General features: G+C 41.7%; 1 protein-coding gene and 1 pseudogene across 2 annotated transcripts; one reads left to right on the top strand and one right to left on the bottom strand.

Annotated features, from left to right (window-relative positions):
• Window positions 1-27,858: 27,858 nt before the first annotated feature.
• LYPD8 (LY6/PLAUR domain containing 8) lies at window positions 27,859-41,047 on the top strand (the record flags this gene model as incomplete). Its single annotated transcript, XM_082725205.1, has 5 exons — window positions 27,859-27,913; window positions 28,283-28,402; window positions 30,411-30,575; window positions 32,202-32,339; window positions 40,749-41,047. 5 exons carry the CDS (start codon window positions 27,859-27,861, stop codon window positions 41,045-41,047), a joined length of 777 nt encoding a protein of 258 aa, XP_082581331.1.
• A 4,608-nt stretch (window positions 41,048-45,655) lies between these two features.
• Window positions 45,656-46,179, bottom strand: LOC309861057 (large ribosomal subunit protein uL23 pseudogene; annotated as a pseudogene). The gene has a single exon. The product of its transcript is annotated as a large ribosomal subunit protein uL23 pseudogene (transcript).
• Between the last annotated feature and the right edge of the window lie 25,910 nt (window positions 46,180-72,089).

Genomic DNA, 72,089 nt, shown 5'->3' with positions numbered 1-72,089 from the left:
TTTACATAGAACACTCAGTGCTTATTTTTATTTATTTATTTATTCATTCATTCATTTATTTATTTTTATTTTTAATTTCTTTTCAGCGTAACAGAATTCATTGTTTTTTGCACCACACCCAGTGCTCCATGCAATGCTGTGCCCTCCATTATACCCACCACCTGGCTCCCCCAACCTCCCACCCCCCGCCCCTTCAAAACCTTCAGGTTGTTTTTCAGAGTCATAGTCTCTCATGGTTCATCTCCCCCTCCAATTTCCCTCAATTCCCTTCTCCTCTCCAAATCCCCATGTCCTCTGTGTTATTTGTTATGCTCCACAAATAAGTGAAACCATATGATACTTGGCTCTCTCTGCTTGACTTATTTCACTCAGCATAATCTCTTCCAGTCCCATCATGTTGCTACAAAAGGTGGGTATTCATCCTTTCTGATGGAGGCATAATACTCCATAGTGTATATGGACCACCTCTTCCTTATCCTTTCGTCTGTTCAAGGGCATCTTGGTTCTTTCCATAGTTTGGCGACTGTGGCCATTGCTGTTATAAACATTGGGGTACAGATGGCCCTTCTTTTCACTGAATCTGTATCTTTGGGGTAAATACCCAGTAGTGGAATGGCAGGGTCATAGGGAAGCTCTATTTTTAATTTCTTGAGGAATCTCCACACTGTTTTCCAAAGTGGCTGCACCAACTTGCATTCCCACCAACAGTGGAAGAGGGTTCCCCTTTTTCCACATCCTTTCCAACACACTTGTTTCCTGTCTTGCTAATTTACACTCAGTGTTTATTACACATGAACTCCTGAATGTCCATCATACACTTTCCCCATCCTCCCCCCTTACCCTTCAGCAGCCCTTAGTTTGTTTTCTATAGAGTCTATTTTGTGGTTTGCCTCCTTCTCTCCCTTTTTCTCTTTCCCTTTTTCTGCTTTGTTTCTCAAGTTTAACATATGAGTGAAATCATATGGTATTTGTCTTTCTCTGACTGATTGGTGTTACTTAGCATAATACACTTTACCTCCAACCACATCACTGCAAATGGCAAGATATTATTCTTTTTGATGGCTGAATAACATTCGTATATATATTATATATTTATATATTATATAGGATCCTATATATAGATATATCTATATATTGGATATAATATATAGGATATGGGATGTATATATATAATATGTACTATATAACATGTATATATATAACATGAATATAGCATATCTTCCTTATTCATTTCTCAGTCAATGGATATTTGGACTCTTTCCATAATTTGTTTATTGTTCATAATACTACTATAAATATCAGGGTGCATTTGTCCTTTTGAATCAGTATTTTTTAAAAAGATTTTATTTATTTTCTTGACAGAGATCACAAGTAGGCAGAGAGGCAGGCAGAGAGAGAGCGGGAAGCAGGTTCCCTGCTGAGCAGAGAGCATGACTCAGGGCTTTATCCCAGGACCCTGGGACCATGACCCAAGCCAAAGGCAGAGGTCTAACCAACTGAGCCACCCAGGTGCCCCTGAATCAGTACTTTTGTCCTTTGGGTAAACACCTAGTTGTGCAATTGTTAGGTCTTAATTAGTTCTATTTTTCACTTTTTGAGGAATTCCATACTGTTTTCCAGAGTGGCTGCACCAGTTTTGCATTACCACCAATAGTGAAACGTTCTCCATTCCCTGCATCCTTGACAGCAAGCGTGTTGTTAATTTTAGCGATTATGACTGATATGAGGTGGTATCTCATTGTAATTTTTATTTGCATTTCTGTGATAATGATTGATATTGAGCATCTTTTTGTGAGCCGGTTAGTCATCTAGAATGTTTATTCATGTCTTCTGCCCATTCCTTGACTGGATTATTTGATAAGTACTTTATAGCCCTTTATTTGATGTGTCATTTGCAAATATCTTCTCTCATTCTATAGTTTGCCTTTAGGTTATGTTGATTATTCTCTTTACTGTGCAGAAGCTATTTATCCTGAAGAAGTACCAATAGTTCATTTTCGCTTTTGTTTCCTTTGCTTTAGAGATATGTAGAGCAAGATGTTTCTGCAACCAACGTTGAAGAGCTTACTGCCCATATTCTCCTCTAGGACTTTAATGGGTTCCTGTCTCACATTTACATCTTTCATCCATTTTGAGTTTATCTTCATGTATGGTGAAAGAGAATGGTCCAGTTTCATTCTTCTGCATGTGGCTATCCAGTTTTCCCACCACCACTTATCGAAGAGACTGTCTTTTATCCACTGAATATTCTTTCCTGCTTTGTCAAATATTTGTTGATCATAGTGTTGAAGGTCCATTTCTGGGTTCTACTCTGTTCTATCGATCTATGTGTCTGTTTTTGTGCCAGTACCATGATATCTTGATGATCACAGCTTTGTAACATTGGTTGAAGTCAGGAAATGTGATGCCCCAGCTTTGGTTTTCTTTTTCAACATTCCCCTGGCTATTCCAGGTCTTCTATGGTTCCATACAAATTTTAAGATTGTTGCATCTCTGTGAAATATGTTGATGATATTTTGATAGGGACTGCTTTGAATGTGTAGATTGCTCTGGGCAGCATAGACATTTTCACAATATATATTCTTACAATCCATGAGTATGGAATATTTTTCCATAACTTTCTGTCTTCCTCAATGCTTTCATCAGTGTTCTTTAGTTTCTAGAGTACAGATCCTTTACCTGTTTGGATAGCTTTATGCCTAGATATCTTACGGTTTTTGGTGCAATTGTAAATAGGATTAATTCCTTAATTTCTCTTTCTTCAGTCTCATTGTCAGTTTATAGAAATTAAAATGATTTCTGTACATTGATTCTGTATCTTGTCACATTGCTGAATTTCTGTATGAGGTCTAGCATTTTGGGGTGGAGTTTTTTGGTTTTTTTACATAAAGTATTATGTCATTTGAGAGAATTTGACTTCTTTGCCAATTTGAATACATTTTATTTCTTTTTATTGTCTGATTGCTGAGGCTAGACTTTTAGTTCTATGTTGAACAGTAGTGGTGAGAGTGGGCATCACTGTTGTGTTCTTGACCTTAAGGTAAAAGCTCTCAGTTTTTCCCATTGAGAATGATATTCGCTGTGGACTTTTCATACTTGGTTTTTATGGTATTGAGGCATGTTCCTTCTATCCCCATATGTTGAAGAGTTTTAAGAAAGAAAGGATGATGTATTTTGTCAAATGCTTTCTCTGCATCAATTGGGAGGATCCCATGATTCTTGTCTTTATTAATGTGATCTGTCATGTTGATTAATTTGCGAATGTTAAACCATCCTTACATTCCAGGAATAAATCCCATGTATTGTTGGATCCTATTGGCTAGGATCTTGGTGAGTATTTTGGCTTCCATGTTCATCAGGGATATAGGTCTGTAAATCTCCTTTTTGATAGGGTCTTTGTCTGGTTTTGGGATCAAGATAATGATGGCCTCAAATTAGCAAGACAGGAAACAGCGTGTGTTGGAGAGGATATGGAGAAAGGGGAGCCCTCTTACACTGTTGGTGGGAATGCAGGTCGGTGCAGCCACTTTGGAAAACAGTGTGGAGGTTCCACAAGACATTAAAAATAGAGCTTCCCTATGACCCTGCCATTGCACTACTGGGTTTTTACAGATGTCGTGAAAAGAAGGGCCATCTGTACCCCAATGTTTATAGAAGCAATGGCCACGGTCGCCAAACTGTGGAAAGAACCAAGATGCCTTTCAACGGACGAATGGTTAAGGAAGATGTGGTCCATATACACTATAGAGTATTATGCCTCCATCAGAAAGGATGAATACCCACCTTTTGTAGCAACATGGATGGGACTGGAAGAGATTATGCTGAGTGAAATAAGTCAAGAAGAGAGAGTCAAGTATCATATGGTTTCACTTATTTGTGGAGCATAACAAATAACATAGAGGACATGGGGAGTTAGAGAGGAGAAGGGAGTTGGGGGAAATTGGAAGGGGAGGTAAACCATGAGAGAATATGGACTCTGAAAAACAACCTGAAGGTTTTGAAGGGGCAGGGGGGTGGGAGGTTGGGGGAGCCAGGTAGTGGGTATTAAGGAGGGCATGTATTGCATGGAGCACTGGGTGTGGTGCAAAAACAATAAATACTGTTATGCTGAAAAGAAATAAGAAAAAAAAAAGACAATGCTGGCCTCATAGAATGAATTTGGAAGCTTTTATTCCATTTCTATTTTTTGAAACACCTTCAGTGCAATAGGTGTGATTTCTTCTTTAAATGTGGGATAGAATTCCCCCGGAAAGCCATCTGGCCCTCAAATCTAGTTTTTTGGGAAATTTTTGATGATTGCTTCAATTTTCTTGCTGGTTATTGGTCTGTTCAGATTTTCTACCTCTTCCTATTTTAGTCTTGCTAGGTTATAAATTTCCAGGAATGCATCCATTTTTCCTAGATTGCCTAATTTGTTGGCATATACTTGCTGATAAAAATTTCTAACAATTGTTTCTATTTTCTTTGTATTTGTGATCTCTTCCTTTTAATTCATGATTTTATTAATTTGGGTCTTTTCTATTTCCTTTGGATAAGTCTGGCTAAGAGCTTATCAATCTTATTAACTTTTTCAAAGAACCAGCTTCTAGTTTCATTGATCTGTTCTACTCCTCTTCTGGTTCCCATTTCATTTGTTTGTGCTCTAATCTTGTTTATTTCTCTTCTCCTGCTTGGTTTAAGCCTTCTTTGCTGTTCTTTCTCCAGATCCCTTAGGTGTAAGGTTAATTTGTGCACTTGGGATTTTTCTAAATTTTTGAGAGGTTTGGATGGCTTTATTTCTCTCTTAGGACAGCCTTTGCAGTATCCCATGAATTTTGAATGGATGTTTTCATTCTCATTAGTTTCCATGAATTGTTTAAGTTCTTTTTTCATATCCTGCTTGACCCACTCATTCCTTAGTAGGATGATCTAACCTCCAAGTGATAAACATTGTTAAAATGTCTATACTGCGTAGAGCAATTTATACTTTTAATGCCATTCCGATCAAAATTCCACCAATATTTTTCAAAGAGCTGGAGCAAATAATCCTAAAATTTTTATGGAGTCAGAAGAGACGTCAAATTGCCAAGGAAATGTTGAAAAACAAAAATAAAACTGGGGGCATCATGTTACCTGATTTCAAGCATTACTGCAAAGCTGTGATCTCCTTCCAAATTTCTTCTTGTGATTGCATTACAGTTTCAATGAATTGTGGTCTGCAAATATGCAGGGAATAATCTCAATCTTTTCTTATCAGTTGAGACCTGATTTATGACACAGGATGTGGTCTATTCTGGAGAAAGTTCCACATGCACTCGAATATTCTGCTGTTTTAGGATGGAATGTTCTGTACATAGCTCCAAAGTTCATCTGGTCCAATGTATACTTCAAAGCTTTTGTTTCCTTGTTGATCTGCTTAGATGATCTGTCCATTGCTGTGGGTTGAGTTTTGAAGTCTCCTACTATGAGTGTATTATTGTTGATATGTTGCTTTACTTTGGTTATTTTTTAAAATTTATTTTTAATTTATTTTCAGCATAACAGTATTCATTATTTTTGTACCACACCCAGTGCTCAATGCAATCTGCGCCCTCTCCAATACCCACCACCTGTACCCTAACCTCCCACCCCCTTCCCCTTCAAAACCCTCAGATTTTTTTTCAGAGTCCATAGTCTCTCATGGTTCACCTCCCCTTCCAATTTCCCCCAACTCCCTTCTTCTCTCTAACTCCCCATGTCCTTCATGCTATTTGTTATGTTCCACAAATAAGTGAAACCATATGATAATTGACTCTCTCTGCTTGACTTATTTCACTCAGCATAATCTCTTCCAGTCCCATCCATGTTGCTACAAAAGTTGGGTATTCATCCTTTCTGATGGAGGCATAATACTCCATAGTGTATATGGAACTTTGGTTATTTTTTAAAAGTTTTTTTTTTATTTATATTCCAGAAAGAGAGCGTGTACAAGCAGGGGGAGCCACAGGCATCAATCTGGATGGAATTGGAGGATATTATGCTAAGTGAAATAAGTCAATCAGAGAAACACAATTATATGGTTTCACTCATATTTAGAACATAAGGAATATTGCAGAGGATTTTAGGGCTAAGTGGGGAATTGTATTGGAAGAAATAAGAGAGGGAGACAAAGCATATGAGATTCTTGACTTCAGGAAACAAACTGAGGGTTGTGGAAAGGGAGTTGGTCGGGATGGGTAACTGGGTGATTGGCATTAAGGAGGGCACCTGATATGATAAGCACTGGGTGATATACTCAAGTAATAAATCTTTGAACATTATATAAAAAACTATATAATAATATGTATAATATACATTATACATATATAATATATAATATATAAAATAATATAGTCCTATACCTTGGCTAATTGAATTTAAATTAAAGAAAATAAATGGAAAATTTTAGTTTGAAAGATAAATGTGTAGTGAGAACACACCTCTAGCTCAGTATAGTATTTTCTCTTGGCGTTGGAGTTTATAGTCTTTTGGGATCCATAAAATTGTAGTCCAAGTGTTCTCCCAGCCTGTCTTCCAGGTAGGGGCCTGCTGTGCTTCTTCTCAGGGGTGTTTGCCTGGGGGTAGTTGCCCCACCCCTTGTCAGGGGGATGGGCTTAGTGGAAAATGGTCCTTTGTGTGGCTTTTGTTTCCTGGAGGCTTTCCGGGCCTCTTCAGAGGATTAAAGCAAAAATGCCCAAGTACAGATATTTGGCCCAGATCTGAGAGATTGTGGTTCCCCTTCTTCAATAAACCTCTGGGACAAACTGTTCTCACTTTTGTGTGTGCCAGACTTAGCAGACTCTTTTGGTGCATGCTCACTGCAATCCTCCCAAGGGGGAGTCCCAGGGGACTCATCAGCATCACTGCCCTTTGTGCCATTACCAGTGTGAGTGGTTGCAGGTTCATGTGTGCTCCCAGGTCATGCCTGGTGCCACCCTACTGTCCTCTTTGAGGTCGCCATTGCCCTGAGAATTGTTGCATAGTCATGAGCAGCCCTTTCATCATCCCAGGGGATGGTAAACTGTCCCCACATTCCAGTCCTTTTCAGGCTGCTCAGGCAAAGAGCAGTCTCTGTACTGGTCTCACTCAAGGTTTATGTTGTCCTGAACTGGGAGTCCCTCCTGGGCTTGCTGACTGTAACCAGTTTCAAAACTCCACTGCTTGGGCACTCTATCTGTTCAGATACCCTATTTTTTTTATGATTTTATTTATTTATTTGACAGAGAGAAAGGGATCACAAGTAGGCAGAGAGGAAGGCGGGGGGCGGGGGAGCAGGCTTCCTGCTGAGCAGAAAGCCCAATGCAGGACTCGATCCGGGGACCCTGAAATCATGATCTGAACTGGAGGCAGAGGCTTAACCCACTGAGCCACCCAGGCACCCCTAACACCCCCATTCTTTCTGTATCTCCTGGGATCCTAAGGCCACAATGTTCCACCAAGATTTCTACCCTTTTCATCCTCTGTGCCCCTTTCAGAAAGGGATGTCTCTCACTCAAACAGTTTTCTAAAGATTCTGATTTTGTGTTCTGGTGTTATATCAGTTTCCAGTAGCCAGCTTATGGAGCCCCCCCCCCCCCCATTTATCTCCCTGCAGTTTTATAACTCTGTACCTCCTACATTGATTTTCTACTTGTAGAGTTCCAGTTATATTTTCTTACACCTCAGGCTGAATTTGTTGGGTGTTCAGAATGGTTTGATAGATTTCCAGCTAAATTCAAGGGACCAGATGAAAAGTGGTCCCTACTCTTCCTCCATATTGATATTCTTTCCCGAGTATATTTGTTTGTTTTTTTGTTTTTAAATCAATGAATGCTGCACTTGTCAAATGCTTTTTAAAAAAAAAATTATTGAGAAGATCAAATGGTAATTATCAATTCTTTTATTAATGAGGTGTATCACGTTGATTGATTTGTGGGTATTGAAGCACCCTTGCATCCTAGGAATAAATCCCACTTGACTGTGGTGAATAGTTCTTTTAATATATTTTGGATTTGATTTGTTAGTATTTTGTTCAGAATTCCTTCATCTGTGTTTATCACTGATATTGGCCTGTAATTCTTCTAGTGGAATCTTTGGCTTTGAAAGCTAGGTAATGCTGGCTTTGTAGAATGAGTTTGGATGTTTTCCTTGCAATTTTATTTTTTGAAACAGTTTGAGAAGAATAGGTATTGATTCTTTAAATGTTTGGTTGAATTCCTCTGGGAAGCCATCTGACCTTGGACTTTTGTTTGTGGCTAGATATTTGATTCCTGTTGCAATTACCTTACTGATTATGGGTGTGTTCAAATTTTCTATTTTTTCCTGTTTTTCAATAGTTTATATTTTCTTGGAATTTATCCATTTCTTTCATATTTCCCCATTTGTTGGCATAAAGTTTTTCATAACATTCTTTTGTTTGTTATTCTGTGATATTGGTTGTGATTGCTCTCATTCTTGATTTTGTGTCCTTTTTCTTTTCTTTTTGATAAGTTTGACTAGGGGTTTATTAATTTATTAATTCTTTCAAATATCCACCCCCCTAGTTTATTGATCTGTTCTACTGTTTGTTTGTTTGTTTTTTGGTTTGTTTGTGTCTATGTCATTTATTTCTCATTTGATCTTTACTGTTTCCCTTCTGCTGGTTTTAGGCTTCATTTTCTGTTCTTTTCCTAGCTACTTTAGGTTGTGTATTTGAAATTTTTCTTGTTTCTTGAGGTAGTGCAGTATATGGACCTATACACTTCTCTCTTATGATTGCTTGGTTGAATCCCAAATGTTTTGGACTGTCATGTATTCATTTTCATTTATTTCCATGTATTTAAAAAAAATTTCTTCTTTAATTTTTTAGTTGACTCATTCATTCTTTAGCAGGATGTTCTTTAACCTCCATGTATTTGTGGTCTTTCCAAATTTTTTCTTATGGTTGACATGAAGTTTCATAAAGCTGTAGTCTTTAAAAAATGCATGTTATGATCTCAATCATTTTGTATTTCTTGAGGCCTAATTTGTGACCCAGTATGGGATCTATTCTGGAGGATGATCCATGTGCACTTTAATAGGATGTGTATTCTGCTGCTTTAGGATGAAATGCTCTGAATATAGGTCTTAAATTTACTGTCCAGTGTGTCAATCAAACCCATTTTATTCCTTATTGATTTTCTGCTTAGATGATCCATCCACTGCTATAAGTGGGGCATTAAACTCTCCTACTATTATAGTATTATTATTTATGAGTTTCTTTTATTTTTCTATATATTTTTTTAAATTTATTTTTTGTTTATTTTCAGCATAAGAGTATTCATTATTTTGCACCACACCCAGTGCTCCATTCAATCCATGCCCTCTATAATACCGACCACCTGGTACCCGACCTTCCCACCCCCTGCCCCTTCAAAACCCTCATATTGTTTTTCAGAGTCCATAGTCTCTCATGGTTCACCTCCCCTTCCAATTTCCCCCAACTCCCTTCTCCTCTCTAACTCCCCACATCCTCCATTCTATTTGTTGTGCTCCACAAATAAGTGAAACCATATGATAATTGACATTCTCTGCTTGACTTATTTCACTCAGCATAATCTCTTCCAGTCCTGTCCATTTGCGACAAAGCTGGGTATTCATCCTTTCTGATGGAGACATAATACTCCATAGTGTATATGGGCCACATCTTCATTATCCATTCATCCATTGAAGGGCATCTTGGTTCTTTCCACAGTTTGGTGACCATGGCCATTGCTGCTATAAACATTGGGGTACAGATGGCCCTTCTTTCACGACATCTGTATTGTTGGAGTAAATACCCAGGAGTGCAAGGGCAGGGTCATAGGGAAGATCTATTTTTAATTTCTTGAGGAATATCCACACTGTTCTCCAAAGAGGCTGCACCAACTTGCATTCCCACCAACACTGGAAGAGGGATCCCTTTTCTCCACATCCCCTCCAACACATGTTGTTTCCTGTCTTGCTAAGTTTGGCCATTCTAAATGGTGTAAGGTGATATCTCAATGTGGTTTTAATTTGAATCTCCCTGACGGCTAGTGATGATGAACATTTTTTCATGTGTCTGATAGCCATTTGTATGTCTTGATTGGAGAAGTGTCTGTTCATACCTTCTGCCCATTTTTTGATATGATTGTCTGTTTTGTGTGTTTCGGGTTTGAGGAGTTCTTTATAGATCCTGGATATCAACCTGTACTGTTTGTACTGTCATTTGCAAATTTCTTCTCCCATTCCGTGAGTTGCCTCTTTGTTTTCTTGACTGCTTCCTTCACTGTGCAGAAGCTTTTGATTTTGATGAAGTCCCAAAAGATTATTTTCGCTTTTGTTTTCTTTGCCTTTGGAGACATATCTTGAAAGAAGTTGCTGTGGCTGATATCGAAGAGATTACTGCCTATGTTCTCCTCTAGGATTCTTATGGATTCCTGTCTCACGTTGAGGTCTTTTATCCATTTTGAGTTTATCTTTGTGTACGGTGTAAGAGAATGGTCGAGTTTCATCTACATATAGCTGTCCAGTTTTCCCAACACCATTTATTGAAGAGACTGTCTTTTTTCCACTGTATATTTTTTTCCTGCTTTGTCGAAGATTAATTGCCCATAGAGTTGAGGGTCTAATCTGGGCTCTCTACTCTGTTCCACTGGTCTATGTGTCTGTTTTTATACCAGTACCATGCTGTTTTAGTGATCACAGCTTTGTAGTAAAGCTTGAAATCAGGTAGCGTGATGCCCCCCGTTTTATTTTTGTTTTTCAGCATTTCCTTAGTGATTCAGGGTCTTTCCTGATTCCAATTTATTTTAATTTATTTATTTTCAGCATAGCAGTATCATTATTTTTTCACCACACCCACTGCTCCATGCAATCTGTGCCCTCTATAATACCCACCACCTGGTACCCCGACCTCCCACCCTCCTGCCACTTCAACCCTTCAGATTGTTTTTCAGAGTCCATAGTCTCTCATGATTCACCTCCCCTTCCAATTTACTCCAACCCCCTTCTCTCTATCTCCCCATGTCCTCCATGCTTTTTGTTATGCCCCACAAATAAGTGAAACCATATGATAATTGACTCTCTCTGCTTGACTGATTTCACTCAGCATAATCTCTTCCAGTCCTGTCCATGTTGCTACAAAAGTTGGATATTCGTCCTTTCTGATGGAGGCATAATACTCCATTGTGATTATGGACCACATCTTCCTTATCCATTCATCCGTTGAAGGGCATCTTGGTTCTTTCCACAGTTTGGCGACCATGGCCATTGCTGCTATAAACATTGGGGTATAGATGGCCCTTCTTTTCACGATATCTGTATCTTTGGGGTAAATACCCAGGAGTGCAAGGGCAGGGTCATAGGGAAGTTCTATTTTTAATTTCTTGAAGAATCTCCACACTGTTCTCCAAAGAGGCTGCACCAACTTGCATTCCCACCAACAGTATAAGAGGGTTTTCCTTTCTTCACATCCTCTCCAACACATGTTGTTTCCTGTCTTGCTATTTGGCCATTCTAACTGGTGTAAGGTGATATCTCAATGTGATTTTAATTTGAATCTCCCTGATGGTTAGTGATAATGAACATTTTTTCATGTGTCTGATAGCCATTTCTATGTCTTTATTGGAGAAGTGTCTGTTCATATCTTCTGCCCATTTTTTGATATGATTGTCTGTTTTGTGTGTGTTGAGTTTGGAGATTTCATTATAGATCCTGGATATCAACCTTTTGCCTGTACTGTCATTTGCAAATATCTTCTGATATTCTGTGGGTTGCCTCTTTGTTTTCTTGACTGTTTCCTTTGCTGTGCAGAAGCTTTTGATTTTGATGAAGTCCCAAAAGTTCATTTTGCTTTTGTTTCCTTTGCCTTTGGAGACATATCTTGAAAGAAGTTGCTGTGGCTGATATCGAAGAGATCACTGCCTATGTTCTTCTCTAGGATTCTGATGGATTCCTGTCTCACGTTGAGGTCTTTTATCCACTTTGAGTTTATCTTTGTGTACGGTATAAGAAATTGGTCGAGTTTCATTCTACATATAGCTGCCCAGTTTTCCCAGCACCATATATTGAAGAGACTGTCTTTTTTCTACTGTATATTTTTTCCTGTTTTGTCGAAGATTATTTGACCATAGAGTTGAGGGTCAATATCTGGGCTCTCTACTCTGTTCCACTGGTCTATGTGTCTGTTTTTATGCCAGTACCATGCTTTCTTGGTGATCACAGCTTTGTATAAAACTTGAAATCAGGTAACGTGATGCCCCCCATTTTATATTTGTTTTTCAACATTTCCTTAGCGATTTGGGGTCTCTTCTGATTCCATACAAATTTTTGGATTCTTTGCTCCAGCTCTTTGAAGAATACTGGTGTAATTTTGATCGGAATGGCGTTAAACTATAGATTGCTCTAGGCAGTATAGACATTTTAACAATGTTTATTCTGCTGATCCAGGAGCATGGAATGGTCTTCCATCTTTTTGTGTCTTCTTCAATTTCTTTCATGAGTGTTCTGTAGTTCCTCGGGTGCAGATCCTTTACCTCTTTGGTTAGGTTTATTCCCAAATATCTTATGTTTCTTGGTGCCATAGTAAATGGAATCAATTCTCTAATTGCCCTTTCTGTATTTTCATTGTTAGTGTATAAGAAATCCACTGAGTTCTAGTAGTTTGGGGGTGGAGTCTTTTGGGTTTTCCATATAAAGAATCATGTCATCTGTGAAGAGAGAGAGTTTGACTTCTTCATTACCAATTTGGATACCTTTTATTTCTCTTTGTTGTCTGATTGCTGTTGCTAGGACTTCTAATACTATGTTGAACAAGAGTGGTGAAAGTGGGCAACCTTGTCTTGTTCCTGATTTCAACGGGAAGGCTGAAAGCTTTTTCTCCAGTTTTTTAAGGTGTAGAGACAAATATTTGCTGTGGGTCTTTCATAGATAGATTTGATGAGGTTCAGAAATGTTCCCTCTAGCTCTATACTTTGAAGCGTTTTAATCAGGAACGGATGCTGGATTTTGTCAAATGCTTTTTCTGCATCAATTGAGAGGACCATGTGGTTCTTCTCTCTTCTCATATTGATTTGTTATGTCACATTGATTGATTTGCAAATGTTGAACCATCCTTGTAGCCCAGGAATGAATCCCACCTGATCATTGTGGATAATCTTTTTAATGTGCTGTTGGATCCTGTTGGCTAGGGTCTTGTTGAGAATCTTTGCATCCATATTCATAAGTGATATTGGTCTAAAATTCTCCTTTTTGGTAGGGTCTTTGCCTGGTTTGGGGATCAGGGTAATGCTGGCTTCATAGAAAGAGTCAGGAAGTTTTCCTTCTGCTTCATTTTTTGGAAACAGCTTCAGAAGAATAGGTGTTATTTATTCTTTGAAGTTTTGGTAGAATTCCCCAGGGAATCCGCCAGGTCCTGGGCTCTTGTTTTTTGGGAGGTTTTTGATCACTGCTTCAATCTCGTTATTAGATATTGGTCTATTCAGGTTGTCGATTTCTTCCTGGTTCAATTTTCGTAGTTTATATTTTTCCAGGAATGAATCCGTTTCATCTAGGTTGCTTAGTTGGAATGTAACTGTTGATAATAACTTCTGATGATTGTTTCTACTTCCTTGGTTTTTGTTGTGATGAGAGATTATGAATGATTTTCATTCATAATTTTATGAATTTGGGCTTTCTCTCTTTTCTTATGGTTTAGTGTGGCCAATGGTTTATTGATCTTATTGATTCTTTCAAAAACCCACTTCTAATATCATTGATATGTTCTACTGTGTCACTGGTTTCTACCTCATTGATCTCAGCTCTAATCTTGATGATTTCCCTTCTTATGTGTGGAGTTGGTTTTATTTATTTTTGGTTCTCCAGTTCTTTAAGGTGTAGAGACAGCTGGCGTGTCTGGATTTTTCAATTTTTTTGAGGGAGGCTTGGATGGCTATATATTTCCCGCATAGGACCGCTTTTGCTGTATCCCATAGGTTTTGGACTGAAGTGTCTTCATTCTCTTTGGTTTCCATGAGTTGTTTCATTTCTTCTTTGATCTCCTGGTTGATCCAAGCTTTCTTTTTTTAAAATTTAAATTTATTTATTTCAGCATAACAGTATTCATTATTTTTTTAAGGAGTTGTTTAATTTTATTTAAAGATAACGGTGGTAGTTCTACATGATCATATGCTAAATAATAGTACTGATAGTTTTTTTGGAAATAGATGGCAAATTGTAATATTGGATAGGATATTAATAATAAACGATACATTTTTTAAAATCTCTCTCGGCAGTGGTGAAATTCTTTTTTTTTTAATTTTTAAATTTTTTATTTTTCATAAACATATAATTTCATCCCCAGGGGTACAGGTTTGTGAATCACCTCGTTTACACACTTCACAGTATTCATTATTTTTTCAGCACACCCTGTGCTCCCTGTAATCCGTGCCCTCTTTAATACCCACCACCTGGTACCCCAACCTCCCTCCCCCCCGCCTCTTCAAACCCCTCAGATTGTTTTTCAGAGTCCATAGTCTCTCATGATTCACCTCCCCTTCCAATCTCCCCGAACTCCCTTCTCCTCTCCAACTCCCCATGTCCTCCATGATATTTGTTATGCTCCACAAATAAGTGAAACCATATGATAATTGACTTTCTCTGCTTGGCTTATTTCACTCAGCATAATCTCTTCCAGTCCCGTCCATGTTACTACAAAATTTTCAGTATATCTTTCAGTATATCTTTCTTTTCAGTATATCTGTGTCTTTGGTGTAAATACCCAGGAGTGCAATTGCAGGGTCATAGGGAAGTTCTATTATTAATTTCTTTTTTTCCCATTTATTTATTTTCAGGATAACAGTATCATTTTTTCACCACACTCAGTGCTCCATGCAATCCGTGCCCTCTATAATACCCACCACCTGGTACCCCGACCTCCCACATACCCGCTACTTCAAACCCCTCAGATTGTTTTTCAGAGTCCATAGTCTCTCATGATTCACCTCCCCTTCCAATTTACCCCAACCCCCTTCTAACTCCCCATGTCCTCCATGCGTTTTGTTATGCTCCACAAATAAGTGAAACCATATGATAATTGACTCTTATCTGCTTGACTTATTTCACTCAGCATAATCTCTCCAGTCCTGTCCATGTTGCTACAAAAGTTGGCTATTCGTCCTTTCTGATGGAGGCAAATACTCCATAGTGTATATGGACCACATCTTCCTTATCCATTCATCCGTTAAAGGGCATCTTGGTTCTTTCCGCAGTTTGGTGACCATGGCCATTGCTGCTATAAACATTGGGGTACAGATGGCCCTTCTTTTCATGACACTGTATCTTTGGGGGTAAATACCCAGGAGTGCAAGGGCAGGGTCATAGGGAAGTTCTATTTTTAATTTCTTGAGGAATCTCCACACTGTCCTCCAAAGAGGCTGCACTAACTTGCATTCCCACCAACAGTGTAAGAGGGTTACCCTTTCTCCACATCCCCTCCAACACATGTTGTTTCCTGTCTTGTTAATTTTGGCCATTCTAACTGGTGTAAGGTGACATCCTAAATTTGAATCTCCCTGATGGCTAGTGATGATGAACATTTTTTTCATGTGTCTGATAGCCATTTGTATGTCTTTATTGGAGAAGTGTCTGTTCATATCTTCTGCCCATTTTTTGATGTGTTTGCCTGAACAAAAAGGTATTTAAATAGAAACTTGAGGTGCCTGGTGATTCAGTCAGTTAAGCATCTGCCTTTAGCTCAGGTCATGATCTCAGGGTCTTGGAAATGAGCCCCATATCTTATCTTGGGTTCCCTTCTTAGCAGAGAGTCTGCTTCTCCTCCCTCTCCTTCTACCCCTCTCCCCCTACCTTATGCACTCTCTCTTTCTCTCTCAAATAAGTAAATAAATAAAGTATTTTAAAAAATAGAACCTTGAAAGTAAAAGAAGAAGAAAGAAGAAGATGAACATCATTTCATGAAGTGTTTCTGGTGTACACTATGTGCACTCTGCTGTTGTGTTTTGGCTGCTCTTTCCCTCAGGTCAGTCCTCTGCAGAGTTTCTCCTCACCTGCAATGGGAAGTGCTTGGACCTTGGCCAGTGTGTAGCAAGTTTTAACTAGCTATGCTTTGGTGTGCTCATTAAAAGAGACACGATCCTATTTCCACTAGAGCTGAAGCTTTGCAGCACTGTATGGTCTGTAGACTTGGGTGTGTGCATGGGGTTTGTGCTGGTCTTCTTGGGGAGGGACTTGTTTCTCTGGTTCTCAAGCATACTTGTCCTAGTAAAGAAGCTCAGCAGAATGTAGATGGTTGGGGATTGGTGAGGACAGCTCAGGCCTCCCTGTGGGTGCTGTGCTGCTCAAGCAGTCAGGCAGTGCTGTTGGGTAGGGAGATAAATGGTACCTGCCCTTTACCTTGTTCCTGGAAGGGGGAGTTTACACCTGCCATTGTCTGAGAAGTCCTCACAGCAGAGCAAAGAGTCTCCCTTCCTGTGTCCCAGGTTCCCTCAGATTCTGCCTTCACCCTATCTATATTGAGGCCATCTGCCCACCACACACCCCAGCATACCTGTGTCTTATATCAGGCACACTGGCTGAGTTTCAAAACTCCAAACTTTAGGGACTGGGAAAGGTGTGGACACTTGCTCATTCTCTGGGGGAGGGTCTCACCATGCTACGGCTGGTGCTGGTTTGTCCCAGGAAGGAAGTTGCATGAATATGCAGGAGGTTGGAGTCTAGAGTACAGCAAAAAGCTGGTGTCCAGGTTAGTTGCCTTCAACAAGTGTCTCTGGTCCCTATGCTAAGGAGCTGGGCAGCATATTGGCATCTGGGCTTTTTTGTCCCTTGAGAGGTGGTGCCCCCCTCCCAGATGCACTCCAAGGAGGGGAAACGTGCATCCCCATGTGTCTCAGGCATCCTCAGATTGCTGCATCTGCTCTTGGGTCTTTGTTCTTCATAGCAGCACCTTTGCACCCACTGGGCTCCACACCGGCCATGGTGCAGACTTTTGAAAAATCAGTCTTTCATCTCTGGTGGTTGTAAAACTATCATGATAATTAGCCTCTCTCATTTTCTAGTGAATGGGTTTGGAAAAGTGTTTTTCTTGTGTGATCCCCGTGCACCGCTTGCTCTACTGCTCTCTTACTCTCTCTCCCTCCCTCTTCTATGGGACCAAGGCTCCCTCCCCTCCCTCAGCACCCATGATTCTTTTCTCCCTCAAATCATTTCTCCACACCTCCTACCTTCCATGATATGGCCTCTTTGCTCCCTCTAGTTTTTAGTTTTGTTTCTCATCCTCAGATTGATTTCTTGGGTGTTCAAAATGTCTTGATATTTTTCTAGTTGTGTGTGAGGGACAAGGCAAGCATAGGGTCCCCCCACCAGCCTGCCATGTTAGCTCCTACCCTCTGCCTAATCTTAATGACCATATTTGGACTCAGAAAAGAGACTTGAACTTGGGGACTAAAGCTCCAGAGCAGTAAGCTCTGTTGGAATAATACATCTGATACTAGACTAAATTCTGTCTTATAATGCCTTTCCTGGGGTAGGAAAGGGGGAAGGACATGGGTCAAAGTCACACAGCTCATGAAAACCAGAAATAGAAACCAAGTCTATATTCTGTATACTGTTGTCACCAACATCAATATAAACGCTCCCGTTTCACCCCTTAATAACTAATTTAATATGTCTGAAATGACATTATATTCCTAAATGAAAATTCCATTTGAATGAGTCACAAAGACATGGGAAGCCTGTCCTTATACCCATGAGCCAATAGGCACAGCTTTGGAAGCAACCTGCCAGAAATAGTCTCATGAGTTGTCTGTTTCAGCTGCCTTCTCTTGTTTTATTCTTCCTTTAGGTCTAAAAATCTTTCTTAATTCTTCTCCATCCTAGCTACTGTCTTTAAACCAAATAAAAGAATGAGGTCTATGCCCTAGGGGTTCGCAAGCATATATCTGGAACTTCCACGGGTTTCCAATTTTATTTTGAAAAATATAGTAAAAAAAAACCAAAATAAAGCACAACCAGCATTACCGTTTGTCATCACCATAAAATGACTGGAAGATATTAGTTACACTTTACTGAAGTAGGCCAGTCTTGCCTGCTGGTGGAGGCATATTCTGTCACAGGTTGGTGGGATGCATCAGGCAGCTACATCCAGAAAGAGCCCAAGTCTTTTTTCTGGGTCTCACAGAGAAAGCAGGATGGAAGGAGGGTCCTGAATGATCCTTTTTTTCTCCTGCATCCCCATTTTCCCTAATTTCCGTTGTTCTGTCTCTTTTTATAAAGCCTCCACTCGTTTTTCAAAAAATTTTTAAATTATTTTTTAAAGTTTTTTTAAAATTTATTTTTAATTTTCAGCATAACAGTAGTCATTATTTTTGCACCACACCCAGTGCTCCATGCAATCCGTGCCCTCTATAATACCCAGCACCTGGTTCCCCGACCTCCCACCCCCCGCCCCTTCAAAACCCTCAATTGTTTTCCAGAGTCCATAGTCTCTCATGGTTTACCTCCCCTTCCAATATCCCCAACTCCCTTATCCTCTCTAACTCCCCATGTCCTCCATGCTATTTGTTATGCTCCACAAATAAGTGAAACCACATGACAATTGACTCTCTCTGCTTGACTTATTTCACTCAGCATAATCTCTTCCAGTCCCATCCATGTTGCTACAAGATTTGGGTATTCATCCTTTCTGATAGAGGCATAATACTCCATAGTGTATATGGACCACATCTTCCTTATCCATTCCTCCGTTGAAGGGCATCTTGGTTCTTTCCACCGTTTGGCGACCGTGGCCATTGCTGCTATAAACATTGGGGTACAGATGGCCCTTCTTTTCACGACACCTGTATCTTTGGGTAAATAACCAGGAGTGCAATGGCAGGTTCATAGGGAAGTTCTATTTTTAATTTCTTGAGGAATCTCCACACTGTTCTCCAAAGAGGCTGCACCAACTTGCATTCCCACCAACAGTGGAAGAGGGCTCCCCTTTCTCCACATCCTCTCCAACACATGTTGTTTCCTGTCTTGTTAATTTTGGCCATTCTAACTGGTGTAAGGTGACATCTCAATGTAGTTTTAATTTGAATCTCCCTGATGGCTAGTGATGATGAACATTTTTTCACGTGTCTGATAGTCATTTGTATGTCTTCATTGGAGAAGTGTCTGTACATATCTTCTGCCCATTTTTTGATATTATTGTCTGTTTCATGTGTGTTGAGTTTGAGGAGTTCATTATAGATCCTGGATATCAACCTTTTGTCTGTACTGTCATTTGCAAATATCTTCTCCCATTTTGTGGGTTGCCTCTTTGTTTTCTTGACTGTTTCCTTGGCTGTGCCGAAGCTTTTGATTTTGATGAAGTCCCAAAAGTTCATCTTCGCATTTGTTTCCTTTGCCTTTGGAGACATATCTTGAAAGAAGTTGCTGTGGCTGATATTGAAGAGATCACTGCCTATGTTCTTCTCTAGGATTCTGATGGATTCCTGTCTCACATTGAGGTCTTTTATCCATTTTGAGTTGATATTTGTGTATGCTGTAAGAGAATGGTCGAGTTTCATTCTTCTACATATAGCTGTCCAGTTTTCCCAGCACCATATATTGAAGAGACTGTCTTTTTCCACTGTATATTTTTTCCTGTTTTGTCAAAGATTATTTGACCATCGAGTTGAGGGTCCATATCTGGGCTCTCTACTCTGTTCCACTGGTCTATGTGTCTGTTTTTATGCTAGTACCATGCTGTCTTAGTGATCACAGCTCTCACCACTCTTGTTCAACATAGTATTAGAAGTCCTTGCAACAGCAATCAGACAACAAAGAGAAATAAAAGGTATCCAAATTGGTAATGAAGAAGTCAAACTCTCTCTCTTTGCAGATGACATGATTCTTTATATGGACAACCCACCCTCAAACTACTAGAACTCATACAGCAATTCAGCAATGTGGCAGGATACAAAGTCAATGTACAGAAATCAGTGGCTTTTTTATACACTAATAATGAAAATACAGAAAGGGAAATTAGAGAATCGATTCCATTTATTATAGCACCAAGAACCATAAGATACCTGGGAATAAACCTAACAGAAGAGGTAAAGGATCTGTACTCGAGGAACTACAGAACACTCATAAAAGAAATGGAAGAAGACACAAAAAGAAGGAAGACGATTCCATGCTCTTGGATCAGAAGAATAAACATTGTTAAAATGTCTATACTGCCTAGACCAATCTATACTTTTAATGCTATTCCGATCTAAATTCCACCAGTATTCTTCAAAGAGCTGGAGCAAATAATCCAAACATTTGTTCGGAATCAGAAGAGACCCCGAGTTGCTGAGGAAATGTTGAAAAACAAAAATAAAATTGGGGGCATCATGTTACCTGATTTCAAGCTTTTCTTGAAGCCTCCACTCTTGTGTCTACTCTACCATCTTCCCATTTCCCAGGGAAACTCAACCCCACTGCATCCCAAGGGACACAGAGCCTCATCATTTGTTTCTTTCTGGGGTCTCCCCAGTACCATCACTTTGGGCTCTGGCCAGCTGCTAATGGAGGCTGATTTCTGTCCAGTGTTTCTGGTTCTTATGAATAGAAGGATGAGCAGGGAGATAGGTAAACAGATCTAGTTCAGACTCAATAGTGGGAGGTTACTTCACTCACTACTCAGAAGGTAAAGGTCAGTATTAATATTCTTCCCAAGACAATGTAATTCATTTATATCAAGAAAGTGTGTCTTCCTGTCAATATGACTTTGACTCTGCTCCACTGCACATGGCCATAATAACCTTGGCTTGATGTGTAAGGGATACTTGTTAGTCTGGATCGCTTACCACACTCATTGGAAATGATGTAATCAGTGGAAAATTAATTATTTCTCATTCTGTTTTGTAGACAAGGGGCAGGAAGTCATCAACTACTTTCATCTAGGTATATATTACTTATTTTACTATCTTAAAGATAAGAAAATTGTGACTCATGGAGAAAAGTAACTAGTAAACTGCAAAACCAAAACATTTCTCTTCTGCCAATAAGCCCAGTGCTCTTTGCACCTCTACGCCATTGTGAGAAGAACCAACATAAACTGTTGAAATGAGCTGAGGAGGGTGTGAATACTGGTCTTTTGATTCTTCCATAAACTGGTGTTCTTTTGCTCAGTCCCTTAAGCAAACTATATTCTTCTTCACCAATGAGCCTTTTTTGCTCATGATTTTTGCCCTCTCCAGGGAACCATCTGATCTCCTTTCCTTTGTCTTGTCCCTTCTCACCTCTCAGAGAGGTCTCCCTCCCTCAACCTTATTCTTTCCTACCTCAGCCACCGTTTTGTTTCCATTACAACTCTTCGATTTGCAATTATCTTTATTTGTCTGTTTACTTGTATTTTTAAAACTTTTCCTTGTTTGGTTGTAGTTGTTATCAGCTTAAAAATCTTAGGGAAGGCAAGGAACTCCTCTCTCTCATTAACTTTGCAACCCCACTACCCAGTGCTTAACATAAAGTCAGTAACACATATTTGTGGAATAAATGAGGACATTTAGGTCTTTATTTTCAGAGAAAGGATGGGGGGAAAGGAGCAGTCATTTCCATTGAGTGTTTTTTGTGTGTCTGCCACTGTGTGAGTCAACATCTGTGTGAAGTAGCATTGCTCTTCTTTTGTTTTGATGGAGATGGTGAGAATCTCATTAAACCAGGTTACAGAGCTAATAACTGGTGTAGCCAGGTGTCAAGCCAGGCCTGTCAGTTTTTGTTTTCCCTCACCAGTCCAGTGGATGTCCACAAAGTAGATCATACAAACAAACTGGTTTTGTAATATTGGCTACAATGATTCTTCAAATATGCCTTGTATTAGAGCATGGCGGTTTAGGGAAATGATCATACTGAAAACTGTCTGATGTGATTATTGATTTAGTGCTAAACATGTCGCCTACCTCAAAGGAAGCCCAGGGAAACTGTCAATGACTGAATTAATTGACAATAATGGCCTAATTTCCTTAAGCTAAATTTATAATAGTATATGCATTGTACAAAGAATATCTCAATCTTTATAATTTCAGGTGAGGAAGTCAAGACTCAGAGAACAAGTAACTAGTTGTTTAAGCTTAATCCCTCAGTAGGTAGCAGAGGTGCACTCTGAGGCCCGGCTTCATCTTAGCCCTGGCCCTATATAACTTTGGTATTCCCTTAGGTGTGGTGTCACTGGTGTAAGCTCAGAGTGGCAGCAGTGGGAGCCATCATTTTTTAAGCCCTTACAACATGATAGGTACATACTAAATGTCTGCCCGAGTGATCTCTTCTAACCATCAGAACAACTCTAAAGAAGTAGGTGGCATTGTATTTTTCCATTTGGCAGTTGGGGAACCCAAGACTCAGAGGGTCATTATCTGGCACAGGGCAAGGACTGTAGGCAGGATTGTCTTTCAGAGCACTGCCATACTCACTGAGTGCTGTGTGCAGGTCAGGAATACTGGAAACATTATTTTTAGTTTGCTTTCACATTTCCAAGTTGGAAGGAGAAGCCAGTCAATGAAAGATCCCTGAAGTAAATACAGACAGAGAGCAGGTGAAACATGGGGGGAAGTTCTCAACTGGAATACTTAGCTAAATTTTTGGCTTGGACCTCTATTGGGGTTTCTGCTCTCGCTGCTCAACCGTGCTCACCTCCGCATCCTTATTCCAAAATGGAGTAGACCCCTCTGAGAACTCACCTCCAAGCTTTGCTGATGGTTTAGGGAAACTCAGGAGAAGCCCATTTCCCACATGGGTTTCAGATTCACACCCCAGAAAGACTGTCCGCTATCTGGGTGAGTTTCAGCTTCTTCCTGCTGAATCATCATGGGGACAGCCAGCCTTGTTGTCTTATAAGGGGTAATACTGGCACAGTGCCTGAAACGTGCCAAGTATCCTTAATTTAAGAGAAAAATTTAGACAGTGTGATGAGACCCTGCCTCTCTTGGGTCCCTGGACTTCTTTGCTAGTCAGAAGGAGGGTTTACTTTGAGGACACTATTTTTTTATAATGCCTTATGAATGATCCAGCCTTCTGGTTCTGAGAGTCCCATGCTGACTACAGAAAGGAACAAAGAGAAGGAAAGCAGGTCAACATTCCCAACCCTGTGAGGAGAGACTGGCCCCACATGAGTCGTGTTGCAGTGGAAAGAATGTTGGCCCAGGTGTCTTAAGGCCTGGAAGAGAGGCCTCTCTGGGGCTCAGCCTCCTCCTCAACTGTCATGGGGGTTTATGATATCCATCTGTACACTATCTAGACCTCGGGATGGGCAAATCCGGGACCACTGTGAGTGGCTGCGCACAACCCAGTTCAGGATCTGCAACCACATCACACATGATCAACCCTTGCTTCTCATGCCATTGTTGTTACACGACATCAGAGAAAACACAGTGGGATGGGATGAGGGTTCCAGAAGGAAATGTTGGTTACAGCAACCATTTCTTCAGGGTCTGATGGTTCCATTTTACAGACGGGGAGCTCAGGCCCAGTGGGCCAGGTTAATAAATCACTTATTTTTGAGGGGCAAAAACTAGATTCAGGAAGTCTTTGGCCCTTTTGCCCAGGTGTCTGGTGCCTTCTGTGAAGGATTACTGTCGCTTAGCCTGATTCTCCTCTCGATTCTCAGTGTATCACCAGAGTGGCCCTTGGGGCTATTATTGTGTTTTTCAAGTCCTCCATCTTTGGCTGGGGAAAGCCCAGTGCACAGGACCTTTTTCTCACCCACATCCTGCTGGATGTGGTGGCTCCTGCTGCCACCTCTCCTGCTGGACTCTCCCAGGTGGCTGGAGTGAAGACATAATAAAATTCAGTTAGGGAGGGAATTGCCTTTGTTTAGGTAAAGGCTGTTGTCGCCAACCTGAGGGCAGAAAGGGAGAAGTGGAAAAAATGAGAGATGGCTAGAGGCTCTGCTTATAAAAAATGACCTAAATTTTGCTTTCTTCATGACACCAATGCTGCAGACCCAACTATTTAAAACTGAATCCTGTTTCCTCCAGCATGGTTGATCCCTCACCTTTGCTTTTCACTGTCTTTTTGTAGAACAATCACCAAATTCTAATGTACGCTGTCATTTGTTTATTTATTACTATTTATATTGTCTGTCTCCTACTCTAGACTATAGTCCAGGAGAGCAGTCTCTTTTTGCTCAGATACTTCCCAAATGCCTAAAGAAGACCCAATGCATGGTGCAAAAAAAACCCAACCAAACAAACAAAAACCAAAAAATAACCCACTGTCACCACCATCACGAAAACAAACAAACAAACAAACAAACACCCCCCCCCCCAAAAAAAAACCCAGCAAATGTTTGTTGGATGAATGAATGGGTTTGGAAAAGGGAGGGAGAGCTGAGCCACCAAATACAGAGGGGCAGCAAATGGATAAGGGGTATTTTCAAGAGCAGGGAACTCCAAGTCTAACGGCAGGCAAGGGGTGATGGTATGATGGGCCCCCAAACCCTGTACCCTTGGTCCTCCCTCACCAATCTTGTGTGTGTGTGTGCGTGTGCATGTATGTGGTTTATGATGTGTGTGATTTGAGTGTGCATGCACGCCAGTGTGTGCATCAGTGTGTAGGAGTCTGTGTGTCTGAGGTGGCAAGGACTGCAGAAAGATGAGAAGCGCTGAGAACTCCAGTCCACACTCAGTGCTCAAGAGCATGCATGGCTTGGTGTGAAGGTGCTGGGAGGGGCTGACCTAGGCTCTCACCAGCAGTGGCTTCCCAGACAGCTAGGCTGTCTGAAGTGCCTAGAGTTTTGGCGGTGGCATCAGCGATGTTTGTGGGCCCCTGACTTTGGTGTATAGACTAGGCTTCATGGCCCCTTACCCTGTAAGACTGTATTGTGGGTTTACCCTCATCTTTGTTGGATTTAGAGAGGTTAAGACAGTGGCCCCAGAGGGCCTGACCCCCTTTCCTGAGCTGCATGGTCCCCATGTGGCCTGATTCTGACTTCTGACTTTGCCTGAGCTGTGTGACCTTGGGCAAGTCTCCTACATTTCTCTTGTGTGCCTTGGTTTCTTCATTTGTAAATGGCCCAATAAAGATGACTGCCTTAGCAGGTTGGAGTAAAGTGACGCTTGTGATTTATTAGCAGATATCAGAATGCATTCAGTGGACCAACAGGAGACAATGTCAGGGAAACAGCTTCCTCTCTTGCATGTTACACCAAAGTTAGGCCTTAACCAAAGTTGCACCCAGTTTCTGGAGGTCTGAGAGGGTTGACCAACAGCATAGCTGCCAAAGACTTAAGCCGCCTGTGGCCCTATGTCAGAGGCCAGTCTGGCCCAGAAGCCTCTCCCTGCGGGCAGCCGTACTTCCTGATTGTTCAGTCACCTGCTATATAAGGCGCTTCACACACCTGCTGTAATCCTGTGCTGGGATCCACCTTCCGCAGGGCAGTCTCCAGGCCAGACTCTGAAGGTGAGGGGCTGAAGCCAATGTGTGGTGGGGGGTGGTCAGCTTGGGAGAAGCTGAAACCAAGAGAGGGGCATTGAGGGATGGCTGGGGTCGAAGACACTCTCATGGCTCTTGCTTCTTTTGCAGTGCTCAGGAGAAGGAAGTCTGGACAGGAGAGGTGTGTGGGCTGGGGTTTGCTCTCTGTTGTGCTGTGTCCTCCTCTTCACAGCTGCGTGGAACTTGCCTGTGTATAAAATGAAAGCAGATGTGGAAAGACTCTTTCAGAAAATATCCAATGTAGATGAGTGGGAAGGACTTTGCAACCCTTTGCAAAGATGCTACTTGTTCTTTCAACCCTTTTCAGATGCTACTTGTTCTCCATTTCTGTTTGAGGTCTCCTGCCCCAACTGCCACCTCACTGATTTTTCTCCTCAGAAGTGGTGAGCAGGGCCCAGGATTTTGCCACTTCTAGGCTCTGACTCTCTGCTGTGTGTTTCTGGGCTGGATCCCGATGTCTGTGGGCCTCATTTTTTCTCCTGAAAATGAGGCTAATAATCAGGCTTATACCATAAGGAGAAGTGATTTATGCATCTGACATGGCTGCTGTGACCTCTTTACCTCTTTACCCTCATCTCTTTCCATCCCCTTCCCTTCTCCACACTCACAGGCAGTGAAGGAGGGTGCACTGGGACTTTCTGCAGGAAGTTCGACCTCTGAGCCTCGCTACAGGGTTCCAGATGGGGAGGGGTGAGCAGGCAGGGGGGCATGCAGAATGCAATACATGGAACATCTATCAAAAGTTCCAAAGCAGACATTCTTAATTTTTCTCCTTGGATTTCTGTATGATGTGGCCCTTAGATAGGCCCCTCTGCCACCCTTGACTGAATTTGTTTCTCTTCCTTTCCACCAACTCCTAATAAGTCAACGAAGGGGTCATAGTTGCCGTGGTATATGTGGTGTGTGTGTGGTATGTTTGTGGTGCAGTGAGCTGAGAGGTGGGAGGCTGGCTGCAGCTTCTAGGTGAAGGTCCAGTCTCCCTTGGTACATAGAGCTGTCATGGTGCCACTTAGCTTTGGAGTTGAAAAGATGCAGAATGAAGTCCCAGTTTTGGTTTATGAGGCTGGGGGACTTGGGGCAGCTTTCTTCTCTCTCCATGGGCAGATGTCTCCCCTGCCAAGTGGGGCTATAAGCCACGCTGTGCACTGGGACTTTCTGCAGTAACGGGAATGTTCCAGAGTTGTGTTGGCAAATAGGTAGTTGCTAGCCAGGTGACTGAGAAACAGAATTTTTTTTTTTTATTCTTTCATTTCTTCAATGAGTCTATTTTTTTTTATTTTTAAGATTTTTAAAAAAAAATTTATTTGACAGAGATCATAAGCAGGTAGAGGCAGGCAGAGAGAGAGAGGAGGAAGCAGGCTCTCTGCAGAGCAGAGAGCACGATGTGGGGCTCCATCCCAGGACCCTGGGATCATAACCTGAGTTGAAGGCAGAGGTTTTAACCCACTGAGCCACCCAGGCGCTCCTCAATGAGTCTAAATTTAAGTAGCACATACACTTTGTGACTGCCATTTATAGGCTAAATGAGCTAACAGTCAGGAAGGACTCAGCGCAGAGCTAGAGCTTTCCCTCCGTGCTGCTCTGATAGACAGGCAAGTTGAAATTCTAGGAGCTCTCATTCAGGATCCTAATTAATACAGGTAACTTAGCTTTCTGATGACAGGTGATATACCAGTCGGAAGTGTGCTGGGGCTTCTGGTTTCTTCCTGCAGGTCACGTGTGGGGCTCTGAGAGTCCCATCTGTTGGAGGCAGTGTGTGTGGTGATTAGGGGCCTGGGCCAACCCTGGCTCTAACACTTCCTAGGAACGTGATTTTGACTTTGACTGGTTTATGTGGCCTCTCCAGGACTTGATTTCCCCTCTGGAAGGAGGGTGATGCTAACAGTAGTCCCTGCTTGCTACAGTGGAGGCATTTCATGAAGTAATGAGCATGAACTGTTCAGAGTCAAGTAAGTGCTCAGTAGGTGTCTACCAATTGGGGTGGTGATGACAGCAACAGAGGCCTTAAGGGAATTAGGTGACTGTGAACAGATATTAGCTAGAGAACTCCATTATGCTCTGGGAGAGGAGAGCCCAGCTTTCTTCTTGGAACCCATCCCCTATGGGGCTGGCAATCATCTGCCTGCCTATGCTGTGTCTGAAGTGGCTGTGGGCAATGCCCAGGCTGTGTTTTGTGTCTCTGTGTAGATGCTTCTGTAGGCATCCAGGACTGGGGACAACCCAGACCCTGGAGCAGGTATAATGGCAGCATGGAAACTGTGTCACAGCTCTGTGCTCCCAGCTGAGAGCGCCAATTCCTTCCGTCACGAGGATGGACTGTGTGTGTGATGTGTGGAAGTCTGACTGCAACCCTAGGGGCTGTTGTGTCCCAGCAGCCTAGCAGGCCCCCTGACTGCCTTCTTTGTGTATCTTTAGGCATAAGGTTCTGCACTACAGTCCTCATCCTCGAGAGACACCGGGTTCTGCACCATGAAGGGCATTCTTGTTGCTGCCATCATCACAGGATTCGTGGCGGCAGCTGTAGGTGAGGGAACCCACTGACACCATTTAGGAATGAAGACCCCTTTTTGTACCTCATCAGAGTCTTCTCCCTTGGTGTTCTGGGTTCCTGTCCCATGGCCTCTATGTCAGGGTGCGGTCAGTGGAGAACATGAGACCCCTCTGAGCACACTGCCCTCAGAGAAGCTGTTCTGTGTTATGGGTCTTCCTATTGGGAAATGGTGGGGAGAAATGAATATGGGTGGCTTCATCACACAGCCTCAAATTTGGGGGATCCCAGAGGGAAGGGATGCTGTCCTGACTCTTGCCCTGAGCTGGATGTGGTGCTTTGTCCAGGGTACAGTCTATAAGTGTCCCCTGAGTGTTGGCGATGCTGTCCATCTTGTCTCCCTAGAATCCCTACATTGTGTACAGTGTAATTCATTGACAAACCCTTGTAACAACAGCATCATCACTGAGTGTCCCCCGGATGCCAATGCCAGCTGTACCAGTTTCATGACCAACTCTTCTTTAGGTGAGCCTGGGATGCCATAACCATTGTTTCTGGGATTTGCATGGGTGCAGGAGCTAGAGAGGGTGGTCAGGGAGGAAAGGAAGGCTGAGGAAGGGCCAGGCTATGCAATGAGAGAGACAAGGTGACGAAGATGCCTTCCAGAAGAAGCAGCACACAGGAGTGAGATGAGAATGCAGGGCCAAGCAGACAAGCCCTGTGGAATTGCTGCCTTTGACTGAAACCTCATTCTAGACCTATACTGGTGGGTGTGAGAAGCAGGGACAGCTCTTAGTTAAGTTGCAAAGCAGCCGATTTGCTCTGGGTACTTGCATTCTTCCATTTTTCTGCACCCTTCTTCCTCCCCTCAGTGCTCCTTCCTGTTCCAGACCCAACAGGCTTTCACCCAGTGATTTGCTGGCATGATTGTTACTTCTCTCCCAGAGCGCTTAGATTTCTTATTAACTTTTATTGTAGACATTTTCAAATATGCACAAGAACAGGAAGAAGAGTGTAATCAATTGCCACGTAACCACTATCCTCTGTCAAACAGCGATCAACATTCTGCCTATTTTTATGGTGGTATTTTATTTCATTTAATTTTTTTAGAAGATTTTATTTATTTGAAAGAGAGAGAGAGATAGAGAGATCACACAAGCTGGGGGTGGGCAGAGGTAGAGGGATAGAGACAATCAGACTCCCTTCTGAGCTAGGAGCCTCACAAATGACGATCCCAGAATCTGGAGATCACGGCCTGAGCTGAAGTCAGACAGTCAGATGCTCAACCAGCTGAGCCACCCAGGTATCCCTGAAGTGGTATTTTTTTTTTTTTAAAGATTTTGTTCATTTATTTGACACAGAGAGAGATAGAGATAGAGAGAGAGAGATAGAGAGAGAGAGATCACAAGCAGGCAGAATAGCAGGCAGAGAGAGAGGGAGAAGCTCTCTGCTGAGCCAAGAGCCCGATGCGAGGCTCGATCCCAGGACCCTGAGATCATGACCTGAGCCGAAGGCAGCGGCTTAACCCACTGAGCCACCCAGGTAGCCCTGCAGTGGTATTTTAAAGCAAACTTAGATATCATGAATGTGTACCCCAAATACTTCACTATGTATCTCTGATAAGGACTTTTTTTTCTTTTTATGTAACTACTGTATCACTATATATCCAAGAAAATTAACTGTAATTCTTTAATTTCTCTTTTAGAAAGCCATCTTAGAAATGTCCCAATTGTTTCTGATGTGTTATAGTTGATGTCTTAGAATTTGGATACAAACAAAATCCTCACACAGCATTTTGCTGTTAGGTCTACTATTTCTAATTTGTTTTATAATAGCTACCATCACCTTTGTTTTGTTCAACAGCATTGATTTGTTGGAGAAACTGGAATGTTTGTCCTATAGCTGTCCCATATTCTGGCTTTGGTTGATTTCGTCCTTGTGGTGTCACTTCTTTTTTTCCCCTATTCCTGTTGTTTTCCTGTAAACTGGACCCATACGGCTCAGTAGAACTATTTTTAATAATGAAGATGTTTTTACCAATGCTGTCCTATACAGTAGCCACATGTGGGCTATCAGCCATTTAAAATATGGTTATATGACCAAAGAGCTGAATTTTAAATAGACACATATAGCTACTGGCTACCATTCAATAGCTCTGGTCTAGAAGCTTGACTGTATGAAAGTTTAACATCATATTGCTTATAGGACCATCATGTCTGTTTGGCTGTTTATAGAGATGCTAAGACTGATCAGGGGGCCTTGGAATGTTGGCCTGAACCACCATTTCCAAGCTCCCCATCAGTCCTTGACCTGAAGTTTAGCCTGCATCTCTGCTAATCTCCTGCTAAAGGAAGGAACTACTTCATGGGGAAGGATTTTTCTGTTTGCCAGGAAACTCTCTCCAGTGTCTCTGAAATCACATTGAACTGAGGGTATGTTTTCTGCTGTTGCTTGAAGTAGTTGCTATTCAGGGTCTCTGCTCTTTCTGAAGCCACCTACCCAGGACTGACGGTCTGTGTTTCTCTTTGTGTAGGAGCAGCCAACATATACCAGTTCAAAGCCTGCTCTGCAGAGAACTGCAGGGAAGGCAGAGACATGGTTGAAGCCTTCACTGTCCATGTGTCCAATAACATACACTTCCACTTTGTAAGCCAGTGCTGCCAAGGAAAGGAGTGCAACGAGACCAGTGATGCTCCGGGTGGGTGCTGGCAATGTGCTACCCTTCTTCTAGCCTCCCAGCTCTATCCCTTCATTTGCCACCTCTGGTCCTCACGTTCTGGTGGACATCTCAAGTCCAAGCACTTCATTTTATACCTGGGTAATATCAACAGCTGACTTAAAACAGTTGCTTGGAAAACAAATGGGAAAATCATTACTGCTGTCATGCTTTCCTCTTTTCTCAGTATAGACAGAAATCAAAGCACTCCAAGTTGTATGGAATTAGATGCTTATTAGTATTTCTCAAACTTTCTGGCACCAGGCCCTATTTTAAGACTCTAAATCTTCAAAATTATTGAGGACTCCAGAGAAATTTGATTTATGTGAATCATACTGTCAATATTTGCAGTATTAGACATTTCAAAAATTCATAGAATTTCCAAAAAATTTTAAAAATCTTTATTTAGACAACTATAATATGATCTCCCTGATATGAGGAAGTGGTGATGCAACATGGGGGCTTAAGTGGGTAGGAGAAGAATCAATGAAACAAGATGGGATTGGGAGGGAGACAAACCATAAGTGACTCTTAATCTCACAAAACAAACTGAGGGTTGCTGGGGGGAGGGGGTTTGGGAGAAGGGAGTGGGATTATGGACATTGGGGAGGGTATGTGCTTGGGTGAGTGCTGTGAAGTGTGTAAACCTGGTGATTCACAGACCTGTACCCCTGGGGATAAAAATATATGTTTATAAAAAATAAAAAATTAAAAAAAACATTAAAAAAATCTTTATTTAGTTCACCAAGAAATAATAAGCTCATTATATGTTAACATTCATAACATTTTTATATAGAAAAAACTGTATCTTCCAAAACAAAAAAATTAGTAAGAAGAGTGGCATTTGTTACATATTTTCTCAAAGCTCTTTAATTTCTGGCTTAATAGAAGACAACTGGGTTCTCAGATTTGCTTGTGCATTTGGTCTGTTGCAATATTTCATGTCATGTAGCCTCTAAAAAACTCAATACATTCATGAAAGAAAGAGTAAAAGAGGCAAAGAACATCTTAGTATTATCATGAAAATAACCTTGACCTTGTGGACTCCCCAGAAATGTTCTTAGGGATACCCAGGAGTTCCTGGACCACAATTTGAGAACCACTGGGCTATACCAAAGCTCTCTTTTTGGAGATGAAAACATGAGCCAAAAAGGCAAAGTTAATATGCCATAGTTATAGAGTACAGTTCATTAATAGCAGAACTGGGTCTTAGTATAATTTTGTATTAAGTAATAAATAATGGCATATGTTCATTTATTCAGAGAAAGATTTAGTAATAACTACACACCTATTGGCTAATGTGCAGAATAGTTGACTAATGTTGACATTGGTTGGTTTTAGATCAAAATATTACCTTTCCCTTCTCAGCCCAACACATCCCTTGACCACAGTTCTTAAAGACTGAATGGTTTGTAAGGGGAGGTCTGAGAGATTGTATGCTGTAACTGTTTTGATGGGACATGAGATTAGGATGACTGTTGTCTTTGTGCAATTGTCCCATTCTCAAGATCTCTCTGGCCAGAATCTTTGCTTGCTTTCCCCTTTGGTACAAGGCAGTACCATGTTCTATGTTTGACTCTTCTAAATTAATGGTTCTTATCCTACCAGCTCCTCCCGTGGAAGACATGTCCAGCAACGTAGAGTGTCCTGCATGTTATGGATCTAATGAAAGTTCTTGTAATGAGCAATTCAGGAAATGTTATAAAGAAGAACGGTGTGTCAATCTAGTTGCAGAATTTAAGAATGGTACGTCCTGGGGTTTCAATTCCCTGTTACGGAACTTGAGTTGGAAACATATTACACTTGGGTAATAAGTTTGGGGTTAACAAAAGAAGGCTGGTAGAGTTTAGTAGGGGAAAAGGATAAAGTCAGAATGCCTTTGAGATAGCGAGGCTGTCGATGGAGCCTCAGGCTGGTTGCTCTCTCTACCTCCTTAGTCCAGAACCATTCTTCCTGAGCTGTCCGACTCTTGAACCCTGTTCTCCTGTGGCTTATAATCAAGTCAGGCTCATTTAAGTGCATCATGTCATTCCTGGCATTTACTTCTTTACTAGGTTGCATTGTTCTCTGTGTGCATGTGGGTTGGACTTTTATTTCCTTTTAACCCTACATTTATTTTCTCTACCGGTCACTGAGAGGTGCTGGCTTATGACAACTTGGGTCACCTCACTGAAAAAGAGTCAGAATGGGCTTTAATAGCCAACCAGTTGTTCTTTTCTACAGAAATAATTTGATAATAACCATTATGGAATAAAAATTAACCAGTATAAAATACAGATGTTATGACACAACATCTGCTTGAATACTTAAAGAATAATATAGTTATTAGTTGGGGTAAGTTAATTACTGTTAAACAGCAACCTCTAAATCATCTGGCTCTATGTAACAGATGTTTATTTCTTGCTCATATGGCAGTTTCTTGCAGGGTCCCTGGGCCTGTGTTCTTTCTATCTGGAGCCTCTGGCTCCCACCCACCCATGACTGGGCAACTCCCTACTGTATTCTGTGCCTCTCACCAGCAGGTGGGGGAAGACAGGAAGTGGAGGAAGGCAGGAAGGTTTTCATAGACAAAGCAGGAAAGCACGTACATCACTCTCTCTCACATTCCGTTGGCTGGGACCAAAATGTCACTGGAGGGTAGAAATGCAGTCTAATGGTGTTTAGTGGTCGTCCAGCAGGAAAGGAAGAGACATGAAGCTAAAATGCACAGCTAGCCAGTCTCTGTAACAATATGGCTCAGAATAGTAACAGCTTAAGGGCACTAACACTCAGGTACAATTTGATTTCAACTTTTATTAATGGCAATTGTAGTACTGGAAATCCATGCTGAACTGTAATTGCAGGTTTCTCAGTGAGACCAAACATCTCAAGTATCCTGAACCTCTTTTTACTTTTTTTTAAGGTTTATATTTTTAGAACAGTTTTAAATTCACAGCAAAACCAAGAGGAAGGTAGAGGGGTTTCCCAGATATCCCTGTCCCAACACATACATACCTCCCCCACTGTCAACATTCTCCACCAAAATGGTACCTTCATGAGTCCATGAACCTATGCTGATGCATCATTATAGGGTCCCTAGTTTACTGTTTTTACCCATGGTCCATAGGGTTACTGTTTATGTTGCATATTATATGGGTTTCGACACTTGTGAGTATAATCCGGCATTATAGTATCACACCGAGTAACTTCACTGTCCTAAAAATCCTCTGTGCTCTATTAATGTCTATCCCCTGGCACCTCTGATCTTTGTAATCTCCCTATAATTTTGCTGTTATCAGAATATCATATATTTGTAATCATACAATATGTACCTTTTCACATTGACTTATTGCACTTAGTAATATGTGTTTAAAGATTTAAAATTTTTTTAAGTCTGTAGGATGTCTACACAGCCCTGATGTTTAATTCTTTTTTTTAGTCTTTTAAAAAATTATTTATTTATTTTCAGCATAACAGTATTCATTATTTTTAAACCACACCCAGTGCTCCATGCAATCCCATACATACCCACCACCTGGCACCCCGATCTCCCACCCCACACCCCTTCAAAAGCCTCAGATTGTTTTTCAGAGTCCATAGTCTCTCATGGTTCACCTCCCCTTCCAATTTCCAGCAAACCCTTCTCCTCTCTATCTCCCCATGTCCTCCATGCTATTTGTTATGCTCCACAAATAAGTGAAACCATATGATAATTGACATTCTCTGCTTGACATATTTCACTCAGCATAATCTCTTCCACTCCCGTCCATGTTGCTACAAAAGGTGGGTATTCATCCTTTCTGATGGAGGCATAGTACTCCATAGTGTATATGGACCACATCTTCCTTATCCATTCGTCCGTTGAAGGGCATCTTGATTCTTTCCAAAGTTTGGCGACCGTGGCCATTGCTGCTATAAACATTGGGGTACAGATGGCCCTTCTTTTCACGACATCTGTCTCTTTGGGGTAAATACCCAGGAGTGCAATGACAGGGTCATAGGGAAGTTCTATTTTCAATTTCTTGATGAATCTCCACACTATTCTCCAAAGAGGCTGCACCAACTTGCATTCCCACCAACAGTGGAAGAGGGTTCCCCTTTTTCCACATCCCTTCCAACATATGTTGTTTCCTGATTTGTTAATTTTGGCCATTCTAACTGGTGCAAGGTGATATCTCAATGTGGTTTAAATTTGAATCTCCCTGAGGGCTAGTGATGATGAACATTTTTTCATGTGTCTGATAGCCATTTGTGTGTCTTGATTGGAGAAGTGTCTGTTCATATCTTCTTCCCATTTTATGATACATTTGCCTGTTTCGTGTGTGTTGTGTTTGAGGGGTTCGTTATAGATTCTGGATATCAACCTTTTGTCTGTACTGTCATTTGCAAATATCTTCTCCCATTCCGTGGGTTGCCTCTTTGTTTTCTTGACTGTTTCCTTTGCTGTTCAGAAGCTTCTGATTTTGATGAAGTTCCAAAAGTTCATCTTCGCTTTTGTTTCCTTTGCCTTTGGAGACATATCTTGAAAGAAGTTGCATTGCTGATATTGGAGAGATTACTGCCTATGTTCTCCTCTAGGAGTCTGATGGATTCCTGTCTCACATTGAGGTCTTTTATCCATTTTGAGTTGATCTTTGTGTACACTGTAAGAGAATGGTCGAGTTTCATTCTTCTACATATAGCTGTCCAGTTTTCCCAGCACCATTTATTGAAGAGACTTTCTGTTTTCCAGTATATATTTTTTCCTGTTTTGTCAAAGGTTAATTGACCATAGAGTTGAGGGTCCATATCTGGGCTCTCTACTCTGTTCCACTGGTCTATGTGTCTGTTTTTATGCCAGTACCATGCTGTCTTGGTGACTAAAGCTTTGTAATGAAGCTTGAAATCAGGTAACGTGATGCTTCCCGTTTTTTTGTTTTTCAACATTTCCTTAGCAATTCGGGGTCTCTTCCGATTTCATACAAATTTTTGGATTATTTGCTCCAGCTCCTTGAAGAATACCGGTGGAATTTTGATTGGAATGGCATTAAAAGTATAGATTGCTCTAGGCAGTATAGACATTTTAACAATGTTTAATCTTCTGATCCAAGAGCATGGAATGGTCTTCTATCTTTTTGTGTCTTCTTCAGTTTCTTTCATGAGTGTTCTGTAGTTCCTCAAGTACAGATCCTTTACCTCTTTGGTTAGGTTTATTCCCAAGTATCTTATGATTCTTGGTGCTATAGTAAATGGAATCGATTCTCTAATTTCCCTTTCTGCATTTTCATTGTTAGTGTATAAGAAAGCCAGTGATTTCTGTACATTGACTTTGTATCCTGCCACATTGCTGAATTGCTCTATGAGTTCTAGTAGTTTGGGGGTGGAGTCTTTTGGGTTTTCCATATAAGGAATCATGTCATCTGCGAAGAGAGAGAGTTTGGCTTCTTCACTGCCAATTTGGATACCTTTTATTTCTCTTTGTTGTCTGATTGCTGTTGCTAGGACTTCTAATACTATATTGAACAAGAGTGGTGAGAGTGGGCATCCTTGTCGTGTTCCTGATCTCAACGGGAAGGCTGCAAGCTTTTCCCATTGAGGATGATATTTGCTGTGGGTCTTTCATAGATAGATTTGATGAAGTTCAGGAATGTTCCCTCTATCCCTATACTTTGAAGCATTTTAATCAGGAAGGGATGCTGGATTTTGTCAAATGCTTTTTCTGCATCAATTGAGAGGACCATGTAGTTCTTCTCTCTTCCCATATTAATTTGTTGAATCACATTGATTGGTTTGTGAATGTTGAACTATCCTTGTAGCCCAGGGATGAATCCCACCTGATCATGGTGGATAATCTTTTTAATGTGCTGTTGCATCCTGCTTGCTAGGATCTTGTTGAGAATCTTAGCGTCCATATTCATCAGTGATATTGGTCTGAAATTCTCCTTTTTGGTAGGGTGTTTGCCTGGTTTGGGGATCTGGGTAATGCTGGCTTCATAGAAAGAGTCAGGAAGTTTTCCTTCTGCTTCAATTTTTTATAACACTTCAGGAGAATAGGTGTTATTTCTTCTTTGAAAGTTTGTTTGAATTCCCCAGGGAATCCGTCAGGTCCTGGGCTCTTGTTTTTTGAAAGGTTTTTGATCACTGCTTCAATCTCTTTACTAGATATATGTCTATTCAAGTTGTCAATTTCCTCCAAGTTCCATTTTGGGAGTTTATAGTTTTCCGGGAATGCATCCATTTCATCTAGGTTGCTTAGCTTATTGGAATATAACTGTTGATAGTAACCTCTGATGATTGTGTCTACTTCCTTGGTGTTCGTTGTGATCTCTCCCTTTTCATTCATAATTTTATGAGTTTGGGCTTTATTTCTTTTCTTTTGGATTAGTGTGGCCAATCAGTCTTATTGATTCTTTCAAAAAACCAGCTTCTAGTTTCATTGATACGTTTTACTGTGTCTCTGGTTTCTACCTTATTGATCTCAGCTCTAATCTTGATGATTTCCCTTCTTATGTGTGGAGTTGGTTTGATTTGTTGTTGATTCTCCAGTTCTTTAAGGTATAGAGACAGCTGGTGTATTCTGTATTTTTCAATTTTTTTGAGGGAGGCTTGGATGGCTATGTGTTTCCCCCTTAGGACTGCCTTTGCTGTATCCCATCAGTTTTGGACCGAAGTGTCTTCATTGTCATTGGTTTCCATGAATTGTTTCAGTTCTTTGATCTCCTGGTTCATCCAAGCATTCTTAAGCAAGGTGGTCTTTAGCTTCCTGGTGTTTGTGTTCCTTTGGAACCTTTCCTTGTGATTGAGTTTCAAAGCATTGTGATCTGAGAATATGCTGGGAATAATCTCAGTCTTTTGGTGTCAGTTGAGTCCTGATTTGTGACCCAGTACATGATCTATTCTGGAGAAGGTTCCATGTGCACTTGAGAAGAATGAGTATTCTGTTGTTTTAGGGTGGAATGTTCTGTATATATCTATGAGGTCCATCTGGTCCAATGTGTCATTCAATGCTCTTGTTTCTTTATTGATTTTCTGCTTTAATGATCTGTCTATTTCTGATAGAGGCGTGTTAAGATCTCCTACTATTAATGTATTCATATCAATATGACTCTTTATCTTGATTAACAGTTTTCTTCTGTAATTGGCTGCTCCCATATTGGGGGCTTAGATATTTACAATTGTTAGATCAGCTTGGTGGGTAGTCCCTTTAAGAATGATGTAATGTCCTTCTGTGTCTCTGGCTACAGTCTTTAGTCTAAAATCTAATTCATCTGACATGAGAATCACTACCCCGGCCTTCTTTTGAGGCCCGTTGGCATGAAAGATGCTTCTCTATCCCTTCAATTTCAGTCTGGGTGTATCTTTAGGTTCAAAATGGGTCTCTTCTAGAGAGCTTATGGATGGTTTTGTTGTTTTATCCAATCTGCAACCCTGTGCCGTTTTATGGGCACTTTTAGGCCATTCACATTTAGAGTGATTATTGATAGATATGTTTTTATTGACATCGTGTTACCTTTGAAGTCTTTCTTTCTGTAGATTGTCTCTATATTTCTGTTCAATGCTATTCTTGGGATTTTTCCTCTTTTATAGGATGCCCCTTAATATTTCCTGCAGTGTCGGCTTGGTGGTTGCATAGTGTTTTAAGCCTTACCGGTGTTGGAAACTCTTTATCTCTCCATCCATTTTCAATGTCCATCTTGCTGGATAAAGTATTCTTGGCTGTATGTTCTTCTCATTTAGTGCCCTGAATATGTCTTGCCAGCCTTTTCTGGCTTACCACGTCTCTGTGGACAGGTCTGACATTATTTTGATGGGCTTTCCTCTGTACATAAGGAGCTCTTTGTCCTAGCAGCTTTCAAGAGATTATACCTACAATTATGATTCCTCCATTTGACTATTAGGTGTCGTGATTTTTTTTTGGAATGTATAATCTTGGGTGGAGACCGTTCTGCCTCTAGTCCATGAACGCTGGTTCCATTTGTGAGATTGGGAAAATGTTCATGAAGAACTTGTTCCACTATATCTTCTAGACTTCTTTCTTTATCCTCCCCTTCAGGGATTCCAGTAATTCTGACATTGGAACGTTTCATGGCATCATTTATTTCCCTGATTGTGTTTTTGTGGTTTCTAAGCTCTTTGTTCCAGGCTTCCTCCTGATCCTTTCTATCTGTTTGTCCTCCAGATCACTAATTCTATCTTCTGTCTCAGTTACCCTAGCTTTGAGAGAATTTAGATTAGATTGGAACTCATTGAGAGCATTGTGAAGTTCATCCCTGGTAGCTTTCAGCTCAACCCTAACATTATGAATATCCTGTCTGGTCGCTTTCATTTCAGCCCGAATCAATTCCGTTTGGTCATCCATGGCTTTCTCTAACCTAGCTATTGCCTGGATAGTTGTTAGTCTGAATTCTTTTTCCCACATATTGTCTATGTTGATAGCCATTAGCTCTGTTGCAGAAGGCCCATCCTCTGTATTTTTCTTCTGTTTTGCATTCCTCCTCCTAGTCATTTTGGTGAGAGATGACTGAAGGAATGTAGCTGGTTGTATTGACCGTGGTGCAGTCAGGGTGCACCCTGGAATGCTTCTGAGCAATCAGGATTCCCCACCCAAATGAGAGAAAAAAGAAAAGAAAAAGAAAAATAGAGAGAGAGAGAGAGAGAGAGAGAGAGATACTATAGAACGGGAAGATAAAAGAGAGGTTTCAACCCAAATGGGCCCCAAGGTAAGATTTATGAAGTATGCAAACAAAAACAAACAAAAAGACTGATAAAAGTATATGACAAGAGAATATAAAAAATTTTTTTCTCTTGTCATATACTTTTATCAGTCTTTTTGTTTGTTTTTGTTTGTATACTTCATAATTTTTTTTCAAATATTCATTTTGAATATTTTTTTTTCAAATAAAGGAAGAACCTCATCAAAAAGAACCCCACGTGTAAGGTTTATATACTATCAGGACAAACACAAAAACACAGAAACACTGCCCACTGGCGTCTTCTGCCTCTGTAGAGATCCAGACGTGTATAATTCTGATCTCAGGCTGATTTCATGGGTGATTGGATTTCTTTGGTAGGTAATGAGCTCACTTTAGGGTACAGGTTGAAAAGTGCCTCCTCCTACTTACCTGCCATCTTGTCCCCCCTCTGATGTTTAATTCTTAAGCTATATGTGAGGAGAACAATAACATCAGAAAGACTCTCTTTCTGCTCACTTTGTTCCCAGGTGTCTTTTGATGCCAAGGGTGGAATTTTTAAAAAATCCGTAACATTTGACTTAATCTGAAAGCCAGACAGATCAAAGCCATCATACACGTAGGGCTTTTTTCTTTGTTTGTTTGTTTTTTTTTTTCCCCAAGGTCACTTTTCCCCCCAATACTATAGATATGTGCCAAATAGCACACTTTTCTAGCTTGCTGTAATTCAATCTCCAGCACTGCTATTTTCTACAAAAAAGGACTTGTTTTCTTCAAATGGATTTGGAGATTTCTCTTTCCTTTTCAGAGCAAGTTTATAGCCCTTCTGATAAGTAGCTAGTCCCGTCCTCCAGTTCCTTCCTTCCCTGTGAACTGCATGTCCTCCAGGCCTGTTGAAGTTGTAGCCAACAGAGCAATACTGACATATAGTAGGAGCTCAATAAAGGTAGTGCAGTCACATTTTTGTTTGCACATTCTCTTGTCCTTTTCCTAGGATTTGCACCTTAAAAAAGAGTTAAACACAATATTATTCAGATTTAGAATTAAGATCACCTCCAGATATTTTTTCCTTCTCAGAGAAAACTCAGGTCCAGAGAAGAGTGGGGATGGAGAGCAGAGCCTGGAGGAGGGGAGTCTGGGAGGATTCTTTCCTGGATTGAGAGCACAGGGCCCTAGGTTGTCTGAGCCCATCCCTGGATTTTATCACCTGCCAGCTCTTCAGGAAAACATTGGAGACATGAGAGCCAGGCCTATTTCTGGCCTTCATCTGTGAGGTCAGGCTTCCATCCATGTTCTGGAACCTCAGTTTCTTTTGGGTTTAGGTGCAGGAGGGTGTCTGGGCTCTGACCTTCATGGTTCCTCTGCCATTACCATTTGGTGTTTTTGATCCTGGGCTCCTTCCTCCAAGCTCCTGTTTTAGGACCAGACCTAAAACAGATTGCTGAGAGACCTGCAGAGGAAGGGTGAGAGGGCAGTGAAGTCCTTATCATCTCCATTGCATTCACAGAGACTAAGAAGTTCTTGCTGAGGGGCTGTTCCAACATCAGCAACTCCACCTGTCAGTTCCTGTCTGCTGAGAACCGGACAGTTGGAGGAGTCATCTTCCGAAAGTTCGAGTGTGTAGACAGTGCTAACTCCTCCTCAACTGCCATTCCCAACCCAACCCTGACCACCCCTCTTGCCAGCAGCTCCAATGCCTCCTCAGCACCCACCTCCAATGAGCCCACCACTCCGGACACTGGCTCCAAAGTCTCCTTCACCCCTGTGGCCCTTGCCAGCCTCCTCCTGCTGGGGCTGCTGATCTGAGGCTCATCCTGCCCTCAGCTGCTTCACCTTTCCCCTATTTAACTCCTCAGTAAATAGCAGCCACAGCCCTCCAGGCAAAGCCCTGTAACAGCTGCATTTTTCTGCATTATTAAAGCACTGTTCACTGGCTGTCCTCATAGATTCCTTTGCATCAATTCCTAGTTCCTTTGCATCAATTCCTAGTTCCTTGCATTAAAATCTGTGGGCTCTTAGGACATCCCTAGTCCCCGTCCAGCTTGAGATTGAGAAACACAGCTTTCACTTTGTTGGCACTTTCTGCCTGCAGCCCTGACTTCTGGGGACTTATCTGCCACCATCCCCACCCACACACTGAGTGAGTGCGCAGACATGCCTGTAATGTCTTGTGTTGTCCCTAGCACAGATATCTGTCCCTTCAGTGATTGTCCAGGCTCTGGTCACAGGCCCATAGTGACATAGTCCACAGGACCCAAAGAGGGGTGCAGAGGGGTTGCAGAAACCTGGCCAACTCCCCTGCCTAACCTCCCAGGCAGAGACATAATGCTGTTGGTGCTCAGGCTGACCAGGTATCTTATAGCCTTGTACAGAATGGAACATAGCTATGGAGCCCCAGTCCCTCTTCTCAGAGAACCTATAATCAAAGGCAGAGTTTTTGACTCCATGTCCGATACCCAGGGAGCAAGAAAGCTGTTCAATACAATATGCACAGAAGTCCAGGTTTGGCAAATAAGCTGGGTCTTGAGCTGGACGTGGGAGAATGGCATTTTCTGTAATAAAAAAATTTTAAAGGTGTAAACCAGTGTATGTCTTTGTTGTCTAGACCTACTAACAATACATCAAGAGCAAAGCCACCAGAAAGGCAAACTGGTGGTAGTTCATCATCACATTCATTCTTTTTTTAATCAATTAATTAACATGCAATGTATTATTAGTTTCAGAGATAGAGTTTAGTGATTAATCGGTTGCATATAACACCCAGTGCTCATTACATCACATTCCCTCCTTAACGTCCATCACCCAGTTACCCCATTCCCCCACCACTTTCCCTTCAGCAACCTCAGTTTCCTATAGTTAAGAATCTCTTATGGTTTGTCTCTGCCTCTGATTTTGTCTCATTTTATTCTTATTTATGTATTTATTTTAGCTTTTTATTTCAAGGTAATTTTAGACTTACTAAAAAGTTGCAAAAATAGCACAGAGAATTCTAGAAACCCCCTTGTTAGGTCCGTAATCAAAGGAGCAAGATAGATACAAAGCAAAGGTCAAGCAAAGCTTTATTTGTGCCAAGCATTGAGAACCAAACTGACCGGTTGAGGCCATCTCTTACAAAGAGGCGACCCCTCCCAGCCTCACAGGCTAACGTTTATAGAGCAAAGGACATGTGGTTGAGCCTGGCCACACACAGATGGCCAATGAGATTGCAACACACAGAAAAAACTGCACAGTCATGCTAGGTCACACACGGGTGGCCAATTGAATTTCAATTTACCCTAGTAGATATTTAAATTATCCTATCACTTTGGTCAGAATTGGCTCCCAAAAGGCAGGACCCACATTTCTTGGTAGCTAGGGAGACAGTATGCATGCCCCATTGATTGGATGTCTCCACCTGGCCTGACCTGCCTTGTATTTGGGCTTTGTTACCTGGGACTGGTTTCCTGGACTTGTTTTTAAGTAAGTTCCCTGGGGGGCAGGGGGTCAGTTTAAGTTTTACTGCATAAACAACAACAGGTTGATTTAAACAAAATCACTATTTAACTGGATGGAATCGCTCTGACTAAATAGGCCCTTACACCCCTCATCCACCTTTCTTTCAAGTTTGCATGTTACATAATATGCTACAGTTACTGAAACCAAGAAATTAGCATTAACACAGTATTATTAACTAATAGATCTTCACCAACTTTCACTAATGTCATTTTTCTGGTCTAGGATCCAACTTTTTGCATTTAATTGCTATATTTATTCAAGCTCCCACAATCTGTGACAGTTCTGGAGTTTTTCCTTTACTGGTCAGTTATTTCCCAGAATGTCCTTCAATTTGAGTTTACCTGAATTTTTGTCATTACAAGATTGACATTATGCATTTTCAACAAGAATCCTACAGAAGTAGTGTGTCTTCAAACTGAGGGTTGCTGGAAGGGAGAGGGGTGGGAGGACAGGGTGGCTGGGTGATGGACATTGGGGAGGGCATATGTTATGGTGAGTGCTGTGGATTGTGTAAGACTGATGAATCACAGAGCTGTACACCTGGGGCAAAAAAAAAAAAAAATACATTATATGTTAATAATAATAATAAAAAAATAACATGTTTTTCTCAGTGGGTCTTACCAGGAAGTATATGATGTTGATGTGTTATATCGCTGCTGTTATTTAACCTTGCTTGCTTGTTGAAGTGGCATATTCCAGGTTTCTCCAGTGTAAAATTATATTTTTCCCCTTGTCATTAATAATAGGCTATGTTGTGCTGCTATAACAAATAAATCTTAGTCAAAAAATTTTTAAATATAAGCAAAAGGATTTAATTCAATGATAGTTCATTTCTTAGTTATTTAAACCTCTACAGATATTCCTGACTGGGCAACTGTCCTGGGAAGCTATCCTCTGAGACTGAAAAAGAAACCAGGATCCTTTTATCTCATGGTTCCCCCATGCCATGGAACTCTTGGGCTCTCAGTGAAGTGTTCTGTGGCTAGCCGGCTGACAGGTGGAGAGACAGAGGGAGCCCAGAGGTCTACACAGCATGCTCTGGGACAAGCCCCGGCAGAGGCATCCATCACTTATGCCCATACCATTGGCTAGAACTGAATTACATGACCTGGGAGGAAGTAGTTTATCCACAGGTACTTTCAAGACTTTGCCTCAGAGGCAATATGACTCAATGGTCAAGGTCATGACCTCTAGAGCCAAAGAATATGGCTTCAAATTTCAGCCCTGGAACATTGGGCAACAGATATCACCTTTCTGTGCCTGCACTGAAGGATAGTTAACGCCTGTCACATGTGTTTGTGAGAGTGGCCAACATAGTTCTTCTTGGTAATGAGCAAAAACTAACCATTAGTAAATTACTCCAGTTTGAAACTGGCTCCCGCACATACTTTAGGAGGGGGAGAACCATCAGAAATGGTGACGTGGAAGGCATATACCTGGCCCATATCCCTCAAACCACGCTGATCTCACTGCTTCCATGTCCAAGGATTCCCTCTCTCATTTCACCCTTCCCTACACACTTCATTGCTGCTGTCCCCCTATAGACCAGAAGTGGCCCTATAGACCATAGCAAGGGTCATTTGCAACTCCTACATGGCTGTCTACTCCAGGCAGACAAGACCACCACCATAGCTTTCTGTTCCTAGAAACCCCTGGAATCCCCCATGCTCAGCATTGATGTGAGGAAGCAGTGGTAATTTTGGTGAACTGCAGAATCACTCAGGATGGGATGGAAATGGAATGGAAACCAGGGTGCTGAGAATTGGGATGGAGACTGGAGAAGGGCCACATCCCAGGAGGTCTCTGCATGTTGCAAGGACTCTGGCTTTAGACAGAGAAGTGAGCAGAGCCACAGCATGAGCATATGAGTAGGAGTGGGGTTAAGTTTCCATTCTGGGAGCCACTCTCAGACTGCCAGGTATAGGTGGAAAGACAGAAGAATAATAGGACAAGGAGGATATTTAAACAGAGAAGTAGTGGGAACCTGCCCAGGCAGATGCTCTGTTATCCTGCTATAATTAAAGTAATTCAAACCCTAGAAATGCACTTCAATTTGCACTTATGGCTCCTGAATCCTCATCCATGATAGGGAAGAGAGCTAAGCACCACTTGTGCTCAATGTCTATGTTACTTTCCCTAGTTGTGCATGCTTAATTCCAGACGCTTGTCCTCTGGACCAGGTCTTGGGCTCCCCACTGAGATAAAGCCCTTCCCTGCCAATTCTTCCATAGTCCTGGTCTAGGCTCTAGGATAAACCCTTATATCTGAGAAGTTCCACACAATTTTACACTCACAGCTAGACTAATCACAAATCACTGCCTTGTCTTTTGAAGCACTTTACAGTTTGTAAAGCATTTTTTGCCCAGGTTATTTTATTTATTTATTTAATTTGATTTATTTTATGCCCAGGTATGACTTACATATAATAAAATGAATGCATGCAGACTGAATTTTGTTAAACATGCGCACTCCTCTAGTAAAGATACAAGTGTTCCTCCAGCCCCTTGCACTCCTCTAGGATTCCTTGTAGTCTGTTCTACCAGCACCAGACATCTACCTGCATCTCCACTGTCCCCTCCATTAAGTGGTAGTAAACTCTTCCGCTCACATTCCATTGAGCTGAGCAGTTAGTAACCACCTGGATGCAAGGCAATGACCCCTGGTTGGGGGTGTGAACTATTCCTAACAACTCTGCACCATGGAAGGGGGAAGTCACAGGGCTTTTCCCACCAAATTCCAATCCCTTCCATCTACTCAGTGCTTTGACTATGAAGACAGAGGAGGGTGTGGGTTCTCTTCTTTGTGGGCTGGTTGTAGCACCTATTGCTGAATCTGAACTAACTCTCCAAATACTTGATCCAAAATATGAACTGAACTAAAGCTAAAACCACTAATCACTGTAAATCTCATCAATGTTCATTTTTTTTTATCATGAAAAAACTGTATTTAGATTTAGCCAGCTGGACTCAGTTTAGATGATCCCAATTTTGTTGGCAACATCCAAAGCATCATAGTCAGGGGCCCGCCGAACGTATGCCTTCTTCTCTCCATCAGGCCTGATTAAGGTGTTGACCTTGGCTACATCAATGTCATAGAGCTTCTTCACAGCTTGTTTGATCTGGTGCTTGTTGGCCTTGACATCCACAATGAACACAAGTGTGTTGTTGTCTTCTATTTTCTTCATGGCTGACTCAGTAGTCAGGGGGAACTTGATGATGGCATAGTGGTCAAGCTTGTTTCTCCTGGGGGCGCTCTTTCGAGGGTATTTGGGTTGCCTTCGGAGACACAGAGTCTTGGGTCGTCGGAACGTAGGTGATGTGTGGATCTTCTTTTGTTTTGTGACTGTGGACACCTTTCAGCACCACTTTATTGGCTTTCAAAGCCTTTGCTTTGGCTTTGGCTTTGGGAGGGGCAGGGGCTTCCTTCTTAGTTTTCGGCACCATCTTCGTAAAAGGGCTCAATGTTCATTTTTAACTGGATGAGTGAATATGCTCCAGGAGGATGTGAGAGGGATGCTGGTCTTGAGATGTTCTGCAAGTGTCTTAAGCAACTGTGTGTAATTGTAGATCTGAACATCAGAGTGAAGAAGGTTAATGAAAGGGAAGTCTCTGGCAGGATGAGTAGTGGGCTCACAGTGTGGTTGCTCTAAGGCTGGAGGGACCAGCTACTTCATCCAAGTGATTCCAGACATTCTTATGTTCCCCAAAGTGCTGTCACTAGCAAAGTTAACAAGAGATATAAGGCTTCAAGTACAGTGTCTCAGGAAAAGGGAAGAAGAGCAACCAGTTAGAATTTTGGTGCCAGGGACACACAGTGGATCATTACCAGAAGTGTTTTGTTTTTGTTTTTGTAAAGATTGATCAATTTGGGGCACCTGGGTGGCTCAGTTGTTAAGTGTCTGCCTTTGGATTGGGTTATGATCCCAGGGTCCTGTGATCGAATCTCTCTTTAGGCTCCCTGCCCAGCAGGAAGCCTGCTTCTTCCTCTCCCTCTGCACCTCCTTGTGTTCTCTCTCTCACTGTGTCTCTCTCTGTCAAACAAATAAACAAAATCTTTAAAAAATTTTTTGATCGATTTTAGTGAGAAAGAGCATGTGGCAAGTGGGGGAAGAGGTGGAGGAAGAGGGAGAGGGAAAAACTCAAGCAGACTCCTCACTAAGGCTGAAACCTGATGCAGGGCTCAATCTCATGACCCTGAGATCATGATTTGAGCCAAAATCAATAGTTGAACGCTTAACCGACTGAGCTACCCAGGTGCCCGAGAAGTGGGTTTTTGTTTTCTTTTTTAAGGTTTTTTTGAAAATTTATTTTTTATTTTCAGCATAACAGTATTCATTATGTTTGAACCACACCCAGTGCTCCATGCCCTCTATAATACCCAACCACCTGGTACCCCGACCTCCCACCCCCCCCACCCCTTCAAAACCCTCAGATTGTTTTCTGAAGTGGAGGGGCTTCCATTGCTCCTTGAACATCAAGCTTTAAGCAGGAGGTAGGTTCTGAACCCTTATTGGGTATGCTACCTGGAGGGAGGGCTCCTGAGAAGATTAAACCAGAAGATGGTTGAGAAAATTGGGAAGGATCTGTGAGGGAGGAAGAGAAGGAGACTAAAGGAAGACTAAGGAAGAGAAGGAGAGCCCCTACGACACATCAACAATCCATGCACATCAGGCTCAGGTGTAGGTCCAGACCCAGGACAACTTTTATTTTATTTTATTTTTTTAATTTTTAAAAATTTATTCATTCCTTCACTCATTTATTTATTTATTTTTGAGGATTTATTCTTATTTATTTTTGGCATAACAGTATTCATTATTTTTTCACCACACCCAGTGCTCCATGCAATACGTGCCCTCTGTAATACCCACCACCTGATACCCCAACCTCCCACCCACCCACCAATTCAAACCTCTCAGATTGTTTTTTAGAGTCCATAGTCTTTCATGGTTCACCCCCCCTTCCAATTTCCCTCAACTCCCTTTTCCTCTCCATCTCCCCGTGTCCTCCATGCTATTTGTTATGCTCCACAAATAAGTGAAACCATATGATAATTGACTCTCTCTGCTTATTTCACTCAGCATAATCTCTTCCAGTCCTGTCCATGTTGCTACAGAAGTTGGGTATTCATCCTTTCTGATGGAGGCATAATACTCCATAGTGTATATGGACCACATCTTCCTTACCCATACATCCAATGAAGGGCATCTTTGTTCTTTCCACAGTTTGGCGACCAAAGCCATTGCTGCTATAAACATTGGGGTACAGATGGCCCTTCTTTTCACTACATCTGTATCTTTGGGGTAAATACCCATGAGTGCAATTGCAGGCAGACCCAGGAGAACTTTATGTGACTTGGAGATAATCCAATAACAGAACTAGCAATTATGGTAACAGTGGTGATGATAATAGAAGTCAATGCTCCCTTTGAACAGCTGGCCCTGTGCCACACTTTATTCTCAAGGAGGCAGGTTATACCTGGTTGTCCAGGTGAGCAAAACTTGCAGAGGCCAGGTACCCTGGCACACATTAACCTTTGCAGACTTCAAGGAAGATGTGGGGTGGGGGAATACAGAACTTGGGAGTACTTGGGGTCTCAAGTCAGCACAGTAGCCTCTCCAGGAAGCTGAAGATGGCCAAGCTTTTTCCTCAACTGAAGGAGGGGCTTAGCATCCCAATGCTCCTGCATTAGGGCACTCAGTTTTCATGTCAGCTGGGAGTGGACTCTCACTTTATTCCTACCTCAGCTCTTCATCTCACTTTTATGTTGGACTCCACTGCCTCATTTATGTTCGCTAAGCTCAGCTCATCTACTTCCATTTTCCTTTCCTCTGTGAACTGTACACAGGATAGAAACTAAAGTTTTTCTCTTTTCACTTCTTAAATTGAATAGTTTCTATTGGTTCTCTTTAAATTAGTCACTTTTTACCTGGATGAACCAAGTTTTTATTTTTTTCTTGTTTATGTATTTAATTTCTTCCTGAGGGTCGGAGACATTCTTGGCCAAAGGATTATTTGTTCCCCAGCCTTACTGTCACAATTTTTGAGACCCAAGCACCCTAGGGAGCTTGGAAAATGTCCCAGTTGAGCTGCAGAGGATTTGCATTTGGCTTGAGGGCCCACCATCCAGGGCATCCTTCTAGAAGGAGCCTGTCTACACTTTGGTGAGGAACAGTTCCCTCCAGTAAAGAACCTCTTGTGGGAATTAGACTTCTCTTGGACCTTACTGTTGTCCTGGTCACTCTCTCTAATCATCTTGGAATTGTAGACATCAACAAGTTAATAACAGCCAGCACAGGGTAGCTTACCATAGATAAATTTCCTTAACTTTACTTTTCTCTTCACAGAGAAATCTCTCAACAGTTCATTTATGATGTCTCCTCATTCTGCTCTAGGGCTGCTCAAGACTCCAGGGTGAGGCTTTTCAACCTCTTCTTGTTGTAAGGGTGTTTAGGTTATTCCAATATTTTGCAATCAGAAAAAAATGCCTCAGAAGCACCTGAGTGGCTCAGTTGGTTAAGCAACTGCCTTTAGCTCAAGTCATGATCCTGGACTCCTGGGATGGAGACCTGCTCAGTAGAGAGTCTGCTTTTCCCTCTGTTTCTCCCCACCCCTCGTGCTCTCTCTCTCTCAAATAAATAAATAAATAAATAAAATATTAGAAAAATAAAAAAAATGCTTCAGTGAATACCTCAGTGCATATGTATGTCCAATTGCTAGAGCTATGACTTCAGGGTAGATCCTGAGATGTGAGTCAAAGAAACATGGAAAGAACCAAGATGCCCTTCAACGGACGAATGGATAAGGAAGATGTGGTCCATATACACTATGGAGTATTATGCCTCCATCAGAAAGGATGAATACCCACCTTTTGTAGCAACATGGACGGGACTGGAAGAGATTATGCTGAGTGAAATAAGTCAAACAGAGAGAGTCAACTATCCTATGGTTTCACTTATTTGTGGAGCATAACAAAGAAACATTAAATACATATGTAGTTTAGTTAAGTTTGTCACATTCCCCTCTTGAAGGGCTGTGTTATATCTACATTCCACCAGCAGTTTATGTTCCCCCACAGCCTGGCCAAAGAATGTGTTATCTTAAATTGTTTTGCTAGTCTGATAGTGGGAAATGGTATCATAGTGATATTTTCATTTGCATTTCTCTAATTATGGAGTAGGAATATTTTTTTCACATATTTAAAGGCCATGGAGGATTTTGTATAGATCTTACATATTTTGTCTTTTAATACCTTTACCCTAATAGTCTGTTGAATTTCTGTTCTTAGCCCTTCAATTTTTAAATTTTGATTTAATAAGTGCAGAAACAAACACTATAATCATATCATTAGTGTGTCTTTTAAATTTACAAAAATATAACACATATTTTACGTCATTCAATACTCATCAGATTGCTGTGATATAAGTTAATAAAATTATATCCAATGGCAAAAAGGAATCTCTTCAACATATGTGTTGGGAAAAGTGGACAGCAACATGCAAAAGAAGGAAATTGGACCACTTTCTGTTTTTTTAAATTTTTTCAATTTATTTATTTTCAAAAACAGTATTCATTATTTTTTCACCACACCCAGTGCTCCATGCAATCCGTGCCCTCTATAATCCCCACCACCTGATACCCCAACCTCCCACACCCCCGCCACTTCAAACCACTCAGATTGTTTTTCAGAGTCCATAGTCTCTCGTGATTCACTTCCCCCTCCAATTTACCCCAACTCCCTTCTCCTCTCTAACACCCCTTGTCCTCCATATTTGTTATGCTCCACAAATAAGTGAAACCATATGATAATTGACTCTCTCTGCTTGACTTATTTCACTCAGCATAATCTCTTCCAGTCCCATCCATGTTGCTACAAAAGTTGATATTCATCCTTTCTGATGGAGGCATAATAATCCATAGTGTATATGGACCACATCTTCCTTATCCATTCGTCCGTTGAAGGGCGTCTTGGTTCTTTCCATAGTTTGGTGACCGTGGCCATTGCTGCTATAAACACTGGGGTACAGATGGCCCTTCTTTTCACGACATTTGTCTCTTTGGGGTAAATACCCAGGAGTGCAAGGGCAGGGTCATAGGGAAGCTCTATTTTTAATTTCTTGAGGAATCTCCACACTGTTCTCCAAAGAGGCTGCACCAACTTGCATTCCCACCAACAGTGGAAGAGGGTTCCCCTTTCTCCAATTCCTCTCCAACACATGTTGTTTTCTGTTTTGTTAATTTTGGCCATTCTAACTGGTGTAAGGTGATATCTCAATGTGATTTTAATTTGAATCTCCCTGAGGGCTAGTGATGATGAACATTTTTTCATGTGTCTGATAGCCATTTGTATGTCTTCACTGGAGAAGTGTCTGTTCATATCTTCTTCCCATTTTTTGATATGATTATTTATTTTGTGTATATTGAGTTTGGGGAGTTCTTTATAGATCCTGGATATCAACCTTCTGTCTGTACTGTCACTTGCAAATATCTTCTCCCATTCCGTGGGTAGCCTCTGTGTTTTTTTGACTGTTTCCTTTGGTGTGCAGAAGCTTTTGATTTTGATGAAGTCCAAAAAGTTTATTTTTGCTTTTGTTTCCTTTGCCTTTGGAGACATATCTTGAAAGAAGTTGATGTGGCTGCTTTCGAAGAGATTACTGTCTATGTTCTCCTCTAGGATTCTGATGGATTCCTGTCTCCTGTTGAGGTCTTTTATCCATTTTGAGTTGATCTTTGTGTACGCTGTAAGAGAATGGTCGAGTTTCATTCTTGTACATATAGCTGTCCAGTTTTCCCAGCACCATTCATTGAAGAGACTGTCTTTTTGCCACTGTATATATTTTCCTACTCTGTCGAAGATTATTTGACCATAGAGTTGAGGGTCCATATCTGGGCTCTCTACTCTGTTCCACTGGTCTATGTGTCTGTTTTTATGCCAGTACCATGCTGTCTTGGTGATCACAGCTTTGTAGTAAAGCTTTAAATCAGGTAACGTGATGCCCCCATTTTTGTTTTTGTTTTTCAACATTTCCTTAGCGATTCGGGGTCTCTTCTGATTCCATACAAATTTTTGGATTCTTTGCTCCAGCTCCTTGAAGAATACCCGTGGAATTTTGATCAGAATGGCATTAAAAGTATAGATTGCTCTAGGCAGTATAGACATTTTAACAATGATTATTCTTCCGATCCAAGAGCATGGAATGGTCTTCCATCTTTTTGTGTCTTCTTCAATTTCTTTCATGAGTGTTCTGTAGTTCCTCAAGTACAGATCCTTTACCTCTTTGGTTAGGTTTATTCCCAGGTATCTTATGTTTCTTGGTGCTATAGTAAATGGAATCGATTCTCTAATTTCCCTTTCTGTATTTTCGTTGTTAGTGTATAAGAAATCCACTGAGTTATAGTAGTTTGGGCGTGGAATCTTTTGGGTTTTCCATCTAAAGAATCATGTCATCTGTGAAGAGAGAGAGTTTAACTTCATCATTACCAATTTGGATACCTTTTATTTCTCTTTGTTGTTTCATTGCTGTTGCTAGGACTTCTAATACTATTTTGAACAAGAGTGGTGAAAGTGGGCATCCTTGTCTTGTTCCTGATCTCAACGGGAAGGCTGCAAGCTTTTTCCCATTGAGGATGATATTTGCTGTGGGTCTTTCATAGATAGATTTGATGAGGTTCAGGAATGTTCCCTCTATCCCTATATTTTGAAGTGTTTTAATCAGGAACAGATGCTGGATTTTGTCAAATGCTTTCTCTGCATCAATTGAGAGGACCATGTGGTTCTTCTCTCTTCTCATATTGATTTGTTATGTCACATTGATTGATTTGCAAATGTTGAACCATCCTTGTAGCCCAGGAATGAATCCCACCTGATCATTGTGGATAATCTTTTTAATGTGCTGTTGGATCCTGTTGGCTAGGGTCTTGTTGAGAATCTTAGTATCCATATTCATCAGTGATATTGGTCTAAAATTCTCCTTTTTGGTAGGGTCTTTGCCTGGTTTGGGGATCAGGGTAATGCTGGCTTCATAGAAAGAGTTAGGAAGTTTTCCTTCTGCTTCAATTTTTTGAAACAGATTCAGGAGAATAGGTGTTATTTCTTCTTTGAAAGTTTGGTAGAATTCCCCAGGGAATCCGTCAGGTCCTGGGCTCTTGTTTTTTGGGAGGTTTTTGATCACTGCTTCAATCTCGTTATTAGATATTGGTCTATTCAGGTTGTCAATTTCTTCCTGGTTCAATTTTGGTAGTTTATATTTTTCCAGGAATGCATCCATTTCATCTAGGTTGCTTAGCTTATTGGCATATAACTGTTGATAATAATTTCTGATGATTGTTTCTACTTCCTTGGTGTTAGTTGTGATCTCTCCCTTTTCATTCATAATTTTATGAATCTGAGTTTTCTCTCTTTTCTTTTGGATTAGTGTGGCCAATGGTTTATTTATCTTATTGATTCAGAAAACCAGCTTCTAGTTTCATTGATACATTCTACTGTATCTCTGATTTCTACCTCATTGATCTCAGCTTTAATCTTGATGTTTCCCTTCTCGTGTGTGGAGCTGGTTTGATTTGTTGTTGATTCTCCAGTTTTTTAATGTGTAGAGACAGCTGGTGCATTCTGGATTTTTCATTTTTTTGAGGGAGGCTTGGATGGCTATGTATTACCCCCTTAGGACAGCCTTTGCTGTATCCCATAGGTTTTCGACCAAAGTGTCTTCATTCTCATTAGTTTCCATGAATTGTTTCAGTTCTTCTTTGATCTCCTGATTGATCCAAGCATTCTTAAGCAAGATGGTCTTTAGCTTCCTGGTGTTTGATTTCCTTCAGAACTTTTCCTTGTGATTGAGCTCCAGTTTCAAAGCATTGTGATCAGAGAATATGCAGGGAATCATCTCTGTCTTTTGGTATCGGTTGAGTCCTGATTTGTGACCCAGTATGTGGTCTATTCTGGAGAAAGTTCCATGTGCACTTGAGAAGAGTGAGTATTTTGTTGTTTTAGGGTGGAATGTTCTGTATATATCTATGAGGTCCATCTGGTCCAATGTGTCATTCAATGCTCGTTTTTTTTTTTTTTATCGATTTTCTGCTTCGATGATCTATTTATGAGAGGCGTGTTAAGATCTCCTATGATTAGTGTATTCATATCAATATGACTCTTTATCTTGATTAACAGTTTTCTTATGTAATTGGCTGCTCCCATATTGGGGGCTTAGATATTTACAATTGTTAGATCATGTTGGTGGATAGTCACTTTAAGAATGATGTAATGTCCTTCTGTATCTCTGGCTACAGTCTTTAGTCTAAAATCTAATTCATCTGACATGAGAATCACTACCCCGGCCTTCTTTTGAGGCCCGTTGGCATGAAAGATGCTTCTCTATCCCTTCACTTTCAGTCTGGGTGTATCTTTAGGTTCAAAATGGGTCTCTTCTAGAGAGCTTATGGATGGTTCTGTTGTTTTATCCAATCTGCAACCCTGTGCCATTTTATGGGCACTTTTAGGCCATTCACATTTAGAGTGATTATTGATAGATATGTTTTTATTGACATCGTGTTACCTTTGAAGTCTTTCTTTCTGTAGATTGTCTCTATATTTCTGTTCAATGCTATTCTTGGGATTTTTCCTCTTTTATAGGATGCCCCTTAATATTTCCTGCAGTGTCGGCTTGGTGGTTGCATAGTGTTTTAAGCCTTACCGGTGTTGGAAACTCTTTATCTCTCCATCCATTTTCAATGTCCATCTTGCTGGATAAAGTATTCTTGGCTGTATGTTCTTCTCATATTTGCCCTGAATATATCTTTCCAGCCTCTTCTGCATTGCCAGGTCTCTGTGGACAGGTCTGACGTTATTCTGATGGGCTTCCCTCTGTAAATAAGGAGCCTCTTTGCCCTGGCGGCTTTCAAGAGATTATACCTACAATTATAATTCCTCAATTTGACTATCAGGTGTCGTGATTTTTTTTGGAATGTATAATCTTGAGTGGAGACCATTCAGCCTCTAGTACATGAACGCTGGTTCCATTTGTGAGATTGGGAAAATTTTCATGAAGGACTTGTTCCACTATATCTTCTAGACTTCTTTCTTTATCCTCCCCTTCAGGGATTCCAATAATTCTGACGTTGGAACGCTTCATGGCGTCATTTATTTCCCTGATTCTGTTTTTGTGGTTTCTAAGCTGTTTGTTCTAGGCTTCCTCCTGATCCTTTCTCTCTATCTGTTTGTCCTCCAGATCACTAATTCTATCTTCTGTCTCAGTTACCCTAGCTTTGAGAGAGTTTAGATTGTATTGGAACTCATTGAGAGCATTGTGAACCTCCTCCCTGGTAGCTTTTATCTCCGCCCTAATATTGTGAACATCCTTTCTGGTCACTTTCATTTCGGCCCTTATCAATTCTGTTTGGTCATCCATGGCTTTCCTCTAACCTAGCTATTGCCTGGATAATTGGTAGCCTAAATTCTCTTTCTGACATATTGTCTATGTGGATAGCTGTTAGCTCTGTTGCAGAAGGTCCATCCTCTGTATTTTTCTTCTGTTGGGCATTCCTCCTCCTAGTCATTTTGGTGGGAGATGACTGAGCAGATGTAGCTGGTTATATCAACTGTGGTGCAGTTACGGTGCATCCTGGAACACTTCTGAGCAATCAGGATTCCCCACCCAAACGAGAGACAAAAGAAAAGAAAAAGAAAAAGAAAAAAAAAAGAAGAAAAAAAAAAGAGAGAGAGAGTGAGAGACAGGAAAGAAAGGGAAGATGAAAAAGAAGGTTCAGCCCAGATGAGCCCCACGGTAAGACTTGTGAAGTAGACAAGCAAAAAGAGATAAAAAGTCTGATACAAGTATATGACAAGAGAAAAAAAATATATATGCAAATAAAGAACGAATCTCGTCAAAAAGAACCACAAGTGTAAAATTTATATGCTATCAGGACAAACACAAAAAACACAGAAACACTGGTGGAAGAAGATGGGAGAGTTCTTATAAATTCTCACTGTGTGCGAGGAAGGTTGTTTTGATTCTTCCTGGATGTATCTTGATATCTTTGTTAAAGGACTCAAATTTCCTAAGACACAGGGGATTAAAAATTGGTTTACCTATAGGGGTAGTATTGATTTGGAAAAGGGGATTACTTTGAAGTTTAACTCTATATGAATATTAGATGATAAAAATAAAAAGGAATAAACTAGACTAAACTAAACTAAAATTTAAAAAAAGGAATTCAAAAAATAAAAATGCAGGGCGCCTGGGTGGCTCAGTGGGTTAAGCCGCTGCCTTCGGCTCAGGTCATGATCTCAGGGTCCCACATCGGGCTCTCTGCTCAGCAGGGAGCCTGCTTCCTCCTCTCTCTCTCTCTGCCTGCCTCTCTGCCTACTTGTGATCTCTCTCTGTCAAATAAATAAAAATTTAAAAAAATAAATAAAATATTAAAAAAAATAAAAATGCAAAAGAAAAACATAGGTGTATGTATCAAAAAGTTCAGGTTAGAAAGGTATTATGGAATTTGATGTACTGTACAGCTTACTGTGATGGTAAATAGGTTAAAAAATTACCTATGTGTAAAAAAAAAATGAACCGGAATAGTGGGAATGAGTGAACAATACAAGTTTTCCTATGAAGTAGTGGTTGTTCACTTGTAGTCCTTTTTTTTTTTCTTTCTTGGTTTGTTTTCTGGGGGAGGGGCCTGCCACGTGGGTTGTCAGTCAATGATGTTTCCTGAGTTAAGTCCTCCCGCCCCCCTTAAGGGGGTGGGCTCTGAGGAAACTGGTTTTTTTCAGGCTTTTGTTCTCTGGCAGTTTTTATGCTTGTTCACTTTTTTTTCTCTCTCACCACCACTGCCTTTGATGGTTTTTGTAGTTTTAGAGGAAAACAAACCGCACCCTGATCTCCCTCTCAGAGAGAAGACTCAATCTGGGTGCAGAGCCTAAATAAGTTCCCCCTTGGCCACTGGCAGAGCAGGTTCCAAGTTGCAGACCCTGGGGGCGCAGGATATTTTGCTTGTACCCAAAGCCAAGGCAGTGGCAGCTGTCTGGGAGCTCCTGACTGCCAGAGAGGTTTCAAGCAGCGATCGCACACTGAGATTTTGCCGCTGACCAGGCTGGGAGTGCCCGGCTTGCGTGTACCTCTTTCAGAGGTGGCTATGGGTCGCGTGCACGTCTCAGGCACTGAGAACGGGGTGCAGGTCTGCAAGCACCAGGCTGGGCTTTTGCTCACCTCTGTCAGGGGAGAGTTTGGGGCACATGGCTTAGGCTTTGAAACAATGGCATGGGTCAAAGAGCACCGGCTGGGCCTTTGTAACTCAGGGGAGCATGAGGGACTTGCGTGCATATCTCAAGCTTTGTGGTAGGGCTCGCGCCTTCTGCCGATGGGCGTGGCTCCCATCCCCTCACAGGAGCTAGAACCCACGCATTCTTGGGCGCACTGGTGGCTTAGGGACCAAGAGCTGGTTTCTCTGCCACACACTCTCTGCCTCAGAGCCGGAGAGGCTGTTCTGGGACCGGGACTTAAGCCCCTGTCCCTAGCCACCCTGATTCCCACAATTTCCCCCCCGCGATCCTTTGCTCTTTTGGAGTGCTTTCAACCAGTCTCCAAGTTAATGCTGGTCCCCAGACGCAGGGCACTCTCGCTCCTATTGGGGTATTAGTTTCCAACCTGTCGCCTCTGGTGGCTCCCTCCCCCTTTTGTTTATCTTCTGATATCAGTCCACTGTTCCCATTCCGCTTTACCTGCCCACTGGTGTCTTCTGCCCCTGTAGAGATCCAGACGTGTATAATTCTGATCCCAGAGTGATTTCATGGGTGATCGGAGGTCTTTGGTAGGTAATCAGCTCACTTTGGGGTACTGGTTGAAAAGGTGCCTCCTCCTACTCCCCCGCCATCTTGTCCCCCCCTCCCTTTAACTGGACCACTTTCTTACACCATACACAAAATAAATCCCAAATAGATGAAAGACATAAATGTTGAGACAGGAAACGATCAAAATCCTAGAGGAGGACACAGGCAGGAACCTCTTTGACCTAGACCACAGCAACTTCTTACTAGACAGGTCTCTGGAGGCAAGGGAAACAAAAGCAAAAATTACTGGGACTTCAGGTAAAAAGCAGTGAGCAAAACAATCAACAAAACTAAAAGGCAACATATGGAATGGCAGAAGATATTTGCAAATGACATTTCTGATAAAGGTTTAGTATCCAAAATCTGTAAACAACTTATCAAACCCAACACCCAAAAAACAAATAATCCAGTTAAGTAATGGGAAGAAGACATGAATAGTCATTCTTCTAAAGAAGACATCCAGATGACTAACAGGCACATGAAAAGATGCTCAATGTCATTCAGCATCAGGGAAACACAAATCAAAACTAAGATTAGATATCACTTCACACCTGTCAGAATGCCTAAAATTAACAAAACAAGAAACAATGGGTGTTAGTGATGATGTGGAGAAAGGGGAACCTCTTGCACTGTTAGTGGGAATGCAAACTGGTGCAGCCACTCTGGAAAACAGTATGGAGGTTCCTAAAAAAGTTAAAAATAGAGCTGCCATACTACCCAGCAACTGCACTGCTAGATATTCACCCAAAGGATAAAAATGTCCTGACCTAAAGGGGCCACTGCACCCCAATGTTTATAGCAGCAATGCCCACAATAGCCAAACTATGGAAAGAGCTCAGATGTCCATCAACAGATGGATAGATAAATAATACACACACGCACACACACACACACACACACACACACACACACACACACAATGGAATATAACTCAGCCATCAGAAAGGATGGTTATTTACATTCATGTGGATGGAACTGGAGGGTATTATGCTGAGTGAAATAAGTCTTTCAGAGAAAGACAATTATCATATGGTTTCACTCATATGTGAAACTTCAGAAACAAAACAAAGGATCATAGGGGAATGGAGGGAAGAATAAAATAAGACAAAATCAGAAAAGGAGAGAAAACCCTAAGAGACTATTAACTATAAAAACAAACTGAGGGTTGCTGGAGGGGTAATGAGTAGGGGGATGGGTAACTGGGTGATGGGAGTTAAGAAGGGCATGTGAGGGGCGCCTGGGTGGCTCAGTGGTTAAGCCTCTGCCTTCGGCTCAGGTCATGGTCTCAGGGTCCTGGGATCGTACCCTGCATTGGGCTCTTTGCTCAGCAGGGAGCCTGCTTCCCTTCCTCTCTCTCTCTGCTTGCCTCTCTGCCTACTTGTGATCTCTGTCTGTCAAATAAATAAAATCTTAAAAAAAAAAAAAAAGAAGGGCATGTGATGTTACACACAACTGATGAATTTTTGAAAACTACATCTGACCCCTCAGATTTTTTGTCATGGAGCACTGGGTGTGGTGAAAAAATAATGATACTGTTATGCTGAAAATAAATAAATTAAAAAAAATTATATTTAAAAAAAAGTACATCTGAAACTAACGATGTCGGCTAATTGAATTTAAATGAAAATAATAATAAAAATGAGCACTGGGTGTAATGATGAATTACCTGATGAATAACTGACCTCTGCATCTGAAAATAATGATAGACTATATTGTCGCTCTCGGCCCGCAAGAACGACCCGCAGACGAGGTGAGTGGCAAGCTTCTTTATTGATAATCACGCCGGGACCCCCGCACTAGTCTAAGACCCCCAGTATATACCCACCGAGTACAAACTATATCCAATAAGAGTACACCACGGCTAACATAACTACCAATCAGAAGGGCTACCTATGACATTATCTGTGTGCATGCGGCATGCTCGTGAGCACCTATGTGACTCCATAGGTTTCCATGGCTCCCCAGATCATGTGCCTCTCCCAGGACTCCTGGTATCCATCAAACGTCACCCGTGAAAGCACTCACATTCCTTAAGTTAATCTATAGTCTTTACTCCTAGGCTCCGCTTGGTACCTGACTCCTTGCATTCCTAGGGTCAATCGGTTACATCCCTCACTCCTCAGGCCTCGCTTAGTACGTGACTCCTTGTTTCTGCTGCATGGCTCCCCACAGCTCCCCCTTTTTGTATTTTTATATGGCAGGGATCGTGCCTGTCTTAGGTTGCCAATCCTCAGCACACATGCTTACCCGTCATCGGGTACTCCCCCTAGCCGAGGAGCCCCTGTCTTAGGTTGCTATGGTGAGGGATCAGTCTTACCCGTCTTTGACTACCGATCCAGCATGCTAAGCCATATCTGGGGGGAGGTGCTAGCCTCCAGAGCCATCATGGCCATGTCTGCCATGTTAATCAGCAGCTACAGCTTTAAGAACATTTGAGTCACACTCATTAGGCTTGTTCGTTTGTCTAGCTTGAGGAGGAGTACTATAAAGTTCTTATTACTAATACCAGGGTCAAAAGGCATCTAGGTGATAACTAAGGCTGTTCTTTGAGTTTGCCACGAGTGGCCCATTGTTGATTACGTACGACAGCTCTTAGCTTGTAAATTTCCACAAGCATAAATTTAGCCGCACAGGGCAAAAGGCACATAAGAATAACGATTATTGCTAATACGCCTATAATAGTTCCTATAACATACCATACATGCGTCAGGGAAGGGAAGTGAGAGAACAAGGAATTTACAAAGTTTTCAGCAAGTTGTGCCACAGTCAGTTTAGCACTTGGAGCTTCCCCTATATCCAGAATTTCTTGATGTAATTGAGTCCGGATGAGGGAGATGCACTTTACGCCGAGCCGTTTGCAGGAGATCTTGAAGTGGGGCAGTCTTTTGTCGTGGCCACAGTTGGATCGGTTCCGGATTCACGGGGGCAGGCTGCGGGCCGATCGTCGTCACCGTCATCCGCAGTAGCAGCATCTTCCACAGGTTCCACGGCCACCAGCCTGGTGAGACGTTCCGGTACCCAGAGTGGAGTGGGCGCATCCTGTGGGAAAACACAAAGAGAACCTCGGTGCCACCGGAGCACCGGGTCAGGGCCCTTCCACGAACCAGTAAGGACATCCTTCCACTTCACCATAGATTGCTGCGTTTTCTGTTGACCCCAATGGCGCTCCGCGGCTGAAACGCCATCCTTGTCAAGCGTAAGAAAATTTAAAATAAAAGTGGTCAAGTTGGTAAGGTCTGTAGGTGTGTGATACTCCTCTCCAATTCCCCCTTTTTGTATTTTTTGCAAGGTAGTTTTAAAGGTCAGGTGAGTGCGCTCTATGACGCTCTGGCCTCGAGGGTTATAAGGAATGCCTGTAACATGGTGAATATTATAACAGGCTAGAAAGTTTGAAAAGCTTTTAGAAGTATAAGCAGGAGCATTGTCTGTTTTTAACTGTTTAGGTACTCCCCAGCAGGCAAAGCTGCGCAGGCAATGAGATATCACGTTTTTAACATTTTCTCCTCGCAGGGGGGTTGCACTAACGACCCCTGAGCAAGTATCCACACTCACATGAACGTATTTTTGTTGCCCAAAGGAAGGTATATGTGTTACATCCATTTGCCACAAATGGTTAGGCAATAGCCCTTTAGGGTTTACCCCTAGGGAGGGCATGGGCAAGTGTACCACACAATTGCCACAAGACTTTATGATATCTCGTGCGTCAGCTCTGGAGATGTGAAAGCGTGCCTTTAATGTTTGGGCATTCACATGCCATTTTTCATGATATCTTTTAGCATCTTCTAGAGCACTACAAACATAAAAGCGCGCAGCTGCATCAGCCATTCGGTTTCCCTCAGCCATAGGTCCTGGAAGGTCTGAATGTGCTCTAAGATGTCCAATATAAAAGGGGGCACCACGGGAGAGTATAAGATGTTGCAATTCAGCCAGCAGGGAGGAAATTTCTGACTGGCTGGCTGAGATAATAGCAGTTTCGATAGACCTGGTGGCTGCAACTGCATATTTGCTATCTGAGATAATATTAATAGGTTGATTTAGAAACCTTTGTAAAACACACATAATCACCAACAATTCTGTTCTCTGAGCTGAAGTCGAGGGCACAACAACAGGAGTTATTTTTCCTTCTACCACATAGGCTCCAGTTCCTAATTTACTGCCATCTGTAAATACTGTGAGGGCCCCGATTAATGGCTCCAATCGACAGGATTTAGGCCAAATAAGGGGTGTATTCTTATAAAACTCAATGAGAGGGTGTGAGGGATAATGATTATCAAACGTAACAGGATAAGCAACTGTTAGAATGGCCCAATCGTCATTTTCATGCGTTAAAATGCTTATTTGGGTTTTATCATAAGGGATTATACAAACATCGGGCAGTTTCCCGAGGACCTGTATGCTGGCTTTAAAGGCTTTATTTGCCACCGTAGCTACAGCCGTAGCATACGGGGTGATGACGCGGCTAAGATTATGGGGTAGATAAATCCATAGTAGGGGTCCTCCTTGCCATAAGGCCCCCGTGGGTGATCCAGGGGATGGGATAATTATGACACTTATAGGCTTTTCCGGGTCACATCTATCTGCTGCTGTTAAAGCTAGTCTGCTTTCAACTAACTGTAATGATTTAATAGCAGCTGGAGTGAGTACTCTTGGGGAGTCCAATGCAGGGTCCCCAGGCAGAATATCGAATAAAGGTTTCAGCTCTGCAGTAGTAATTTTTATGTATGGTCGAATCCAGTTAATGTCCCCTAAAAGTTTTTGGAAATCATTCAGTGTATGCAAATGATCTCTACGGATTTGAATCAGTTGAGGCTTTACTGACGTTTTAGAGAGCTGCATACCAAGGTAATTTTGTAGGTCTCCTGCTTGGATCTTTTCAGGGGATATAGTTAGTCCCCACTTTGCTAACTGTTTCTGTAGGAAGGTTAGAGCTGAAGGAAGAGACCTCTCATTTGGCCCACAAATCAAGATATCATCCATATAATGATAACAAAGCAAGTCTGGAAATGCTTTCCGGAAAGGCTCTAGTGCTTGGCTTACATACAACTGACACAAGGTGGGGCTATTGGCCATCCCCTGAGGGAGTACTTTCCATTCATACCTTTGATCTGGCTCAGCATGATTAATTGATGGCAGAGTAAATGCAAAGCGCTCTGTATCTGCAGGGTGTAGTGGAATGGAAAAGAAACAGTCCTTGATGTCAATTACAATAGAGGGCCAGTTTTTTGGCAGCGCCGTCACAACTGGAAGTCCCAACTGAATGGGCCCCATGACCTGCATTTGATCATTAATCTGTCGCAGGTCATGTAGCAATCGCCAGTTGCCTGATTTCTTTCTTATTACAAATATGGGTGTATTCCACGGGGATGTGGATTCTTGAATATGTCCTGCTTTGAGTTGTTCTTGGACTAGCTCTTTTGCCGCTTGTAATTTATCTTTTGTTAAAGGCCACTGAGGCACCCAGCGCAGCTCTTGTGTTTTCCAAGTTATGCGAATTGCCTCAGTGGCCGCTAGGAAAAAACCTGACCTCCCATGGAAGGGGGAACGGGGTCTCCCTGGCCCTTGGCTCCAAGGCCCTGGCCAGGCTTATGTCCCATGTTTCTCATTATGGTTTGGGAGGCCTCACTATACAGTTTTTCAGTAGTAAGTCTAATATCCATCTGCTCCAGCACATCGCGCCCCCACAGAGAAACAGGGGTGGAACAGACATATGGTTGGAAAATGCCTTTATGTCCTTCCTCATCCTCCCAGTCCAAAGATGCAGCACTAATATCAGGACTGGTAGCTATCCCTAGTCCTCGGAGGGTCTGGCTGGCTTTAACTAGAGCCCAGGCTTTAGGCCAATCTAGACAATTTATAATGCTTTTGTCTGCTCCTGTATCTAGGAGCCCCCAGAATAGTTTACCCCTAATCTTTAATTTAAGCATAGGTCTCTCTTTCATGCTCATAGTAAGGCATGCGAGGGAAGATCCTGTGGATCCCAGGCCACCTTTTCTAGTCTGGCCTGTAGAGGGATATTTTTCATGATTACTGGGCAAAATTAAGAGCTGTGCGATCCGGTCCCCTGGATTTATAACATTAATGCCCCTTGGAGATGAAATCAAAATTTTAACTTCCCCTTCAAAATCAGGATCAATAACTCCCGGATGGATCTGAAGCCCTCGTGAAGTGCAAGAACTTCTACCAAGAAGGAGTCCCACCATTCCTCTTGGAGGCCCTCCGCGTAGGTCAGATGGCACAGCCTGCACCCCCATTTCAGGTGTTAAGACCATTCGGGTGGTGGCACAGACGTCAAGTCCGGCGGAGCCTGTTGTGGCTCTCCTAGGCCCTGTGCGGATTGACTCCCCTGATCGGAGGGTGGGAAAACCCATCGCGGCTTGGTAGGTAGGGACATTGCCACCCTGTATATTTGATTCGGGCCCCGGGGGCTGGGGCCCTGCCTCCCGTTTTTTGAATTCCCCCAATTGTTAGGAGGCAAAGTGTTCCCCTCGATGTCTGCCACGGAACGGCATTCATGTGCCCAATGGTTTCCTTTTCTACACCGTGGGCAAAGCTGGGGTTTAATCCCCGCCGGCTTAGTCGAGGAGGCCCTTCCAAATTGAGCTCCTCTCTGGGGGCAGTCTCTTTTTATGTGGCCTTCTTGTCCACACTGGAAACATTTCCGAGGGTGGACTCCCTGCATAGCCTGAGCGAAGGCTGCAGCCATAACTTGCCCCTGAATCACGGGCCCTGTGATGTCTCTGCACACCTTAATATAGGCAGAAAGATCCTTAGCCTTCCATGGTCTAATGGCCTCACGGCACCATTTATTAGCATTTTCATACGCTAATTGTTTAATTAAAGGCATCGCAGAGTCAGCATCTCCGAACATTCTGCCCGCGGTCTGCATGAGCCTGTCCACAAAATCAGCATAGGGCTCACTTGGCCCCTGTACTACTCTAGACAGTTGCCCTTGCAAATCACCTGCACCCCTTAAAGTCTTCCAAGCCTTAACAGCCGCTGTGGCAACCTGCTGATATACGGCAGGGGGGTAGGTACTCTGTACCTGAGCCCCGAGATATGGTCCAGTACCTGTTAACATTTCTAAATTCCACTGGGGATTTCCAGCAGCTGCATTTCTCCGCACTGTATCCTGGCAGTTATCCTGATTTTGAATTTTCCATTCCAGATATTGCCCTCCGCTCAAAACTGCTCTGGCTAAATTGGTCCAATCCTCGGGGACAAGAAAAAGTGCCCCTAAAGATTCCACAAGAGATACTGTAAAAGCTGCCTGAGGTCCATAAGCACTAACTGCTTCCTTGAGTTGTTTCACCAGTTTAAAATCTAGTGGCTGGTGATACCTCTGCTGATTTTGATCTTCTAGTACTGGGAAAAACCCTTTTCCCGGGCCTAAGACCTCTCTCCAGTTCGCCGCGGTGCAGTCTGAACAATGGCAGACTCTCGCACAGCCTGACCGATATGGCGGGGGCCACTCATAAGGTGGCGCCGTGGGGCTGGAATGAGGAGTCGGCGCATGGTCTGCTTTTGCTACCGACTGCGTTACAGCTATAGGCTTTGCCCCTGTGGGTGAGCCTAGAGCCTCTGGATTCTTTTTCTCCTTACCCTTTTTTAAATTTTGGGTTATTTCGTCTGAGAGCTCCTCCGAACTTTCACTGTCAGCATCAGAACCCCGGGAGGACCCCTTGTGCGACTCTTCCTTTAACTGTTCTAAAATCTCCCCTCCTTGCTGCACTACCTGTTTTAGTCGTTCCCGGGAAGACTGCAAACATACTTTCACAAGGGCCCACACAGCAAGAGTTCCGGCAGTAACGGTGGGGCTTTGCCTCAAATCCTCCCCCAGATGTTCCCACTGAGGCACATTCAGAAGTCCCTCCTCTATAAACCAAGGGGCAATCTCCCCTACCTCTTTCAAGAAGGCGCGAGCTGTCTTTGACTTTAAAGGAGTGCCATTTGCTTTGAGAATATCTCTTAAAGGACCTTCCATCCTATATCTAGCAAGCTCGTTTCCCATCCTGGAAATCTTTCGTTACTATAGTCTCTGTGGAGCCTAAATTGCTTCGTCTATGATCGTCCCCAGAGAACCTCCCCTTTCTTAGGACAGAAATGGGTGCACACTTTCCTTATCGTTGCTCTTACCTCAATCCTCGTTCTGCGTCCGGCGTCTCGGGTCCCGGGTTTTCGGCACCAGATGTCGCTCTCGGCCCGCAAGAACGACCCGCAGACGAGGTGAGTGGCAAGCTTCTTTATTGATAATCACGCCGGGACCCCCGCACTAGTCTAAGACCCCCAGTATATACCCACCGAGTACAAACTATATCCAATAAGAGTACACCACGGCTAACATAACTACCAATCAGAAGGGTTACCTATGACATTATCTGTGTGCATGCGGCATGCTCGTGAGCACCTATGTGACTCCATAGGTTTCCATGGCTCCCCAGATCATGTGCCTCTCCCAGGACTCCTGGTATCCATCAAATGTCACCCGTGAAAGCACTCACATTCCTTAAGTTAATCTATAGTCTTTACTCCTAGGCTCCGCTTGGTACCTGACTCCTTGCATTCCTAGGGTCAATCGGTTACATCCCTCACTCCTCAGGCCTCGCTTAGTACGTGACTCCTTGTTTCTGCTGCATGGCTCCCCACACTATATGTTAATTAATTGAATTCAAATAAAAAAGATAAATTTTAAAAAAAGATACCATTGCCAAATCCAAAGTCATGAAGATTTATTTCTGTATCCCCTCCCCTACCCGGGTAAATCCCTAGTAGTGCAACTGCTGGGTCATATGGTAGCTCTATTTTTAATTTTTTGAGGAATCTACACACTGTTTTCCAGGGTGGCTGCACTTGGCAATAGTTTTATAGTTCTGTCTGTTACATTTATATGTTTGATCCATTTTATTTATTTATTTATTTATTTATTTTTTAATTTTTAATTTTTTATAAACATATATTTTTATCCCCAGGGGTACAGGTCTGTTTGATCCATTTTGAGTTAATTTTTGTGCATGTGTGAGGTAGGGGTCCAGCTTCATTCTTTTGCATATGGTTATACAGTGATCCCACCACCAATATATTGAAAAGAATGTTTTTTCCTATATAAGATCTTGTTGAAAATCAAGTGAATGTAGATGTGTGAGCATATTTCTGGACTCTAAATTTCTAATACATCGATCCAAATGTCTATTGTACGTCAGCACCACATTGTTTTAATTTGTGGTAAGTTTTTGTTTTTGTTTTTGTTAAGAGAAAGAGAGAGTGTACGAGGTGGGGAGAGGGACAGAGAGAGAGAGGGAGGGAAAGAGAGAGAGAGAGAGAGAAAGAGAGAGAATCTTTTTTATTTAAATTAATTTATTTATTTTCAGCATAACAGTATTCATTATTTTTTCACCACACCAGGGCTCCATGCAATCCGTGCCCTGTATAATACCCACCACCTGATAGCCCAACCTCCCACCCACCCTCCACTTCAAACCCCTCAGATTGTTTTTCAGAGTCCATAGTCTTTCATGATTCACCTTCCCTTCCAATTTCCCCCAACTCCCTTCTCCTCTCTAACTCCCCATGTCCTCCATGCTATTTGTTATGCTCCACAAATAAGTGAAACCATATGATAATTGACTCTCTCTGCTTGACTTATTTCACTTAGCATAATCTCTTCCACTCCCATCCATGTTGCTACAAAAGTTGGTTATTCATCCTTTCTGATGGAGGCATAAAAATCCATAGTGTATATGGACCACATCTTCCTTATCCATTCATCCGTTGAAGGGCATCTTGGTTCTTTCCATAGTTTGGCGACCGTGGTTATTGCCGCTATAAACATTGGGCTACAGATGGCCCTTCTTTTCATAACATCTGTATCTTTGGGGTAAATACCCAGGAGTGCAATTGCAGGTTCATAGGGAAGTTCTATTTTTAATTTCTTGAGGAATCTCCACACTTGTTCTCCACAGTGGCTGCACCAACTTGCATTCCCACCAACAGTGGAAGAGGGTTTTCCTTTCTCCACATTCCCTCCAAAACATGTTGTTTCCATTCTAACTGGTGTAAGGTGATATCTCAATGTGGTTTTAATTTGAATCTCCCTGAAGGCTAGTGATGACACATTTTTTTTTATGTGTCTGATAGCCATTTGTATGTCTTCATTGGAGAAGTGGCTGTTCATATCTTCTGCCCATTTTTTGATATGATTGCCTGTTTTGCCAATTTTTGATATGATTGCATGTTGAGTTTGAGGATTTCATTATAGATCCTGGATATCAACCTTTTGTCTGTACTGTCATTTGCAAATATCTTCTCCCATTCCGTGGGTTGCTTCTTTGTTTTTTTGACTGTTTCCTTTGCTGTGCAGAAGCTTTTGATTTTGATAAAGTCCCAAAAGTTCATCTTCGCTTTTGTTTCCTCTGCCTTTGGAGACATATCTTGAAAGAAGTTGCTGTGGCTGATATCGAAGAGATTACTGCCTATGTTCTCCTCTGAACCTAGGATGGATTCTGATGGATTCCTGTCTCACATTGAGGTATTTTATCTATTTTGAGTTGATCTTTGTGTATGGTGTAAGAGAATGGTCAAGTTTCATTCACCTCTGGTGGCTCCCCCCCTTTTGTTTATATTCTGATATCAGTCCACCGTTCCCACATTGCTTTACCTCCCCATTGGCGTCTTCTGCCCCTGTAGAGATCCAGAAGTGTATAATTCTGATCTCAGGCTGATTTCATGGTGATCAGAGTTCTTTGGTAGGTAATCAGCCCACTTTAGGGTACAGGTTGAGAAGGCGCCTCCTCCTATTTCCCTGCCATCTTGTCCTATACCACATCTTCTTTATCCATTCATCTGTTGATGGACATCTAGGCTCTTTCCATAGTTTGGCTATTGTAGACATTGCTGCTATAAACATTTGGGTGCACATGCCCCTTCAGATCACTATATTTGTATCTTTAGGGTAAATAGCCAGTAGTGCAATTGCTGGGTCATAGGGTAGTTCTATTTTCAACATTTTGAGGAACCTCCAAACTGTTTTCCAGAGTGGTTGCACCAGCTTGCATTCCCACCAACAGTGTAGGAGGGTTCCCCTTTCTCCACATCCTTGCCAGCATCTGTCATTTCCTGACTTGTTAATTTTAGCCATTTTGACTGGTGTGAGGTAATATCTCATTGTGGTTTTGATTTGTATTACCCTGATGCCGAGGGATGTGGAGAACTTTTTTATGTGTCTGTTGGCCTTCTGGATGTCTTCTTTGCAGAAATGTCTGTTCATGTCTTCTGCCCATTTCTTGATTGGATTATTTATTCTTTGGGTGTTGAGTTTGCTAAGTTCTTTATAGATTTTGGACACTAGCCCTTTATCTGATAGGTCATTTGCAAATATCTTCTCCCATTCTGTCAGTTGTCTTTTGGTTTTGTTAACTGTTTCCTTTGCTGTGCAAAATCTTTTGATCTTGATGAAGTCCAAATAGGTCATTTTTGTCCTTGCTTCCCTTGCCTTTGGTGATGTTCCTAGGAAGATGTTGCTGTGGCTGAGTTTGAAGAGGTTGCTGCCTGTGTTCTCCTCAAAGTTTTGACGGATTCATTTCTCACTTGAGGTCCTTCATTCATTTTGGGTCTATTTTTGTGTGTGGTGTAAGGAAATGGTCCAATTTCATTTTTCTGCATGTGGCTGTCCAATTTTCCCAACACCATTTATTGAAGAGGCTGTCTTTATTCCATTGGACATTCTTTCCTGCTTTGTCGAAGATTAGTTGACCATAGAGTTGAGGGTCTATTTCTGAGCTCTCTATTCAGTTCCATTGGTCTATTTGTCTGTTTTTGTGCCAGTAACATGCTGTCTTGATGATGACAGCTTTGTAATAGAGCTTGAAATCCGGAATTGTGATGCCACCAACTTTGGCTTTGTTTTCCAATATTCCTTTGGCTATTCGAGGTCTTTTCTGGTTCCATATGAATTTTCGGGTTATTTGTTCCATTTCTTTGGAAAAAAAAAAAAGGATGCTATATTGATAGGAATTGCATTAAATATGTAGATTGCTTTAGGTAGCATAGACATTTTCACAATATTTGTTCTTCCAATCCAGGAGCATGGAACATTTTTCCATTTCTTTGTGTCTTCCTTAATTTCTTTCATGAGTACTTTATAGTTTTCTGAGTATAGATTCTTAGCCTCTTTGGTTAGGTTTATTCCTAGGTATCTTATAGTTTTGGGTGCAATTGTAAATGGGAATGGCTCATTAATTTCTTTTTCTTCTGTCTTGTTGTGAGTGTAGAGAAATGCCACTGATTTCTGTCCATTGATTTTATATCCTGATACTTTATTGAATTCCTGTGTAAGTTCTAGAAGTTTTGGAGTGGAGTCTTTTGGGTTTTCCACATAAAGTATCATATCATCTGCAAAGAGTGATAGTTTGACTTCTTCTTTGCCGATTTGGATGCCTTTAATTTCCTTTTGTTGGCTGATTGCTGAAGCTAGGACTTCTAGTACTATGATGAATAGCAGTGGTGATAATGGACATCCCTGCTTTGTTCCTGATCTTAGCAGAAAAGCTTTCACTTTTTCCCCATTGAGAATGATATTTGCAGTGGGTTTTTCATAGATGACTTTGATAATATTGAGGTATGTGCCCTCTATCCCTACACTTCGAAGAGTTTTGATCAGGAAGGGATGCTTTACTTTGTCAAATGCTTTTTCAGCATCTATTTAGAGTATCACATGGTGCTTGTTCTTTCTTTTATTAATGTTGTATCACATTGATTGATTTGCAGATGTTGAACCAACCAGGCAGCCCTGGAATAAATCCCACTTGGTCGTGGTGAATAATCCTTTTAATGTACTATTGAATCCTATTTAGTATTCAGTGATACTAGTATTCAGTGAATACTAGTATTCAGCTAGTATTTTGGTGAGAATTTTTGCATCTGTGTTCATCAAGGATATTGATTTGTAATTCTCTTTTTTGATGGGATCCTTGTCTGGTTTTGGGATCAAGGTGATGCTGGCCTCATAAAATGAGTTTGGAAGTTATCCTTCCGTTTCTATTTCTTGGAACAGTTTCAGGAGAATAGGAATGAATTCTTCTTTAAATGTTTGGTAGAATTCCCCTGGGAAGCCGTCTGGCCCTGGGCTTTTATTTGTTTGGAGATTTTCGATGACTGCTTCAATCTTCTTACCGGTTATGGGTCTGTTCAGGTTTCTCTTTCTTCCTGGTTCAGTTGTGGTAGTTTATATGTCTCTAGGAATGCATCCATTTCTTCCAGATTGTCAACTTTGTTGGCATAGAGTTGCTCACAATATGTTCTTATAATTGTTTGTATTTTATTGGTGTTTGTTGTGATCTCTCCTCTTTCATTTGTGATTTTATTTATTTGGGTCATTTCTCTTTTCTTTTTGGTAAGTCTGGCTAGGGGTTTATCAATCTTATTAATCCTTTCGAAGAACCAACTCCTAGTTTTATTGGTTTGTTCTATTGTGTTTTTGGCTTCTATTTCATTGATTTCTGCTCTGATCTTTATTATTTCTCTTCTCCTGCTGGGTTTAGGGTTTCTTACTTGTTCTTTCTCCAGCTCCTTTAGGTGTAGGGTTAGGTTGTGTATTTGAGACCTTTCTTGTTTCTTGAGAAAGGCTTGTGCCACTATATATTTTCCTCTCAGGACTGCCTTTCCTGTGTCCCATAGATTTTCAACCACTGTGTTTTCATTATCATTTGTTTCCATGAATTTCTTCAGTTCTTCTTTAGTTTCCTGGTTGACCCATTCATTCTTTAAAAGGATGCTGTTTAGTCTCCATGTATTTGGGTTCTTTCCAAATTTCCTCTTGTGATTGAGCTCTAGCTTCAGAGCATTGTTGTCTGAAAATATGCAGGGAATAATCCCAATCTTTTGATACTGGTTGACACCTGATTTAGGACCCAGGATGTGATCTATTCTGGAGAATGTTCCATGTGCACCAGAGAAGAATGTGTATTCTGTTGATTTAGGATGAAATGTTCTGAATATATCTGTGATGTCCCTCTGGTCCAGTGTGTCATTTAAGGCCTTTATTTCCTTTTGATCTTTTTCTTGGATGATCTGTCCATTTCAGTGAGGGGAGTGTTAAAGTCCCCTACTATTATTGTTTATTGTTGATGTGTTTCTTTGATTTTGTTATTAATTGGTTTATATAGTTGGCTGCTCCCACGTTGGGAGCATAGATATTTAAAATTGTTAGATCTTCTTTTTGGACAGTTCCTTTGCGTATGATATCGTGTTCTTCCTCATCTCATATTATAGTCTTTGGCTAAAATATAATTGATCTGATATAAGGATTGCCACCCCTGTTTTCTTCTGATGTCCATTAGCATGACAAATTGTTTTCCACCCCCTCACTTTCAATCTGGAAGTGTCTTCGGGTCTGAAATGAGTTTCTTGTAGGCAACATATAGATGGGTTTTGTTTTTTTATCCATTCTGATATGCTGTGTCTTTTTTTTTTAAAGATTTTTATTTATTTATTTGAGAGAGAGACAGTGAGAGAGAGCATGAGAAGCGAGAAGGTCAGAGGGAGAAGC

This window comes from Mustela nivalis (genome assembly GCF_964662115.1).
Source record: "Mustela nivalis genome assembly, chromosome: 3".
NCBI lineage: Eukaryota > Metazoa > Chordata > Mammalia > Carnivora > Mustelidae > Mustela > Mustela nivalis.
Note: the sequence above shows the minus strand (reverse complement) of the source record. Positions and strands in the feature narration are given on the sequence as shown.